This window comes from Mustela nivalis, assembly GCF_964662115.1.
Source record: "Mustela nivalis genome assembly, chromosome: 4".
Classification (NCBI taxonomy): Eukaryota; Metazoa; Chordata; class Mammalia; order Carnivora; family Mustelidae; genus Mustela; species Mustela nivalis.
This window is the reverse complement of record NC_139023.1, coordinates 96164394-96236482: the sequence shown is the minus strand read 5'-3', so window position 1 is coordinate 96236482 and position 72089 is coordinate 96164394. Positions and strand designations below refer to the sequence as shown.

At 36.9% G+C, this 72089-nt stretch overlaps 1 protein-coding gene across 1 annotated transcript; it reads left to right on the top strand.

Moving 5' to 3' along the window:
• Positions 1–23731: 23731 nt before the first annotated feature.
• Positions 23732–66656, top strand: FAM241A (family with sequence similarity 241 member A). The gene is made up of 2 exons (XM_082728013.1): positions 23732–24105; positions 61372–66656. The coding sequence occupies exons 1-2, from the start codon at positions 23926–23928 to the stop codon at positions 61615–61617; spliced, it is 426 nt and encodes a 141-aa protein (XP_082584139.1). The 5' UTR covers positions 23732–23925; the 3' UTR covers positions 61618–66656.
• The last annotated feature ends 5433 nt before the right edge of the window (positions 66657–72089 follow it).

The window sequence follows — 72089 nt, the reverse complement described above, 5'->3', positions numbered from 1 at the left end:
TACTTACAACAAAGTTTCCTATCTGGTTCAACATTTTCTGCCCTGAGTTTTGTTTTATTTTTTTCTTTTACTACCATTGCTCATGATACCACTGCTAATACCTTTGTGGAATTTTGTCCTCCCCAGCTTCAACCATTTTTTTAAAAAATTTATTTATTTATTTATTTTTAAAGATTTTATTTATTTGACAGACAGAGATTACAAGTAGGCAGAGAGGCAGTCAGAGAGAGGAAGAAGCAGGCTGCCTGACAAGCAGAGAGCCCGATGCAGGGCTCGATCCCAGGATCCTGGGATCAGCCGAAGGCAGAGGCTTTAACCCACTGAGCCACCCAGCGCCCCCCCAGCTTCAACCTTTGACTCCTCTTCTGCTCTTTAAAGGTACATACATGGGGCGCCTGGGTGGCTCAGTGGGTTAAAGCCTCTGCCTTCGGCTCAGGTCATGATCCCAGGATCCTGGGATCAAGCCCCACATCAGACTCTCTGCTCAGCGGGGAGCTTGCTTCCCTCCTTACCTCTCTGCCTGCCTCTCTGCCTGCCTCTATGCCTACTTGTGATCTCTGTCTGTCAAATAAACAAATAAGAAGCTTAAAATAAATAGATAAATAAATAAATAAATAAATAAATAAAGGTACACACATATCCACGGAAACAGGCATGGAAAGACATAACCAGCACAGCACACTGCTATTGATCCAGGATCATTTTTCCTCTGGCACCAGCCACCTCTTTTCACGCAGGCTTATGTGACTCAGTTTTGGACGGTATGCTCACTCTGACCTTGCACACCATCAGAACAGGGCATCTGCTAATTACCCACTGGCTCCCTGCAGAGAACTGTGGTCCCTCAGGTAAGGAACACCCTGCCTTGGAGCCAAGCCCAGGCTCATGAGACAAGAGCCCACAGGACACCCGTATCAAGAGAGGGAATCACACATCCATGTCAGCACATTCTCTCTATCACCTCCCTTTCTGCCTTTGCAACAACTCTATTTCAATTCTTTTCAATAGCTCTACCTTCCATGCCTACTTAGCATTTCCCAGGTTCCAGTGCCACATAGTAATCCCAATTTTTATAGTCAAATAAAACTAAATCCACAGAAATCGAGTGATCTGAGTCCTTAATGACAAAAACAGGCTTGGAATTCAGCTTTCTAAAGACTTCCGAGGGAAATGTTTTATTTACTTCTACAGCAGGTGGAAAACTCTATGGAGCACTTTATATTTGGTCCTGGGGGTGAAATTTTAACCAGAATATTGATATTTTAAGTCATTCTAAGAAGGAAGGATCCAAAAGCCATTTTCATGTGAAGAAATTAAAGGAACCAAGAATGTGTCTCTTGGGAAGAAAATTCACAGGAGGGAGCAGACAGCTGTTTCAAATATCTAAACATCTGGGCTGTGTAAAGAAAACCAGATTTGTTTCATGCTTCTTATGAGGAAGATTAGGAACAATGAACAAAAGATACAATTAAGTCAATCTGGGTGAAATATGTAATAAGAGAAATTTCTAATAAATAGAATTGTTCCCAAATGTTACCTGGTAAGGTGGTGAGCTCCTATCAGCAAAAGATTTCAAACAGAAGTTAGATGCCAAGAAGTTGGGGGTATAGGAGTCATACACTCTTGATTTGATCAGAAGGCTATTAAGAGTCCAGATCCTTTTTAAATTCTAGAATGCGTCTCAAGTGAAATGCAATCACTAAACTTCAGCTGATGCTCCTCAAATTTCAGCGTGCATAGCAATCACCTGGAGAGCTGGTTAAATCACATACCCAGGGCCTCACCTCCAGAGATTAAGATTCAGTCAGTCTGGGGCGGGGGGCAAGGAATTTGCTTTTCTAATAAACTCCCAAACGATGCCAACACTGCTGTCCAGGGACCGTGCTTTGAATAGCCCTACAAATCACAATTATTTATTATTTATTAGGTATAATTATGATTTGTAGGGCTATTCAAAGCACGGTCCCTGGATCAGCAGTGTTAGCATCATTTGGGAGTTTATTAGATATTGTGAAAAGATGAAAGAAAATGAAGAGGTTTTGGCAAGCAAAAAGGGAAATAAAAAGTAATGCATAGTTGGCATTCATATAGGAAATAAAACATTGTAATGACGACTTCAAAGGAAAGAATCCTTCCAAAACATAGGCCACGTCTACCCGGCAGTATAAAAACATTTGGAGAGGAAATTAATTGGTACATATGGTTGTGGGTGTTCATTTCTAACCATACTAAACATTCCATCAAAGCTTTTCTTTTACTTGTTTAGTTAAGTAATTCCAATGAGATGACGCCATATAAGAACTTCCTATTTGGAGTCAGATAGCTACTCAGACACAGGGATCTCTTCTGCTTATCTCTAACACCCTCTTTAGAAACTCCACCTGGACCAGTAATAAAATTGAGGGTGAGTTTGTCAGGAGTAAGGGAGAACTGTTTGGGACAAACAGTATAATTGAATTTGTAAATGTCTTTACCTTTGAAATGGAAATCTGAGGCAATCATTTTAAAAATGTAAGCTCTTCAATGGCAAAAGGAAATCCTTATCCATCCTTCAAAATTCAACTCAAATTGCATTCCCTCATAAGTTCTTTACAGATCCTATCAACAGGCTGTGAGCTCCAAATTCTCATCTCGTGCTCAGATCTCTTAAAACACTATTTCTATATTCCGAGTTGTAAATGTTTTTTGTTGCATTAATGTAGGCCCAATAACACAGGGGGCTAAACAGAGAATGTGTAATATAAATAATTGAATTCTGATACTTGAGTATATAGGAATAAGTATAAGGAAACTATGTGGTAGCTTAGGGCTGAGGGAGAGTAGCCAATGAAGAACAAAGCTTAAAAGGATTCTACTCCCCATGACTAGGGTTCTGACCTCATTAGAGAAGATATGGTTTAGCCCACTGGGTAAAAAAAAGAGTTCACTGGTTTGCTCTAGCAGGAGCTAATTGGGGTCATGGAAAGCAGGAGGCATTCCTCCAGAGTATGGGGTGATGATAGCTGATCAGCAGCCAGAGGTGTGGGTATATACAAGGAATGGGGGCCCTGGGAGCAGGCAGTCCACATGGGCTGGAAGAGAGAGTGATGGCTCCCAGAGTGAAAATCCTCCAGACTCCTGGCAATCCACACGCAGGCCTGCACAGGAAATTGGAGCATTGATGTGGACAGGAAGACTTCAGGACACCAGTCTCTACGTCAAGGACAGGGCTGCTATGGGAATCTTAATGCCAGGCTAGGCTGACTGCAAGATCGCCTACTGATCACACATTCCAGGGATGTTGCTAAAGCAGAGCTCCACCAGATGACCTCACACACTCCACCAGCTGGAAAACAGCAGGAGACACCCTTCGAGCAGCCTCTATTGAGAAAGCTTGGCATTATGTTTACTATGAAAAGGAGTACTTAAAAGAATTATGTCCATTTCAAAAAGCATATACTAAAGAACAAATTTGGAGCTAAGAGGCAATAAATTGTCTCATTTGTATCATTCCTAGATTTTTGGTTCTTTTAAGATTAAGAGCTGTGTTTCATCTTAGTAGTCTCTGTGGTGCCTACTTTTTATTATAAACTATGCCTTAGCAAATATTAAGAATTTCCAGGGCACCTGGGTGGCTCAGTGGATTAAGCCTCTGCCTTTGGCTCAAGTTGTGATCTCAGGGTCCTGGAATCAAGGCCCACGTTGGGCTGTCTGCTCAGCGGGGAGCCTGCTTCCCCCTCTCTCTCTGCTTGTCTCTCTGCCTACTTGTGATCTCTTTCTCTCTCTCTGTCAAATAAATAAATAAAATCTAAAAAAAAAAAAGTATTTCCAGCTGGTTTGGTTTTTTTGATTGTTTGTTTGTTTGTTTGTTTGTTTTTTGCAGAAGTTAACGAGGTGGCCCTAAAATTTGTATGGAAATGTGAGGGACCCAGAATTGCCAAAACACCCTTGGGGAAGAAAAAAAAAGTTGAAGGATTCTTATCTCCTGATTTCACAACTTATCACAAAGCTACAGTAACTAAGACAATGTGGAGTTAGCAAAAATAGAATTATAGACCAATGAAAATGAATTGAGACCCCAGATATACACCATGAAATTTGTGATCAATTGATTTTTGACATAGGCACCAAAACCCTTCAAAATGGGGAAAGGATATCTTTTCAATACATGCTACTGCAACAACTAAATATCCACATGCAAAAGAATGAGTTTGGGCCCCTATCTCACATCATATACAAAAAATTCACCTTAAATTGGTCATAGATCTAAATGTTTGAACCAAAATTATGAAACTTTTAGAAGAAAAGATAAGAGTAAATCTTCATGACTTTGGGTTAAGGAATGGTTTCTTAGCTATAACAACAAAAGCACAAATGACAAAATAAAAAATAAATAGGATTTCATCAAAACTCAAAGCCTATATGTTTCAAGGACATCATCAAGAAAGTGAAAGACAGCTTACCAAATGAGAAAAAGTACTTGTAAATCATATATCTGATAAGGGACTTGTATCCAGAATATATGAAGAACTTTTATAAATCAACAACATAAAACAAATAATCTAATATTAAAACTAGGCATGGACTTGAATAAACATTTCTCCAAAGAAGATACACAAATGGCCCGTAGACATGAAAGGAGGCTCAATATCATGTCATTAGGGAATTGCTCATCAAAACCATTTACTACCTCATACGTACTAGGACGCCAATAATCAAAAAGACACTGATAAGTATTGGGGAATATGTGGAAAAATTGGAGCTCTCATGTATTGGTGGAGCCATAAAATGGTACACTCACTTTGAAAAATAGTCTCATAGTTTCTCAAATGTTAAACATAGAGTTACCATACCACCATGAATTCCATTCCTAAGCATGTACCAAAAAAATGAAAATCTACACCCATACAAAAACTTGTACATGAATGTTTATGGCAGCATATTTACAATAACCAAAAAGTAAAACAACTCAAGTGTCCATTAACTGATGAATGACAACAAAATATGCTCTATCCATGTATGGAACACTTATGCTATAATTAAAAGGAATGAAGAATTGATACATGGTAAACATGGGTGAGCCTTACATACATTATTCTAAGTGAAAAAAGTCACACACAAAAGGCTACATATGATTCTATTTATATAAATGTTCAGAATAAGAAATGCATAGAAAAAGAGAGTTGATTAGTCATTGTCAGGGCTGGAGGGGAAAGGTGAATGGGGTATGATAATGGATATGATGGGGAGAGATAAAAATGTTCTAGAATTAGGTAGTAGTGATAATATTCAAAACATAGGGCACATACAAAAAAACTACTGGACCACACACTTCAGAGTGAACTTTGATATATGAATTATATCTCAATAAAGCTGTTATTTATTTTGAGAGCTAAGATTTCAATACTTACTTCCATTTTCTTCTTTCCTTTCCAAGTACAGTTATAGCCAAAGAACCTGTAATGAAAACCTAAAATTTCTCTTTCTTTTCTTGCAACAATGAGGATATATAGAAAATTAGAACGTAACAATCAGTCACTTCAAGTTTCGGACACTCTTACTAAGATACCTAATTACAGTTATTGGTTGTCATGAATTTTGAAAACTCATAAAAACCACTGAGACAGTGGAGAGACTATGGGGTTAAATAACAGATGGAAGAAGAATTGAGCAAGCCACACAGTCTCTCTCGGGGTTTCCAATTGCTCATTTGTGAGATATGGAAATTGGGAGAGATGACCTCCAGCATCCACACGTCTCCCTAGAAAATTAACTTCAGAATCAAATTTCCATAGACCTTTAATGTTTATGAATTAAATAAATAGTAATAAGGATTATTTTCTAACCAAAAAAACCTTAAATGTAGGTAGAATTATACATTATGCTTTTCTTTTCCCCAATGAAGCCTGTGTCTCTTTATCACTAGGCCAAAATACATACTTCTAACCCTGTGTGCATGTGTGTTATATTATAATATTTGAATTATTATGTATTCCTTGGAGGAATCTATATCCACTTGACAACTTGGGCCTTCTAATTTCTATATATACTTATGCATACTTTGATTACATAGATTTCATTTTTCTCTGTATAAAGTTAAAATACAGTCAGCTAAAAAAAGCATGAGCTATTTCCGCCAGCCCTCTCCTGGGACTTTGTTCCCAAGTTAGGCAGTTATTTAAAACTGAGCAATTGTACTGTCTTTTTTTCTAATGGTTATCATTTCAAAAACTCAGGGCACTTAAAAAAAAAGAAAACAAAAAATAAAGCAAACTTCCTTCAACTGGTCAGTGTACTCCCTTGAAACACAGCAGATACTCTCCTATCTATCTATATTTGGATTTAAGCATATACTTAGACTCCTTATCCTAGGGAGCTGAGTGCTTTGCACTCTAAAACACATGCTCCTCTATTAGTCATATTAGAAACCATTTTTCCTCCCCTTGTCAAAAAAAGTATAAAGGCTAAGAAAAAAATAATTGGATCAAGCGCAGAAAGGGAGTATAACCAGAAAGAGAAAACCATGGCAAATCATGTTTCTTGAGTCCTTATGTCCATCTGCTTTCCACAAAAGATCACTGCCTACTCATTGATCACTGCATCAAAATTAACCCTGCCTTTCCTTCACATACCCATGGTGTGTTACTTGAGACTCATTTCACTGCTTATTTTATACTGCTATGCATTATATTACTTAAATATAATATTTAAGTCTGTCTCCCCCATCAAAATTGTATTTCCTTGAATAATGTGTCAGAATACCACTAAGTCACATCAAACATAGAAAACCTACTCATTTCCCAATTTAAATCTCTCCCAAATTTCCCTAAAATGGGGAAGACTATCTACTCTATATTTATTTTCCTTGAATAGCTCCTTGTACCATGATTTCATGAAGGGGGTTCTCAACACAGGTGGTTGAATAAAATTCACGTGTGAGATGATCAGTTAAACCAAATAAAATGGCCATTTCCTTTGCTCAAAATTTAGTAAGAATTCTTTATCCTGGCCCCAATGCATTTCAGAAACCCACTGTTTAGTGTTAGATTTTCTTTTCCTGTCAGTGGGCTCTCTTATCAGGTGCTTCATATTCAAGTGATTTGGTCAACATTTCATGTGGGTCAATTTAATAATTTTCATCAAAGAGTTTTAAATTTATAGAAGTATATTCAAGCACTGTTTGAAATTTCTCCCTATCTCTTACAGATTTGATATTTAAAAAGTATAACAGGGCAGGGTGCACAGGTGGCACTCAACATAGAGTCCTCTTGGAATTGTCTCTCCTCTGTCGTGCATTCTGCTCATTCTCTCTGTCAAATAAATAAAAAAATCTTTAAAAAAAAAAAAGTGGGGGGGTGTGGTAACAGGGCAACAGGGCCAGCTACTTGTGAATGGAATAAAGGTAGAGGAGTGGTTCTTAGTCAATGGTTCTTACCTTTGAAAATACTGACATGCTTCCCAGAAAAATACATCCCCACACACACACACACGTACACACACACACACACACACACACACACACACCATTTTGCTTACAGTTTCAGCAGGTTAATAGATCTTTCCCTCCCCACAAAGCCATCAGTTAATAACTCCTCTTCTAGAGAACTGCACTCAGAAGATTAAGAAAGTGTTGGGTAATTGTCCAGTAATTCCAGTCATTTCCTAATTTTAGAACCAGAGAAAAAAAGTAATCTGTTTCGGGATCTACCCAGTCCACAAATTACCAGATGGTTGCTACTCTTTGCCTGTATAAATGCAATTAAAGTGGAAGATCATGTAATGTATTGTCTAAAATGAGACACTTTTGAGGGTGAAAGGAGCATTAATAATTACACTAATACAGCAGAAACATGATCTATTAAAAATATCATTAAATATTAAATACATCAGACTTCTATTGTCCAAGTGGCCATCTCATTTTTTCCATTTTCCACAAAGAACTAATGTCCACCACCATAAAAAAAAGACCAAATTATGGATTTTTCTTCCTTTTACATTTCAACTAGAATAAGTTAAATCTATAGGACTCAGTCTCCCCACCAGTAAATCCATAGGTGAAATAGATGCTTTCTTAAGGTTCTTAACCAATTAAAAGTCACTAATAGCTTATAATCTACCAAAATCTAATTTTGAAGAAAAAATTAACATGTATTACTATTGATAAACATATAACTAACATGTATATTTACTATATGTCAAGCATTACACTAAGCACATCATGTATTTTTCTCATGAAATTATCACAAAGAGGCACATATTTTAGTCCCACTCTGCAGACAAGAAAACAGAACTTAGACACTTGAGGTTACACTGCTAATGAACAACAGAATAAAGGTAAAAACCCAGTCTGACTGCACAGCCTGGGCTCTTCATTGCTAAATTAGGCTAATGAATTTACCAAGTAATGTCCTTGCTTTGAACTTAGTCATTCTACTGGTAGCCATGACATTAAAAAAATAATAATAATAATGTTTCCAAGGTATCTTAAAAGATACCTCTTTCACAATCACTTAATTGCTTATTAAGACAGTAAATCATAAAAGCCACTGTCTTGGTTTAGAGGCAGAGAATATAGTATATTCAATTACTATTTGTACATATTAAAAATATCAAGCCTGTTGAGACCAACTATCTAAAGTATAATTCATAATGGACTGCATTCTTTAATATGAAATAGCTGAAATTGTGAGGGATATGGCTCCATCTCAAAGGATTTTTAAAATGCCAACCTAGGGGCACCTGGGTGGCTCAGTGGGTTAAGCCTCTGCCTTCAGGCCAGGTTATGATCTCAGGGTCTTGGGATTGAGCCCCAGGCTCTCTGCTCATCAGGATGCCTGCTTCCCCCTCTCTCTCTGCCTGCCTCTCTGCCTACTTACGATCTCTGTCAAATAAATAAATAAATAAATCTTTAAAAAAAAAAAAACTAAAATAAATAAATAAAATGCCAACCTAGAAATTACATTCTATATTTTTATATGGGGTACTTAAAACTAAGTCCTATCGAATTTTTTTTTAAATCTTAAAATATCATTTAAATGTGAAATTGTCAATTGCTTTCAGTACTGAGAAGCTACATTAGCACAACATATGGTTTAATGCCATTTTAAAGACCCCATCTTATATTACCTAAATACTACCTTAAAGAAAGTCATAGACCTTAGTGGATTTTTAAACTTAACAATAGATTTTTTATTTTATTTTATTTTTTAAAAAGATTTTATTTCTTTATTTGACAGAGACAGAGAGATCACAAGAAGGCAGAGAGGCAGTCAGAGAGAGGGGGGTAAGCAGGCTCTCCGCTGAGCAGAGGGCCTGATGTGGGGCTTCATCCCAGGACCCTGAGATCATAACCTGAGTCGAAGGCAGAGGCTTTAACCCACTGAGCCACCCAGGTACCCCAACAATAGGTTTTTTAAACCATGTTTAAACAATGTCTTAGCATGAAACTTAATATTGTAAGTTAACACCCAAGATTGTAATGCAGATTTTCCTGGAGATATAGGAAAACAACAAGCAAAATTTGGTAAAAGACATTTCATTAAATAATGAAAATGAATCACTTCACCAACACTTAAATAAAATTGCTGAGGACTATGCCATTTTATATGCTCAGGACTACACAATAACTATACAGTTAACAAACATAAACCACCATAGGGTATCTGCCTATAACTGCCCTCCTGTCCTTACATGAACCAGTCAATTTAGGTCTGGGACAAGGCAGAACAAAGATTTTTTTTTTCAGAATAGAAATCTTTGAAGACCTTAGGGATGTCCCACTGCCTCATTCTGACATCTTCTGAGCTCTAAAACATTTATACTTAGTTGTATAAATGCTTTGTATTCCCTATGAGACTGTAAGCACTCAACAACATGGAAGATCTCTTAAGTAAATGTGTAATGCTAGCAAAATAACAAAAATAACAATAGAATCAGAAGATGCAGTTATTAAATTAGTCTATATTCTTAGTGATCTTTTAAGAAATATCTTAGAAAATACTTAAGTCTTTTGTGCCTTTAATTTAGTACATAACTTAAGGTCATGTAAATCTTAATACTAACATAAATTATAACCAATTTATTTTCCTCCTACAATTATGCAGACAGTAGTATAAACTTCCCCCAGAAGGTCACTGGGTGTATAACAAATTACATAATTGAAGCTAAAAATAGTAAACATTTATGCAAAATGTATCTAATGGAAATCCAAAACTGGAGATAAACTGACTTGTAAATTGTATAAAAAAATAGGTCCAAATTCAAAGTCATCTTTAAACACAGGCCAGAATTCCTACTAAATCAAAGGCAAAACTTGAAGGTTGTTATAGCACTACTACCCAGAAACTAAAAACCAGCTGGGTTCAGGAAAAATAGAGGTTTCTTCAAAACCACCCACACAGTGGCTGTCTTCCTCCTCCCAGGTCTGCCCATGGAGACCAGCTTCCTGCTCAAGCACGAAGAGCACACAGTGCACATGGAAAGCTTGTGGAGTCAGCCAAACTCCCACCCACCTCAGTTCCTATCCTCAGCAGCTTCCTGACAACCCACAGAAACCAATCAGTTCAATGTGATGGCAAGATGAAAGCCAGGACCCACGTCTCTGGTAAATGAAAATCTTGAGGTACATTGCAGAGACGCAACCAATCCCCAGAGCAGATAAATGAAACATCAAGAGTTTTAAAAAGCAAAAGTTGAAAAGGTGCATTTTATTAGAAAAGGAGATTTGAGCCATGAAGGAATGGAGTTTTCCTTATTATAAATGGAGGAAGGAGCAAAAGATATTAAAGTACAGTTGATCTTTGAACAACATGGGTTTAACTGCACAGGCCCACTTATACACAGATTTTTTACGGCGAAGTACAATAAATGTCTTTTCTCTTATAATTTTCTTAACATTTTTTTCTCTAGGTTACTTTATTGTAAGAACACAGATATAATACATATAACATACAATATATGTGTTAATTGACTATATTATCAGTAAGGCCTCCAGTCAACAGTAAGCAATTAGTAGTTAGGTTCTGGGGAAGTTAAAAGTTATATGGAGATTTTTGACTCCACAAGCGGTTGGTACCCATAATCCCTGCATTGTCCAAGGGTCAACTATAGTCACACAAAGAAAACTAACATGAGAAATGCCACCCCTTTAAAGGCATTAGGACAGTAAGAAAATAAATTGAGTGATGTGAACAAAAATTAAACCCTCATCTCTCCAGAATCCTTAATGAATGAATTAAGGTATGCAGAGTTTTCAAAGAAGTATATCCTTTATATACATTTAAAACAAATTTAACCATCTAGGGGTGCCTGGGTGGCTCAGTCAGTTGAGTGAGTTGACTCTTGATTTCAGCTCAGGTCATGATCTCGGGGTCATGAGACCGAGCCCTGTATTGGGGCCCAGTGTGAAGCCTGCTTAAGATTCTCTCTCCCTATTCCCCTGCACATACCCAGCCATCTCCCACCACATAAGTACACTCACTATCTCTTAAAAAAAAAAAAAAATTAACCATCTTGAATGCAAATATTTCTAAAATTTATTGCACATTACCTTGACTTCTTAAGTGGGCTTATTCTTTAAGGTTATGATAAGAAACATTTGTGCAAAACACAGATTGTGCAACTGCAATCTGAGATCAGGTGGTAGATTGACTCATAAGAATCATTTAGGTCATCTTATGAAAATATAGAAAGAAGATGGGGTGTCTGGGTGGCTCAGTGGGTTAAAGCCTCTGCCTTCTGCTCAGATCATGATCCCAGGTTCCTGGGATCAAGCCCTGCATCGGGCGTGGGCCCCACATTGGGCTCTCTGCTCAGCAGGGAGCCTGCTTCCTCCTCTCTCTCTGCCTGCCTCTCTGCTATTTGTGATCTCTCTCTGTCAAATAAGTGAATAAAATCTATAAAATATATATATATAGAGAGAGAAGATTCTGATTTTCTAGGACAGGAGTAAAGCCCGGAAATATGTGCCTTTTAAAAACTTTCTCAGGTGATTCTAATTCATAGCCAGTTTCATGAACAGAGTATAAAAGGAAGAATACTTACCTATTAGTATTCAGGTAGCTTTATTCTAATAGTTGTTCATGTACTCAGTGCACACTGACTGGGCATCTAATATGTCCTAATATTGAGCACCTGAAGTGGACTTTGGTATATAAAGATGAATAAAACATGATCTGTCAAAGAGTTCATATTCAAGTAGGGGAGCCAAATACATAATTATGGTACCATGGGTCAATCCAATAACAGGATGCCATGAAAATCAATCACTGGATAGTGAAAGACCTTTTAGCTTAGCCAGGGCTTCCTGGAGGAGATGGCATCTGAGACGAATCCTAAAGGATGAGATATTAGCCAAGTGAATTTGGAGTGAGAATGAGAAGAGAGAAGGGGGCAATGTACCAAGTCAGCCCCTAATTACACATATAGTATCAGGAATTGATGATAGAAAGAAGGGAAGGAGTGGGTAAGAGTTCAGTGTTCATCTTGCAAACAGTGGAAAGCTGTTGCACCATAAAGTTAAGAGTGTCACCATCACACTTGTATTTCCATCAGATGTCTCTGGCTGGATACGTGGTATATAAATTTAAGAAGGATAAGAAATGGAAGGACAAAGAGGATTTAGGTAATTGGTGGAAGAATTCCAGGCACAAGATATGGAAGGTCTGATATAAGACAGTGAAAACTAACACGGAAATAAGAATACAAGTTTGAGAAAAATACAGACAAGAAGACAAGGTGATTGATTTGATGATGACGGCAGGTGGGGAGGTTGGAAAAGGACTGGAAAAGAGAAAAACGAAGTTCAGAATAACTCCACACACCAGTAAGACTATAAGGCAAGGAACTAATCTTTTCTAAATATCATTAATTAAATGTAGAGCCTAGGGGTACCTGGGTGGCTCAGTTGATTAGGCAGCTGGCTCTTGGTTTAAGCTCAGGTCATGATCTCAGGGTACTGGGATCAAGCTCCACGTTGGGCTCCCCTCTGAGCTGGGAGGCTACTTGAGACTCTATCTTCTTCTCCTCTTGCCCCTCCCCCTGCTTCTTCTCGCTCCCTCTCAAATAAATAAATAATTCTTTAAAAAATACAAAATAAAAATATGGAGTCTAGATTACCTCTAAGAGAACTTCTATCCCGAAAGTCTATGAATCATTATAATACAGATTATTATATTATTCTTAATGTTGACCTTACACTAAGTGACTCCTGGACTTTTTTTAAGATTTTTTTTTTTAATTTGTCAGGAAGTGGGAAAGGGAGAGAGCACAATGGAGAGGGACCAGCAGGCAGCAGGAGAAGCAGGCTCATGGCCCAACAAGAGACCCAGTGCTAGACTCAATCCCAAGACACTGGGATTATGACCTGAGCCAAAGGCAGACACTTAACCAACTGAGCCACCTCGGTGTCCCATTCCTGGACATTTAAGTTCAAATGCCTGTTTTCTAGAATAATGTTAAGTTCTCTCTAGGTGTTAGCTTATCAGCTGTAATAGTAGCTTCTGACAACATGCCTGCCTACAACAGTTCTTCCTTCCTCTCAGTTTTCTATTTCATGTGTATACTATAAGTATGGAAGTTAGGTAACTAATCTCCCTCTCTTCTAAATTACATAGCACTTCATTTGTAACACCCTATGACATTTCTTCATTCTACACTGCTTTGTATAGAATAATGCCTTGTAAAGGTTTAAGCAACTGAGAATAAAAAAGGACTCAAAATTCTTTGTGCCCTTTTTCCATAAGTGACTCCTTGCACAATCCACACTGCAAACAAAACTTAAATAATATAGTATTTTTGCATCAAGATTGTAAAAATCGTGAATAGATTATGAATAAACAGACTGAAGACCCAAGCAGAATTTTTTTTTTCCTGAGTAGAGGTACTATAATGTTCAAAAGATTTAACAGTTTTTCAGAAGGCCTTTTGCTCAGTTCCTTATTCCTGTATTCTAGATAGATAACATTATTAAGAGTCAGATACAGGGTACCTCCATGGCTCAGTCACTAAGCGGCTGCCTTTGGCATAGGTCATGATCCCAGGGTCCTGGGATCAAGCCCCACATCATGCTCCTTGCTTGATGGAAGCCTGCTTTTCCCTTTCCCACTCCCCTTGCTTGTGTTCCCTCTCTGCGGTGTCTCTCTCTGTCAAATAAATAAAATCTTTAAAAAAAAAAATTAAAAAAAAGAGTCAGAGATACCAAACAGCAAAACATCATTAGCACAGGAAAAACTGAAGAAACTCAAGTACAATTTAAGAAAAGCAACTATCAAATAAATAGAGGAAGCCCCTGATTTTATATACAATAAATTGCTATAAATTTACATGAGCATTAAATGTGCTCATTTTAGTTATGAAAATCCATTAGGTACAAACATTTCATTGGTGCAATTTGAAAATACAGGTCTAGCAATTTGTATCAACTTTTTACTCTTAACTTCCCTGATAATTGAACCTCACAGATAAACTGAACAAAATAAAATTAAATCATGTATTGCTGATGCCAAAACTGTGCCCCTAGGGATAAGCCTGATGATTTTCACCTTTGCTCAACTGCAGTTAACTTTATGAGACCTATACATACCCTTATATACGTCTCAACAGGACTTTTATTTATTTATTTGATTTTTGTTATTATGTACTTATTTATTATGTATTATTTTATATGTTATTATATATTTATTTTATTTATTTATGTAGCACACTGTCACTTTTATTTATAAAAATGTTATGTCAAAATTCAATTGAATAGTTAATTGTCATGTGTTCCAAAAAGCACCGCAATGGGGCCATACTAATCTATTGGCCCTCTTCCTCTAATGGCTTAAAAGAATCATTCTCCAGCTGCTGAACACAACAATACACATTTTATTTATAAGTGTCAATTAATGATGTGGAAAGTGCAAGCTGGAAAAAGTCTCAGAAATTGTGAGTTAGGGACTGCCTGTAATTTGAATATTTAAGAAGGTAAAGAATCACAGAATTTTAGTTTTCTAGTTTTTAAATAGATACCATGTCTAATCTGCTGCAGAAGCAGAAAGGAGCTAGTTAGTATCCACAGAAAGCCTAAAATTTGCTTGTCTAAAGTCCCCCAAGTCTACTCCCAACTTATATTCTGTCCTACATAAACTCTAAAAAAGAATTTAGCTAGCAGGGGCTTCTGCTTCTTCTCTATAATGATTAAAGTTTGGCAAACATCTTTTTTGGTCTTACCTTACTTGATACAAGATGGGAATTTTCCACAGATATTTTTAATTGGAAACAAAGCAGAACAAGAGGCCTCAAAATGAGCATAGATATGGGATGAGTTTTACAGAGTAAGCCTTTTATCCCAAACCTAATAAAAATTTAGATATGGCTGAATCAGCTCAAACATTGATTATGTACCTACTACATACCCGGCACTTGGTAAAACACAAAGATTAACAGTGGATCTTCCCTCTAGAAAAAGAGAGAGAGAAATACATAAACAAAAAGAATTACTATAATGTGACAAATGCTAGAATAGCCATAATCACATATTATTGGTTTACTAACAGGCTTGATGGAATATTTCTTTTAAATCTATTGATTTTTACTCTCCCCTCAGTCTTAATAGTATTTTTTTTAGGATTTTATTTATTTGACACAGAGAGAGATCACAAACAGTCAGAGAGACAGAAAGCGGGGTGGTGGAGTTGAGCAGAGAGCCCGACATGGGGCTCAATCCCAGAACCCTGAGACCACGACCCGAGCCAAAGGCAGAGGCTTAACCCTCTGAGTCACCCAGGTGCCCCCTTAATAGTATTTATTTGCCTGTTGTCAAGGTCATGTCCTATTGATGAAACTTGCCTTCTTTGTCTTTCATACCTAGATCAAAGATGATAACGATAGGGCACTTGCACCATCGCTCATATTTCCCTTACCATGGTAGTCATTCTTTGCCAAAAAGTTCTCAAAAGCCATCTTACACAGTATACCAGGCAGTCATTAAGATTAACTGGTACATGAGATGAAACCCATCTTCTTCCTTCAATCTGGATTTACTTCCACTAGCACCATATTTGCAGATGCTGTTTGAAACTCTCAGCATGGGGTTGCTTGCCCAGCCAAAAACACATACACTTTAATTTCTGTTAAGTTTTTTGTATTCCCTTTTGGGAATATACTAATTTATTTCATATGTGAGGAAACTCAAGGTCCAAGCTCATCTATAGAGAAAAAATAACTATATGTTTCCCATATGCAATGAAAAATCACACTATCTCATTATTAGTTCTACTCACATTACATTAATACTAATTAGTATGTTTTGATTATGAACTTGAGTGCCAATAATACCTGTATATTGCAAATACAAAAACTGAGAATTAGAGAGAGCCAGGATTAGAATTCAGGCAAAGTCAAAACTCTTGAATTATTAACTTGTACCTTCTACCACCTCCACTCATTCTCTTCTCTGGATCCTTCTAAATGTTCCCAGACAAGGGTCACACTCCTCTGAAAAGTCCTTATTTAGTTTTATTTTTTTAGAGCTTTTATTTATTTATCTGAGAGAGAGAGAATGTGTGAAGGAAAGAGCAGGAGCAGTGGGGGGAATGTCAGAGGGAGAAAGAGATTCCCCACTGAGCAGGGTGCCTTGATGCAGGACTTGATCCTGGCACCCCAAGATCACCAGGATCATGACCTGAGCTGAAGGCTGAAGGCAGTCACTTAACCAACTGCCATCCAGATGCCCCATCCTTAGTTTTTTAAAAAGTCCTTAGTTTTCCTTATACACTATTTTAAATATATACTGAGAGTATAAACATATACATTTTAAACATATAAACATATCCTGGAAAACACACAGGAAAGCAAATGTTATGACAAAACATTAACATCTCGTCAATCATGGAGAAAGCTCTCTTGGTATTCATTATACTATTCCTGCAACTTTTCTGAAGGTTTGAAATCTTTCAAAATAACAAGTTGGAGACAAAAGGGTTAGAGACCTAATATTTGCTGAGTAAAGGGTCTTAAAATTATAGATGCCTTAGAATATTAATAGGACAATTTATATGCTCATAAAAACATTTTTAAAAATTTGAGGAGGGTGCAGAAAAAAACCTTAGGCAATTTGAGTGATAAAGGAATATGCAGCATAAGAAAATTGTTTCTATCCTTTTGCTTTTGAGAATTAATCTCCTAATAAGAACAGCCTGACTGACTGGAATAAATGCAAAAGATAGCAGCCAGGACACACAGGCTAGATCTGGAGGCAAAGTCATATGGTAATCATAGAATTTTAAAACAGAGGTTTTTAAAATTGTCTACTTCAACCTGCTCATTTAACTGATGATGGAATTCAATACCAGGCTTTAAATGAACTCTCCAAATTTCCGCAGTCTAATAGTTGCAAACTACTCCTTTCTTCTGTTTCTCATTTAGAGCCTGTGTCATTCTAATTCCTTTATTAAGTGATGAAGCCATCCCAAGATGGCCTATGAGAAAAGGGGTGGGGGAACAGTGAATATTATAGTGATAGATTCATTGGCCAAAATGACTGAAAAAGGCATATAGGGGTCACTTAACTTTTAGAGGAACTGGCTAAAAATGTTCATCTCTCAGTCATGTATTCCACTAGGTCAGCTTCATTATTAGGCTATAAGGTGGGTCTCCTATATTTCCGAGTTCATATCATCACACACCAATCCTGTAGATCAGATTTTGCTTTTCTTTTTATAATATAAGTCCCAGAACTAAATTTTAGTGACCCTGATCAGCCTGACTTGGTCATGTTGCGTCCATCCTTTAACCAATCTCTGTGGCCATGGGAGGAAAACAAGGTCAAATGCATTTGATTTACTTAGCAATGGTCATATTTCCCAGTCCTGGACTTAGGAAAAGTCATATTCACTGAAATCACAGACTAAGAGTGGGAGAGAGTTGGATCAATTAAAAAAAAAAAAAAGCTGGGATACTGTTAACACAAGAAGTAGGTACAGATAAAAAATGGCAAAATCCAAAAATTCTACAACATCTATCCATAAGCAAAAGTTGAAAAAATAAAGGTTAAGAGAAGATAAAAATTGCCTTTTATAAAACGCCCAAAAAACTATCTTAAGGGGAAAAGAAAGACCAATCTGTTTTCTTATACTTCAGGAAAGAATAAAGACCAATAGGCAAAGGAGAAAAGGCTACAGATTCAATTCAGTAGATGTGAAGAACTTTCTAACAATTAAAGATATCCAGTAACTGAACAGGTGGCACAATGAAGTAATGAGTTTCCCATAGTTGGAAGCCTTCAAGCAGAAGGAGGGTGACCATCTGTCATGAATGTTATAGAAGGGATCTTTATATCGGGTGGGAGGTTGCTCTAAACTGACTGTTAGATTCCTTCCAACTCTAAGATTCTAAATTATTGAGAACAGCATGAATAAAAGATCCAAACCCATTCAAGAACTAAATTATTCAACAAAAGGTGATAGAACTTTCAGCTATGGAGTTGAATCTGCCAGACTTTGGGTGTCAGCTATCCCATTTTATAAGGAAAACAGATACAAATCTTTACAAATGTTTATTTTTAAGTTACAACAGTAAAGTTAATTTTATAAGGGAGCATACGGCCCTTCCCCCCTAATTTAAAAATGTTCTTTTTGAGATTTGATCAATGTTTACATAATTTCACTTCTATCAGACTTATTCCCTAATGGAACAAAGCTAACTTTTGTATTACTCTTTTAATCTTCCCAGCTCCTAGGATATAGGATAGCTGGGTGGCACTGCTACCACCCACCTGCACTTTTTCATTCAGCATTATAGTAAATATATTTACTACATTAAGACAAAAATCTCCATTGTTAACATTTTAACATTCAGTTGTATTGGTGTATCAGATTTACTCAGCCATTTCCCTGTTGGTATTCAGGCTTCCTTGAAGTCTTCACTGTAGTTCTACCATAAACATCTTTATACAAACAGGCTTTTCCCCTTTTGAGTTATTTCCTACATCTGGGGTTACTGGGTCAAAGGGTATGGATATTTTTATGGTTCTGAATATGTACTACCAAAGAATGTTAGCCCTACTGGCAATAACTGAGTTTAACATTTCCTTAAGGCATTGTCCATACTAAATCCAATACAACATTTTAAAAATTGGTAACATATATTAAGTGGCACTTTATAATTACTTTTTTTCCCCTAGTGAATTGGAATAGCAACCTCAACATTTTTTTTTTAAGCCAAACGCAACTCCTAATTTGCATTCTGACTGTAGGGAAAGAACTCAGCAGCACATATATAAAGTCACATCAAAGAAGAGAATAAAAAGTGTTAAAGTAACCAAATTAGGCCTTAGTTGGAGTCCACTCATGTTAAGCCCCATGTTAGCAAACCAAAACTTAATTTTCTCTGTTAGGCTCTCCCAGGAAATGAAGGCCTAGCTCAACCAGTCAGCACTTGCCTACACAAGACAAGTTACCTAACCCAGCTCCAAACTTCCCTTTGCTCCAGTCAGCAAATGCCCAGTATAACTTCCCTGCTCCTCCTCACTTTGGTCTATAAAACCCTCTTGAACTGAACAATTCTTTGGAGCTCCTTTCTGTCTGCTATACTGGATATTGCTCAATCCATAAATCACTGAATAAGCCAATACGATCCTTAAAATTGCCTCAGCTGAATTTTGTTCTTTAGCAACAGCAAGTCTAAACATTAATTCCAAGAAGGGCAAATGTCTGCTCCTCTGAATCAGAGTGGTCTCTCTGGGAAGGCTAGAGAACACTGAGCAAGCACTGGTTCAACATCTCTCTGATATAGCTTCCTGAAACTAAAGGAAGGCTAAAGAAAGTGCATGGTCTCCAATAAGTTACTTTTCCTTTAAATTCATATATATAAATCTAGAAACCATACCTTTTCCTGAGATTTTTGGTTCAGATTCCAAACATCTCAAAAATAATTCCTCATACTGAAGGATCTACCTAACAGAAAAGAAGCAGATAAAAAAATCATATATGAAGCAAAAATTAAAACACAGGAAACATAATAAATTAACATCATAGTAATATGAAAAAAAACCAAATTGAAAATGAAGTTTCCACAAATAACTGCACTTGTTATTTCTAAGATTATTGTACTAAATGAGGACAGATTGCTCTGATTTGTTCATTTTCTTCTGGAAAAATGTCTAAGTAAGAGTGGAAGAACATTAAAAATAAGTTATTAAAGGTGTGAAAGTGAGAGATTAAAAGTTCTTATTCCCAAAGCAACTGCACAAGACACATTAGCACTATATAGGCCACTTTAGACAAGCATCTGTTTCTTGCCACTTACTAATTCCTGTGAAAACTCAAGGTAAATATACTAATAAAATCACAACTAAACTACACACAATTTGAGACCAACATGTCATAGTTGCCTAGGTAATAGCATATATATTTGCCACAGATAACTGCAATAATAGCTTTTTACGTATAATATCCATATTGTACAGTCCAGTGAAAACAGCCTTCCCATCCCATAAGATGTAGTTGAAAGTGTGCTGTCTGGGATGTAACCTGAATAATGTTTTTTGTTTTTGTTTTTGTTTGTTTGTTTGTTTTTTCCACAAAATGCTACTATTAGATTTTTTTTTTAAAGAAGTGATTTCCTAAGTTTCCAGGAAAGACCAAAGTCTTTATGAACAAAAGACTCACCGTTCAAAGAGAAAACTCATTCACTAAATGAAAGGTAGACAACACTAAGACAAAAGAAATTGTGACAGCAGTCCTAGACAAGGATCAGAAGATTTTGACCACTCTTTTGTGGAAGTTCTTGGATTTTGCCAGATAAACAGACCAGAATTTGAAAGAGAATAAAATGGAAATTAAGAGTAGGGACCTAGACCTGGGCCTAATGACTAGTGGTGTTCAATAAATACATGTTAAATGACTGAATACAATTCTTGAAGAAAAAGCCTATATCTCTGAAAGTCCAGAGAGTATATTCTAGAACCAAAGGACTTCTGTAAGACTTGACCCCCAAGATGAACAAAACTAAGCTCTATATTCTCTTTTTACCTGCCCTACTATATCTATTCTATGCCTTCTGAATCCTCATATATAAAAGGAATTTCTGTTCACTCTGTAACCTGACTGAAGAGTACATAGCTGCTTGACTTATCAAGTTGTCAGACACAGGCCAAAAGAGGGGGAACTTTAAAATGTGTATTAAGCTCCACAGAGTTGGCAGTAAAAGGCTGATGCTCTCTGTGCCACTATATACAATCGTAAAGCTTTTTGTAAAAAATTTATAGGCCATTATTTATAAGAAATACTACTGAGAGCCAAAGCAAAATTTCAAGAATGAAAATGTTCTCATTAAAGCAAAGCAAAGAGGCCCATTGGGTACTGTTTTTGGCTTCCCATGGAGACATTTGTTTCTCATTATATATATAATATTAAATACTTTCCTCTGGGTCTTAAAAGTTTTTTAAGAAAGGAAATAAACCAGATTAATTTTCTTTCTAATTTGTGATATCCAAAGGCATATTTTCTAGTTTCTATAGTCCTGATTACCAAAAACAGGAAACAGATCTTAAAATAAGTCTTTAAATGATGTCTGGGTGGCTTAGTCAGTTACGCCTCTGCCTTTGGCTCAGATCATGATCCCAGGGCCCAGAGCAGGGAGCCTGCTTCTCCCTGTCCCTCTGCCTGCCACTCCTCCTGCTTGAGTGCTCTCTTTCTTTGTCAATTAAAAAAATAAAAATCTCTTTAAAAAATAAATAAATAGAATAATTCTCTAAGTTTCTATTTTAATTCCCTCCCCGGGCCTGAAGACATTTTAATAGGAGATTCCAAATACCTCATTCTTCTCCATACATAGGCACATTAATTTTCCTTTGACAAATAGCTTGATATTTTATCTATACAATAGTCTACAATTTTCTCAAAAAACAGGTAAAAGATATACAAAGTTGTTTTTGTTTTTTTTTTTTAAATACCCTCCAACTTCCCTTCAACAAAATGGGTAGGGTGGTCTAATATGTGTTTTCTAACACCATCAAGCAGTTAACTCAGTTCTGACACTATCTACCTAGAGCTAAGATCACAGATCTCACACCTTAAGAACTCACTACCACAGACTAATCTCCTTTTGATGCCAACTGCAGGTCCAGCTTGTTACCTGTGCTTCTGACCAACTGGCTCTAAATTGGAGGTTTCCATGACCCCATCCTGGGTTCAGTGAACTTGCTGGAACAGCTCACAGAAACTTTTACTAGTTTCTATATTATAAAGGATAATATAAAGGACACAGATGAACAGCCAGATGTAGAGGTACATAGGACAAGATGTGTTGGAAGGGGCACTGAATTTCCATGTTCTGTGCGAATCACTCGGCTTACATGTTCATGAGTTCACTAACCCAGAAGTTCTAGGAACCTCTGTCCTTTTGAGCTTCCAGTGGAGCTTCATTACATAGACATGATTGATTAAATCATTGACCATCCTTGATTGATTCAACTTCCAAAACCTCTCTACCCTCCCTGAGTTCAGGGGGTGGGACTAAAAATTCTAACCCATTAGTCACCAGGATTATTCTCCCAGCAGTTAGCCCCCATCCTTAGTTAACTAGAGGCTTTCCAAACATTCCTTCATTAGCATAAGAAAAGACGTTTATCATTCTCCTCCAGTAGGAAATTCCAAGTTTTAGGAGCTCTGTTCCAACAGGATGAAGACCAAATATATGGTTGACCCTTGAACAACAGTCCACTAATGCTTGGATTTTTCATAGAACTATTAAGTATTTTCTCTTTCCTGTGACTTCTTTTTTAGTAGCATATTCTTTTCTCTAGTGTAGTTTATTGTAAGAATACAGTATATGATACCTATAACACAAAAAATATATTAATCAACTATATATATGTATTGGTAAGACTTCTTTCCAGTCAACACTAAGCTAACAGTAATTCTTTGAAGACTCCAAAGTTATACATGGGGTTTTGATTGTGCAGGTCAGTGTCCCTAACCCCTCCAACCTTCAAGGGCCAACTGTATATTTCTTATAAATCACAATATCACAGGTAGTAAGGAAAAGACTAACGAATTAGTTGTATCCCCCTTACCATCCACTGAGAGAGAAAGACATATCCCTGCCCATTTACAGAAATATACACAAAGGCAGATACACTACCAAATACTCCCAAGGCTCCAACAACCAACACACATGGAAGAAACAATTAACAAAGACACAGACCTTCAGAGAGATACTAGACAGAAGACAAAAGGAACAAAAGAGAGAAATGTGTTATTACTTGCAAAGGATGGACGGCTACTCAGGACAGGCATCCAGCAGCACACCCAGGCCCAGCCCCTGCTCCAGGGAAGAACAGAGGTACCCTGCAGGGGTGTAACTGTGTATTACACACAACCCCAACATACATGCTCCCCTCCCTCCCTCACAAACACACTTTCTTACATACACACCTTATTTCTCGCACACACTGCTTTTCTAACACTTTACGCACACACTCTCACACATAACAATCTCAAAATCTCTCAGTCTGTTATGTACCTAGTCATTCTCACACACTCCAGCAGTCTCACACACACACATACACTATCTCGTACACAGACTCCTTTCTTCACACACAATCTCTCACACACACGTACATACAGTCTCTTCATGTACATTCTCACATAGTCTCACAAACACGCGCGAGCACATGAAGTGGCTCTCAGTTCTCTCACACACGCCCCCGGTGGCTCCGCCCCCGCCGTGGCCCCTCCCCCCGGGTGTGCTCCGCCCCGGGGGCCGGGGCGGGGCGAGCCAGTGACAGGAGAGGCCGGGCAGGGCTGGTACTTCTGGCACCCTGGCCAGCGGGGCGCGCTCCGGAGGCTCCAGTCTGTGGCAGCGCGGCGGATCTCCGGCCGGCCCTCGGGTGGCGACCGCTGCCTCGCGTTTCACGCTCGGCCTCCTCCGGCGGCCGTCCCGGCGGCGGGAGTTGGCGACGGGATGTGTTCGGCCGGGGAGCTGCTTGGTGGCGGCGGAGGTGGCGGCGGCGGCGGCGGCGGCGGTGGGGAGCGCGACGAGGACGGAGACGCGCTGGCGGAGCGGCTGGTGGCGGGGACAGAGCCGGAGCCCGGAGCGAGCCCGCGCCGACGCGGGCAGCGTCCGCTGGAGGAGCGCGAGCAGGTGAGCGGGGAGGGGAGGGGCGGCGCGGCCCGGCCGGTTTCCCGAGCCCCACCCGGCGGCGGAGGGAAGTAGGCGGGCGGGCTGCGCCTGTGCTCTGCTCGGCGTGGGGCGCTGGTCGCTGCGGCGTTCGGGGAAGCTGCCCCGAGGAGCGGTTAGACGGCGCGCTGTGGGCCGGGCTGCAGGGCCATGCGTGCGCGGTGGCGAGTGCCCTGGGATCGCGTGTCTAGCGGGGTCAGCACAGCCCTTCTCCGGCTGTGGGGCAGAAGAGGCTCAGGCCAGCACCCGGGGCTCTGTGGAAGTACCTCCATAACGGTCACTGGTCTAAAAGCCTTACATGTAAACATTTTTTTTTTTTTCCCCCAACTTCAAGTCGATACCCCTGTGCTGTGTTTTAGGGGATAGTTGCTCCCTTCCTGCCCTCCATCTTGGCATTTCTGAACACACACCTAGCGCTTCTGAAAAGGTGTGGGTGTATTTCTCTAGATAAGCAATCAATGTCTGAAGGCATGTGTAGGAGCGAGTATTACAATAGATATCCTGACAGGGACTCTCCACGAGTAGGTTCGTCACATGAACACAAAAGAAATCTAAACTTCATTTTAAAAGTGAAAAGGCAGGAAAATTGCTTTCTGTTAGTACCAAACGGAAAGAAGTATTAGTAAGGGAAAGGAGAAGTTGGGTAATTTTTGAAACCCTCTGAATTTGTTCTCAGTACATGAAGTATCATAATAAGCATTACAACATATCAGTTGTCTTCAAGAGTAGGCAAGAAATTTAATAAAAGAAACTGAGTTATATGTAGGATGGATCTTCACCAGCAAAAACAGTAATTAGACTCTCGAAAATACCTGAGATCAGCCATTCTTCAGAATCACATTAAAGAACAGGAATTCAAATGATGATCTGCCTTTGCTAAAGCCTGCAGTGTTGAGACAAGAAATTGATACCTGTCTCCTTTAATTACTCTCCATCTGTCCTTTTTGTAACATCTCACAGACTCCAATATCATCACTAAATGTATTGATAGGTAAAGTATAACTTCTAGGATTTCAATATTTCATTCAGAAAACAGAAATACCATTGCATGGGACACACAAAATATGCCTTAGCGTTAGTCTCGCTCACCGTGCACAAGTGTAATTTTTCATCCTTATGACAATATAAGAAATGGCATGGTGACTGAAGCAAATAATTGGTTGCCAGGAGATCTTCCTGATTCCCTTCCTAATGCTACCCTGCTCCCCAACTACACCAACTATACCATGACTCAGTAGTAGCTAAAGGGCTTAGTTTCCTCTTGCTTTAGTTCAACTGGAAAAGTGAAGAAAACAGCAACAGGAACTCCCTGTGTGGTGGTGGGGGGAATACATTTGAACTTAGGTTCTCAAAGTAAATTTTCAAATGTTGTAAGGGAGCATGTAAAATATTATTTCATGTACACTTCTGTGGATTTTACATCATCAATATCTCTGGTTTTACCAAAATTGTTTATGGTACAAAGAAAAAGGATGACACATAAAAATGAAATATATATACTAGAAAACATACATCCCAGCACTTTGCATACCTATTTCTATCATTCCCTATCATGGAAATTTTTTTTCCTGTACTCCTTTAAAATGTTTGAAATTTTTTTAAATATATATATATTTTAAGATTTTATTTACACATTTCACAGAGAGAGAGGGAACACAAGAAGAGGGAGTGGAGAGAGGGAAAAGCCAGCTTCCCGCTGAACAGGGAGCCTGATGAGGAGCTTGAGCTGGGACCACGGCCCAAGCCGAAGGCAGACAACTGAGCCTAACAACTGAGCCACCCAGGTGCCCCAGAAAATGTTATTTTTTATTAATGATGTATTTTTTGTACTGTAAGCCCACATACACAATAATTGTGAATTACACCTGAGATATGCATTTACCACAAATGAGCACCAAAGAAGAACTTAGCAAGAAACCAAAAATGAGTGCTTGCTTCCACAGCGCATATACTAAAATTGGAAAGAAACCAAAAATGAACAAAAAATTGGGGCAATGCAACCCTTTGTATAAGAAGCAAGCTTTTGTGATAAATCATTCATTGATAATATTATCACTAAGGCTTGTTTTCTTTTTTTCTCAAGTCCTACATATGAAACTTAAAATTTTTATGCACTCCCTTGCAATGATGGTAACTGTAGATATAAAAATGTTTGAGGAAGAAGTAAATGAATTCAGTGACTATAAAATATATCCTGAGGAGTTGTTTGATTTAGTTTTTCCTTAGGGGATGGTATGTGTTTGTTTGTTATTTTAAGAGCACACAGACTCCAAATTACAAGAGAATATTTTTGAAAACTTGTTTTGCAGACTGGTTTTTAGAATTTAAAGTGACTTTTTCCACAGAAACAATGATAGACACAGAAACAAAATCAACACTAATTAGCTGGAAATGAGGCAGAGTCCCTCTTCCTGATGTCCTTTCTGCTTAGCACACTCACTTGGTGTTCCACAGTCTTAGCCTCATGGTTGTTGAAAGAGAACTGGCAGCATCCGTGGGGGCAGCAGCAAGAGATAGCACAGACTCTCCTTTTTTTCTGGATCAAGGCTATGGTGGTGCTCTTGAATGTAGTAGCTCCAGAAGACACCAGACTTTTGCTCCTGCAGCTTTCAGTGATTTTTTTCAGCACCTAATTTTTTGTGTTAAATACCTTTCTATTTCTATTTCCTTCACTGAGTTTTGCCCTTACCTGATAACTTGATGAAGCAGGTTTCTTCCATTAGCTATTCCCTAGGCTAAGGGTCCCTCCACATGCTCCTTTCCTTCACTGATTTTCTTTCCATTTTTGTCTGAAAGTTCTCATGCCCTTCCTTCAGCCAGGAAGTCTCTTGTATCAGCTTTGGCTGTACAAAACCTACCTTTATCTTATTGGTACGATACCAGCTCAGAATATATCTATAGCTTGGTATTTATTTCATGTAATACTGAAATAGTAATATAGGTATTTTCTTAATAACTAAGATTGTAAGCATTGCTTTTTTTTCTTACTATTTGTTCTTAAATGCCACTCCATCTGAGAGAAAATGAAGGTTCCTTTGTCTCTCCTGGTAGGATGATGGACAAAGGAAGCCTAGTTAAATTCAAGTATCCTTGAAGACCTGAAAGGAAGACTTGAAAGAATAGAACAGGTCCTTTAGATGAAGGAACTGTGTCAAGTTTGAAGTAGGCATCAGACATCTCAGAGAGATAACCAAGGGAAAGAGACAAAATGCTCAAAGGATTGAAGGGAGACGGTATAACTATCCCACGGGTGTGTGGATTCATTGTATGTATGAGAGGTGATTCAATGATATTCATAACTATGACCATCAGGTGGCTTTATATAAGAGAGTCTCTGATCTACTGCATAAGTAAAGAACTAAACATCTCTAGTCCTTTTATTATACGCCTACAATGTGAATAGCATCTGCTTAGATGTGGCAGTTCACAACTTAAGTAACCTAAGATGGCCCTTCGTACCTCCCAGAGCACAGAGATCCTATTATCCTCAGACTGAATCATTAGAATCATTATCTTTAGCTCTAAGGTCATTATGGTTATTGAAGTAATATACTTTGGAAACTGTAGGAATAAAGAAAACTCTAGGGAAGAAAATGAAAGCATTTGAAATCCCACTCCAAGTAACATTTTGTTTAAAAATACCAAACATTTAAAAAAATATATCTCATACAATGGTATTTCTACATTAATCTCTCTCTCTCTCATATATTACTATACTTGTATTTACACACACATATATTTTAATATGTTTTAATGTAATACTGAATTTGCTTTCTTGTTTTAGCTACTTAGCATGTTGTTTCATTTTCCCGTGTTATGAAAAATTATTTGTAAGAATTATTTTAAGGCTGCCTAATAGTCCATTTTCCTACTACTGTACATTAAGGTACACACGTTCTTTTTAAATAATGCTATAAGGAAAATCTTTCCTTGTAAATCCTCACAGTTCTACCTTGCATTAGATTCCTAGAAACAAAAGAACTAGGTCAATGTGTCAAACTCATTGAAGCATCTTGGAACATTCTAAAGGATTGCTTTCAAGAAAGATCACACCAATGTACACTCCCAGCATTGGAGTGTAAGAAACCATCCATGCCTCTAATGAATGGTATAATTTATAGATTAATCTTTGCCAATTTAGTGGGTCAAAATTATTTTATGTTATAAGATATTGCTGGAGAGGTTTACTAAATCTTTCATATATTTATTGAGCATTTGCATTTCTTTTTAATCATGTTCTTTGAACTTTTTTGACACTAAAATGTTAATCTTTTACTTCACATTGATTATAAATATTTTCTCTGCTTGCTCTTGACTTTATAATTTTGTTAATGATATTTTCTATTTAAAAATGCTTTACGGAGAAAGACAACTATCATATGATCTCCCTGATATGAGGAAGTGGTGATGCAACATGGGGGCTTAAGTGGGTAGGAGAAGAATAAATGAAACAAGATGGGATTGGGAGGGAGACAAACCATAAGTGACTCTTAATCTCACCAAACAAACTGAGGGTTGCTGGGGGGAGGGGAGTTGGGAGAAGGGGTTTGGGGTTATGGACATTGGGGAGGGTATGTGCCTTGGTGAGTGCTGTGAAGTGTGTAAACCTGGCGATTCACAGACCTGTACCCCTGGGGATAAAAATATATGTTTATAAAAAATAAAAAATTAAAAAAAAAAAAAGGAAAAATAAAAAAATAAAAATAAAAATGCTTTAAATTTTTATTTGCTAAAGGAATTTATTTTAGTAGTTTCATTCGCACATACCACACATATACATATGCATAACATATATACATATCTATATCTGTTCAGAGCATTCTTTCTAACCCTACAATCAGTTAAATATCCAGTATTTTCTTGTGTATGTGTGTGTATTTATGGTTTTATTATTATTTTTTAAATTCTGTATGTTTTGTCTCTTTAGAATATCTTTATGTATTGGGTAGAGTTATGGAGCTAATCTGTTTTTTTCTCTGCCAATGATTGGATAATCCACTTTCTCCCTTGCTTATACAATCCTTCATAATAGTTATAAATAGTAAAATCTATATTAAGCTTTTACATTTTTGTTGGTATTGTGAACGGGATTTTTTTCCTCACAAATCATCCTTTTGCTGCTGGTTTCTAGCTACTGGCTTTTATATATTTAGTTTTTAACTAGTTACCTTTCTGAATTCTTTTATTAATTCTAATGCTAATAAATAACAGTATCTCTTAGACTTGATTCCTTTGCATCTTCTAGATATATAATCATCGAATCTATAGATTGATTTTGCTTCCTTTCAAATGCTACATTTCTACTTCTTACCTTTGTGATACCTAGAACTTTCAGATCAATACTCATTCATAGATAGGTAGATGAATAAATGAAGAAAGCTTTATAAAACCCATTGCCTGGGGCGCTTGAGTGGTTCACTCTGTAGAGCTTCTGACTCTTGGTTTCAGCTCAGGTCTTGATCTCAGGGTCCTGGGATCCAGTCACCATTTGGCTTCGTACTCAGCGGGGAGTCAGCTGGAGAAATTCTTTCTGTCTCCCTCTCCCTCGTCTCCTCCTCTTCATGCATATGTGTGCACTCCTCCTCTAAAATAAATAAATTAATTAAAAATAAATAAAATAAAAGCACTTGCCAGAGTATATGTTCCACAGGAATATCTGTTAAAAAAAAAAAACTGCAGCAGAAGGAAGGCTTAAGCTTCCTCTTTGATCTATTAAAAATATGATTAACAGTATAAATTCTAGATCCAGAATACCTGGGTTTGAGTCCTAACTCTGTGACTTACTAACTATAACTTTGGGCAAGTTAATTAACCTCTCCAGACATCAGTTTCTTCACCTATATAAAGGGAATAATAATTTTATCAACCTTATAGGATTGTTGGGAGGATTCCATGAGTTAATGTGTATAAAGTGCTTATAGCAATCCGCATCACATAATAATTATATAAATGCTAGCTTTGGGGCCTAATTTTTAAACAGAATCCACACTGAAAAGAAATCTAAGAAATACAGTTTTCAAGTTTCCTAGCCTCTACATTTAGAAAGTCACCATAGGAGGAAGGTGCTCCTGTGTTTTAGGGTGCATATGAATCATCTCTTATTAGGTGCAGATTGTGATTTCCTTAGTCCAGGGTGAGGCCCAAGATTTTGCATCTCTAATAAGCACCCAAATGATGCTTGTTGGGTCCCCCAATAATGGGTCTATGGTCAAAGGAACGAGACTGATACAAAGTGAAGGTCAAGCAAAGCTTTATTTCGTGCCAAGCATCGAGAATCAAACCAACCCTCAAACTGACCCGTCGTCGGGGTCGTACCTTACAGAGAGGGCGGCGACCCCTCCCTGCCTCACAGACTAACTTTTACAGAGCAAAGGCCATGTGGTTGGGCCTGGCCACACGCAGGTGGCGAATGAGATTGTAACGCACAGAGAAAGCTTCACAGTCACGCTAGATCACATATGGGTGGCCAGTTGAATTACAATTCACCCTATAGTAGCTATTTGAACTAGCCTATCACCTTGGTCAGAATTTGTGCCCAAAAGCCGGGGCCAACACTCCTTGGTAGCTAGGGAGACAGTATGCCCGCTTTACTGATTGGATATCTCCACCTGACCCGACTCATCCCTGCATTCAGTCTGTTATCTTCACCTGACCTGACCCACTCTTGTATTTGGGCTTTGTTCCTGGGACTGGTTTTCCAGACTTGCTTTTAAGTAAGTTCCCCTGGCGGGGAAGGGTCAGTTTAAGTTTTACTGCATAAGCAACAAAATGGCTGTTCAACTGAGGTGGGGCCGTTCCAGCTAAATAGGCCCTTACAATGCTGATGCTATGTCCATGTACCGCATTTTGAGTGGAAGGGGGTAGAGAGGATAAGCAAGTCGGTCCATAATATTCACCATACTTGCCCTTCAACATAGTAAATACAGGTAAGGAAGTCATTTAACTCTTCCCTAGAAAGATATATTTGAACTCTTGGTGAGGTACAAGAAACCAACAATAATTCCTCAAACCAGTGATTTGTTCTAGGTCCTACAACTAACTAGTCCTGGAAAAGACCAGACCCCAGGTCTCCAAATTCTAAAGCCACTGTTTTTTCATATATGCAAAGAGGCCTCCCACATAAGGGTAGAAGCCCCAAGGTCTGGATAGAAGAAACTGGATGATGTTTTCCCCAGATTTCCAGGGCCATGAGTCAGGAATTGTCATTAAAAAAAAAAAGCCAAGGGCATGATTGTGCCTCTTATTAAACTACAAGTTCTTTTATTTTTTTTTCATTTATTTATTTTCAGCATAACAGTATCATTATTTTTTCACCACACCCAGTGCTCCATGCAATTCGTGCCCTCTATAATACCCACCACCTGTACCCTGACCCCCCCCCCCCGCCACTTCAAACCCCTCAGATTGTTTTTCAGAGTCCATAGTCTCTCATGATTCACCTCCCCTTCCAATTTACCCCATCTCCCTTCTCCTCTCTAACTCCCCATGTCCTCCATGCTTTTTGTTATGCTCCACAAACCATATGATAATTGACTCTCTCTGCTTGACTTATTTCAAAAATACAAGTTCTGATTCAGTAGATCAGGTGTTTCATTCCTCTCAAGCCCTCAGATGATGCTGACGCCACTGGTAAAAGGACTGCACTTTGAGTAGCAAGATCTGCTCTCTTTCATACTTTTTTTTTACTCTCATACTTTTAAAAGCAGTGTCAATAACTGTAACAAGTGTTATGAGCTTGGTGAGTTCACCCCTAAACCTCATCTTGTTCCCCAGGGCATTGTCCAGTCTTTAAAGTAACTTTCTCTATTTTGTTTTCTCTCTGACATCCTTTTTCCACCCTGCTTTCGTACTACCCACCTCCTTCCTCACTCTTCCTATTGAGGGTCTCGTTCTCCCACTGTCTTTTATTCTTCCCTGACCTCTCAGCTACTTTCTCTTTTTCTCTCTACTAACTCCTCTCCTCTGTAGAAGCTAAGCCTTATGGAACGAAGAAAAGGGTTTTGGAGTATGACAATTCTAAGTTTGAATTCTGGCTTTACTTTTTTACTAATCACTTAATCCCTCAGATACTCAATTTCCTCATTGTAACTGGTATTTTGCTACCCACTTCTTAAAGTTCTTATGAGGCTTTGGTGACATTATGTATACAGAATACCTAGCATATAATTGACCTTCAATGAATATTAGCTCCTTATTTTATCCTCACCTTTACTCTCATTTTTCCTTCTTGTTCCCTTCTTTTTTTCTCTCTCTCAACTAACCACATCATAAAACTGTATTTTTAGTATATGCAATACTTAAGTTTATAGAATAAATATTACTTATGTATTGAATAAAGTATTAAGATTTACTAATCTAAAAATTAACTATTTAATATTTCTCTAAAAAAAGTTAATTCACCAACCTAAAATATGTTGCATTTTGTGGAGATCTTCAGTAGATTTTTTTTTCAATTGTGCATCACTTAACCTTCCTAGGAAAAAGAATATCCACCTTCCTCTGTACAAGTTATTCTCAGTTTCCTATTCAACAGAAGAAGTAAAGGAAGTTTAAAGGGAAAAAAGAAAAGCACCATGACCTTAGCTTGTCCTGAGAGGCCTAAGTAAAAACTCTTTATCTTTATTCCCACCTTCTTTAAGCCTTAGGACACTGTCTTCATTTTCTGCCTTAGGACACTGTCTTCATTTTCTGCCTTCTTCTCTGGAGTTGCAATCTTATCTTGCTGTAGCAGATTCAAAAACATTAGGAGTCCTTACTAGTCATGTTTTGGTTCATTAAGTGTGTTGGATGTTTGTGTGAGGGGTGTGTGTATGTGTGTATATATTTAAGGGAAAATATTAAGACAAGCAAAAGAGTAGTTTCATTTCAGCAGAGAAACTGAATTTCTAGTTAACGTGATGCAAAAGATATTTTCTGTTTTCTGATCTATTTTTCCCCCATATGCAGTGTTGTTGTTGTTTTTTTTCCATTTAACCTCATTGGCTGCTACACCTTTTCTTGGCAAGGGAAGATGAAATGATTGCCTTTATTTGTTGTTACTGTTTTCTTACAGCATCAGCTTATTGGTGTTCTGATCAAAGAAAAAGCAAAATGCTAATATTTTGAACTTTATGGAAAATATAGGATAAAATTATTATTAATACTTAATATCTACTGTTATGAAATATACTGTTATGAAAATTAAATTTCTATTTATGGTTTTTACTATACTATACTCTCTTTGATATCGTATTTTCGAACATCTCTGAAAGTTTTTAATTCTCTTTTTCAATTAATCTGAAAGAAATGATTTTTTTTTTATCTTCCTGATCAAAATCTTACTTGAACATATGTAGACCATCTACAGAGTAAGGGAACATACATTTGATTTCCCATAACTGACAAATTCCATCAATCTAATTGAATTCAGAATACCTTATTTATGGTGCTCAGAAGTCTTCTAGTGACATATAACAGAAGCTACTGTTACTTCCCTAAGCTGAGAGTTAAAATTGAATGTCAGGGCACCTGGGTGGCTCAGTTGGTTAAGCATCCGACTCTTGGTTTTAGCTCAGGGCATGATCTCATGGGTTGTGGCGTCAAGTCCTTCATCAGGCTCGGTGCTTAGCAGGGAGTCTGCTTTGGGATTCTCTCCTTCTGCCCCTCCTTACAGCTCATGTGTGTACACGCACACACACACACACTCTCTCTCTTTCTCTTAAATAAATAAATGAATCTTTAAAAAGGGGGGAGGAATCAATTTTAAGGAAACATGTTTGATTTTGACTACTTTCAATAGACAAGCTATTTCATCTTATAGTAACATCTAGACAAGCTATTCCATCTTGTAGTAACATCCAGTGCACATATAAGATATTCATGTCTTTAAAAATATGTAGATTTTAGGAAAAGGACAAATTGTGGAAATTTTTAACCTATAGCTTGAATTAATCATATTCTTCATTTCATGGTCTAACACCATAATCTCTCATTAGTTCATGCATAGCCCTTTTTTTCTTATTTAATTATTTTTTCATTAAGTAGCAATTCTCTTCCTCTACAATAGGCAACTTTTTAAAAAGTGATCTCTACCCACAAGGAAGGGTTTTAATTCATAATCCTGAGATCAACAGTCGCATGCTCTACTGACTGATCAGCCAGGTACCCCACAGGCAACTTTCTAAATATGTTTAATAACTTTGGCTGAAATTGTGTTACCTTTTTGAATACTTGATGATTTCAATAGGGTATGTTTGCAAATGTGATATAACACATTGGATCCTAACTCTTTTTTTTTTTTTTAAGATTTTATTTATTTATTTGACAGAGAGAGATCACAAGTAGATAGAGAGGCAGGCAGAGAGCGAGAGGGAAGCAGGCTCCCCGCTGAGCAGAGAGCCCAATGTGGGACTCAATCCCAGGACCCTGAGATCATGACCCGAGCCGAAGGCAGCAGCTTAACCCACTGAGCCACCCAGGCGCCCCTGGATCCTAACTCTTAACTACAGAGAACAAACTGATGGTTACCAGAGGGGATGTGGGGGGAGAGATGGGTAGAATAGGTAGGTGATAGGAATTAAAGAGTACACTTTTCATGATGGCGGGTGAGTAACGTATAGAAATGTTAAATCAGTGGGGCACCTGGGTGGCTCAGTGGGTTAAAGCTTTTGCTTTCAGGTCAGGTCATGATCCCAGGGTCCTGGGATCCAGCCCCGCATCGGCTCTCTACTCAGCAGGGAGCCTGCTTCCCTTCCTCTCCCTCTGCTTGCCTCTCTGCCTACTTGTGATCTCTGTCTTTCAAATAAATAAATAAAATCCTTAAAAAAAATAGAAATGTTAAATCACTGTATTGTATACCTGAAACTAATATAACACTGTATGTTAACTACACTGGACTTAAAGTTTTAAAACTTAATAAAATATTGGATCCTATTGGTTAAAATGGAAATGCGTACAAATTTTAGTATTTTTCAGTTTATAATGATTTAACAGACCAATTCAATAACTAGCCCATGGTACACCTGACACTAATGTGTGCGTCAATTATACTTGAATAATATTTTTTAAAAACAACTTACAGTACTATATATTAGAAAGGGCTACTTGAACTGTATTTAAATTTACCTTAATAAACCAAACCAATTAAAATAAAACAAACAAAAAAAGAACTAGCTGATATTCTCATTGATTTTCTCCTCAAAAAGTTTTTTCTCCTTTACTGGATCTATGTAATTTCAGGAGATAAGTGGAAATAAATAATAAATGCTATAACATTGCATTTAGTTAGAAATGGCAAACTAAGAGCACCTGGGTGGCTCTTAATTTCTGCTCTTGATTTAAGCTAAGGTCATAATCTCAGGGTCATGAGATTGAGCCCCACATTGGGCTCTGCACTCAGTGGAGTGTCTGGCTCTCTCCCTCTCCCTCTGCCACTCCTCCACCTGTAAAATAAATAAATAAATATTTTTAAAAAAATGAATAAATGGCAAACAAGTATAAATCTAATAATAAACATGCTATAAGTTATAATATATGATACTGCAGTTAGGTAAACTTTATATGGTTGGTAAATTTTTATGTTTAACATATTATTATGTGCATTTTGTAAGAAATGAAAATTGTGATTATATTTAATATCTAAGGAGCAGGAAAAGTGTATAAACTCACTAGAAATAAAAGAAATGCAAATTAAAACTATTAGGAATTATTTTTCACCCATCCAATTGTTAAAGATTAAAAAGATAAGTGGTGTGTGTTTAAATAAATTATATGACATAAGAATACACTACAGTTAAAAATGTAAACTGGTTCAGTGTTTCAGAAATCTGGTATCAAACCTCGTGAGTATATACTATTATTGCCCCTACTTTAAAGATGTAAAAAAAATGTAGCACGGGGAGCTTAAGTAATTTATTAAAAGGGTCACAGCTAGTAAGTAGTGGAGTTGAGATTCAAACCCATGCTTAAAGCCAGAGTTTTTAACCACCAAGCTAGTGTTGGGCCATGAAGCCAATTTAGTGGATTGTGAACAGGATAGGATAGATAAAATTTTTAGAATCTATCACACATGGTATGAGAGTCATTTTTTAGATCTTTAGTTTATACGTACCAGTTCAAAATATAAAACATATTTTTAATGTAGATCATAGTCAAGATCCCAAGTCAAGATCAAGATCATAGCTAGCTCCTTTCTGTCTCAAGGTTTTTGCCTGGACTCTCTTCCCCAGCCCTTCCCTTAACAGAGCTTATATCATCAACCTAGCTGTTACTTCTCAGATCCCAGCTCTGCTTACCACATGGAATCTCCAACCCACCCAACTTCTTCTGTTCCCCTATTATGTTATATTTTCTTCATAGCTTTTCTCACTGTTTGAAATTATCTTAATAATTTTTTTGTTAAAATATTTATTCTCTGCCTCTCTCCACTCCCCCTTTGCATGCTCAGAAGAACATGAGAGCAGAGATCACATTCTGTGGCAAATGCTTCAATTATTTTAGCATCTCTGGGGTGTAGCATAGAGTCCATAAAACCTTCTATCCAAAGCAACACTGCTGGTAAAAACTCAATTGATGATTTGGCTGTAGTAATGTGACTTCCTAAGGGCAATTATGAAAAAAATTAGTTTCAAAAGAGAGAGGACTTTGGGGCACCAGGGTGGCTCAGTCATTAGGCGGCTGCCTTTGGCTCAAGTCATGATCCCAGGGTCCTAGGATAAAGGCCCACATCGGGCTCCCTACTCAATGGGAAACCTGCTTCTCCCTCTTCACTCTCCCTGCTTATGTTCCCTCTCTCTGTGTCTATCTTTGTCAAATAAATAAATAAAATCTTCACCAAAACAAAAAAGAGAGAGAGAGAGAGAGAGGACTTTGTATATAACAGGAACATTCTCTATTGTCAAAATCAACAGAAAAGAAACCAGTAGTGTTAGTTGTGCATTGAGCTAAGGATCCAGGTAAGATACTTGTAAGAATTTAGGCAAGGATTATCTTCCCTGATATGCTGTATTTTAAAACCACCCATTTCTGAGAAGGTGAAAGGCTAATGAGCATAGGATCTTGAAATACTAACTGATATTAACTTACATAATTGGTCTAAATTTGCAGATTTATTTTTAATTTTTCTTGAGCTCAACATAGGAAAGATAGTAGATAAAACCCAGAACTAACATAAATTAAAATTCAGATCTGTCACTTTAATAATAGCACTGTTAAAGGATAATTTTCAAGAAGAGGTAAAAGTATAGTGCTCATTAAATATAAAATGATCACACATTACGGATTTTACTTAACTCATCATTAATGAGGGAACCAAGCAAATGTTACAGCTGATTCACAGGTGAAATAAAAAAGTCAAAAGTGTATATGGGGAAAAGACTTGTTGAAATAAACTTACAAGTGGATTCAAAACTGGCTTTTTCCCATAGGCAGGGGAGGGAAGACAATTGAACTCCACTGAAACAGAATTTATTTGTGTGTCTATAGATAAGAATTATTTTTCAGTGCTACTGGTTATCTAATTATAGATGTAAAATACCTCAAAAGCTATGAGGGCTAAACAATATTCTAAACAATGCAGAATTTCCACAATTTTTTTTACTTATTCTTAATTTCCTTATAGTAATAAAAAAATAAAGTAATTTCTAAAATTTGCTACATGGTTAGATTAATTGTTGGATAGTGAGGGTACTTGATCCCTCCTCTTTGAATGCCGGGTGCTGCTAGAAAATATTAATTCTATTCTCATCTTTTCCCATGACAATATTTTATACACACACACACACACACACACACACTTTCAATGTGCATATGAAAATACGTGACTGGGTTGCCTGGGTAGCTCAGTGGGTTAAGGCCTCTGCCTTCGGCTTAGGTCATGATCTCAGGGTCCTGGGATCGAGCCCCGCATCTGGCTCTCTGCTCAGCGGGGAGCCTGCTTACCTTCCTCTCTCTCTGCCTGCCTCTCTGCCTACTTGTGAACACTGTCAAATGAATAAATAAAATCTTTAAAAAAAAAAAAGAAAAGAAAATACATGACTTATATGTATGTGAAAAGCAAGGATTGATTTATATTTGAAGTTCTTTCTGTTGAGTTATATAGCTAGACTTCACTTGATACTAAGATAACTACTGAAAATTTTTGATGAGAACAACATTGCTACTTTCATGTCTATTATGAGTTTTTATTCAGCAAATAAATTCCAACTACTTGTTCATATCCTAGCATGTGTTGAATGGTTATTGGTTTCAAAGACAATTCAACTCAAGAGTTTCACAGCATAGAAGTACATTAGTTTGCATTTTTAAATTTAAAGAAGGGTAAGAACAGAGTGATTTCTTACAGAGAGTTAACCACTTAGTATGACCATCCATGGTATCAATAAAATTATCCAGTATAAAACACTGGAGAATAAATATATGAAGACAAAATTAAATACCAAACTTCATTATTCAATATGTATGCATAGTCTATTTAACAGTTATATAATTAAAGGGATATATTGATTCTGCTATTTCTGGATAATAATATTCTCCCTTTGGAGTTTAAATGATTAGCTATTTGGAAATCTGTCTTTGGACACTTTATACTTAGCTACTGTTTTAAGACTTCAGTTGCTTTAACAGCCTGACCGTATCCTGAAGATGTTTTTTTTATCCATTTGTTTAATATTAAACATCAATTGTTTTAACAACTGATTATAGTTATTGTATTATTGACAGTTTTCGGTATGATTTGTCTATTCGTTATTTTTCTATTTAGCATATACTTTCTCAATAGATTTTTATTCATTCATTCACTCAAAAACTTTATTGAGCTCCTATTTTCCAGGCACTATTCTATGTATCTTTGTATCTAGGATGCAAAGAAACAAGCCCAAATTGTTTTCCTTATTAAACTTGCATTGTAGTAGGGGGAGAGACAATGAATAAATTAACAAGTAACTGGGTTATAAGTGCTGGGGGGGGGAATAAAAGGAGGGGAGTTGGTAGGGAGTGTGGGCGTGGCATAAGGTTGCTGTTTTAAATGAAGTGATCATGGAAGGCCTCACTAAGGTGACATTTGAGCAGAGGACTAAAGGAAGTGAGAATTACTTGGCTGTGCCCCTTCTTTTGCTTTGACTTCCTAGGAGGGTAGAACCAAATTTGAGGTTTGGTTTTAGTAATTGTGGTAACTTATCTTTCCCCAATCTAAATTCTCAATTCTTTCCCACCCATCTCACCTTCCAGTTCTCTGTTTTGTTTTGTTTTTTTTCACTTGTTCCTACTGTAAGTAAATTCAAACTCTTTGTGGAAGAAGAGAGGGAAAAGTAAATTAATTATGGACTTACAAATTTCATTTCTTATAAAATACATTTCTTAAGGAGTAGCATATAATCGCACCTTATAATGAATTTGTTTAAAAAATTTTTTTTAATGTCTGGTTCAGATCTTTTGCATAAAGGTTTGCATCACAGTTTATTAGAAAGCACTCAGATTTATATTCAGAAGTCTACCGTTCAATCCTGGATAGTTGTCTGATTCTGGGGAAGTCACTTGACCTCTAAAGTTTAACAAAACACTTAATGATGTTTTTGCAGGACCAAAGGCTTGGAATGTGTGTGTTTAGTAAGTTTATTGAACAAATGGCTAATAAGCAAATAAAAATGGGAGATGATTACATTTAAAAATTGGGGGAAAATAAAATTAAAACTACAGGGATTTTTTTTTTTTTCCTGAAAAGATTAAAAATGCTTTGCTAATTGTTTTCTCTTGGCCAGGGTGTAATTAAAGTGAGAGTCTTTAGCATATAAGTCAGGTAAGCACTAATAAAATCATTAGAGAGCATGAAATCTTCAACAGGAAAGGCTATAGAGTAAGAAGAGAAGATGGCCTACAGATAAGTTCCGGAGTTCTAACATAAACTCAGAGGGAAATGAGCCAATAAAAGTAAACAAGAAAGGACAAAGGAGGTGAAGACATCTACAATGACTAACAGGCTTCTTGATTACACTTCTGGGTTGTGCCATTCTCTGAGGTAGGAGACCCTGGAGGAAGACCAATTTTAGGACAGACGATTATGAATTTGGTACAGAGCATATTGAGTTTGAGGTTCCTGTAAGAAATCCCCATGGAAATGTTGAAATTGGAGTTGAGCATGCAAGTCTAGAAATCTGAAGAGTTGCCTGAGCTGAGAAGTAATGCTCAGAAAAATAAAAAACAACTATGAACATTTTATAAAAGTGCAGATCATTTTAATTAGTAAGAGAGAGTACAGCAGCGTTTTAATATGGTGATTTGAGTAAATATCCTTCCTTGTATATTAAACAGCTTAATGAGACAGAACATGGATAATTTCTTTTGTGTACCCCATAGCACTTGCTCATAGTAGGCATTCGATTATTATTTACTGAATTTAACCAAATTGACTAAAGCAATTATTTTGCAATGCCAGGCTGTTCTGTAAGCCAAGGATTGTGAATTATGGGAGTTGGAGTTAAGTAATCAGAGGTTAGTGATACTCAGAGAGGACATGACACACACCAAGAACTGGAGTGTGGTTTCCTGAAAGTAAGCAGCTGTTGGTCTGTCAAATCAGTCAGGTCTGTGCAGATTTGCCACAAGTAGGGCACAACACATCTTGCATAAAATGCAGGTGCAAAACATGCTGAGAGGAGAGGAACATAACTTTTTAGAGTAAACACAGACTTTGTTACAGTGGGCATCAAACTTGTAGTCATTTTCACTATGTCACCATTTACATAACATTAAAACAACTATTATACTTCATTGTAAGATAAGGTGGCTTTATGTACATATACTGTTACTGAAGTATTTTTTCCAGAAGAAATGTAATAAGCCCACATACTTTTCCTTATTTATAAAGCCAGATTCCTACAGATTCCATAAATAATAAAAAGCAAACTTTTTCCCCACTTCATCTGAATGGTTGATTAATAATTTAGTAGGCATTTCATTTCAAAAGAATTGCACCATGATGGTTAAATCAGAACTGCAAAGAAAAGTATCACCCAAGTCACTGGGTTTGACAAAAAGTGCACTATATAAAACAAGGAGCTATTATTGTACAAAACACAATAAACAACTCCCAAGCATTGTTATATGTGGCATTTTCATAGCTTTTTGAAAAATTGTCATATTCGTAAGTACTGTTAACTTTGCTATGAGACAAAATCTCATTATAGACCTCAGAAAGTAATGATAGTTAACTTTAAAGGCAACTTAGTTCCAACAGGGATGGTTCATATATTTGCATAGTTCTGTTAGACATAACAGTCATGTTTACCTTTAAATCTTCAAATATAATATGGAGAAGATACAGCATAAACAAGTAGAATTTTCAGATTTTCATAAAGCTGTACTTTTGTGGCCTAAGTACAAACTTAAAACTCCTGTCCTAAACTCTGATTTTTTTTCCCTAAAATTTGAAGTTATTTAAATTCTAGTTAGTTAACATATAGTGTAAAATTAGTTTCAGGAATAATATTAGTGATTCATCACTTACATGTAACACCTAGTGCTCGTCACAAGTGCCTTCCATTACTGATTTCTGCTCAAGTCATGATCTCAGGGTTGTGGGATTGCCCCACATGGGGCTCTGTGCTCAGGGCTGAGTTGGCTGGAGATTCTCTCTCCCTCTGCCCCTCCCCTACCATGTGCACATGCTCGCTCTCTCTCTCTCTCTCAAATAAATATTTTTTTAAAAAATCTTTTATGGTTTGCCTCCTTCTCTCTTTTTTTTTTTCTTTTCCGGTGTTCATCTGTTTTCTTCCTTAAATTCCACATATGAGTGAAATCATTTGAAATTTATTCTGCCTTGACTGCCTTATTTTGTTTAGCATAATACCCTCTAGCTCCATCCACATTGTAGCAAATAGCAAGATCTCATTCTTTCCAAATCTAATTTAAAAGAGATATTCACAGTCAGAAATGTTGATGGTTCTCTCAACAGAATCAAACAACTAGAACAGTGACCTTCAGTAATAGACCTGGTACTTTTAAGAATCCATTTTTATCTAGTTGGTTTTTAGATACTGACCAGCGCCCTAATTTTGTAATATCTTTGCCTTTCTTGGTTTTGTTTTTAAAGTGTGGCTTGCCTAATACATCAGTGGTACAATTCCAATCAGGATCTCTATTTTTTTCTTTTGTTTTAGGAGTAAAAATAAGTGTTACAGCATAAAAATTCATTTCTGTACTTAGATGAATGAAAGCATTTGCAATTATGACTATAGGTCAACCTTAAAAAGAAAAGCAATACCTCTAAGGAAGGAGAAGATAGAAGAATGGGAAAGATTTGGATCAATAAATATGAAAAATTGGATTAACAGTTAGCAAGGAATAACTGAAAGGACTTGAGAGTATGGAAGAGTACTAGGACACTGAAAAAACATGGTTTTATAACAAGGCATCTGAGCACAATTTTTACCTTAGACTTAGCAGCCTAGAAAAAGGAGCCGGGAAATTGGAGTCTACTGAAAGTCAGGGAGTGGGAGAGAACATAGGACTATGAATTCATAGTTAAAATAGTAGGCAGTGGGTTCTAAACTGCAAGGAGAAAGTAAAAGCCAAAAGGGCTAAATCTGAAACTAACCCAGAAGTTTTTCTGGTTTGAGAGGGCGCTTTTTTTTTTTTTTTAACAATTTCTAATTACTACTTTTTTAATATTTGTTTTCATGTATTTGTTTATCACCATATGATACTATCTCTTGTTGGTGTTTTGGGAATGGGAGACTCCTGTCCTTTTGAAAGAAAGTAACAAGATCTTGAAAGAAAAAAAAAAAAGTCTTTCATTTGAAAGGCTGAGTGGGATAGTGGAGTGGATTGAGTGAAAGAGAATTCCAGTGTTTGGAAGTGAGGGAAGACTTTTCAGTCTAAAATGCCTGTGAAACTGACTCCCAACTTATTTCTATCATTGTTCTTCCTTCATTTTTGTATCCCCATAATTATATTCATTCAAAGTTATGTTATTTATAAAGGCAGAGTTCCTATGATAATTGGATCACATTCTACTATGTTAGTACTATTGTTCATACTACTAAGGCAAGACAGTTTCAGGGGGAAATAAAAGGTGGTTATTTTCTGTCCAAATAAGATACATTTTTCTTTTTTAACTGAATATAGCTAGAAAAATGAAACCCAAAAAATCGGCCTCTGAAGTATTCTATATGCTTAGTCCTTATGCCAATTGATGTTGCTTTTCTTTTTGGGGGGGAGGCAGTGGTGTTATTAAGAATTAGAGATTGGTTTGGCATTTACTTTTAACAAAGACAAATTTTAAATCCTGGCCAAATGGTATCACATTCAAGACCACAGATTATACTGTAGAGTGAACCAAAGATAAACGCCACAAAACCATTTATAAATAATTTAACATTTTTGCTAAATATAAATGAATCCAGACAAGTATAACTGTTTGAACTGCTGTTAAAAAACTGATATAAACAAATAGAATGTGAATAATTACCAGACTTTTTTTAATTTATAAGAAAGCAGATAGTGTAGGGCTTTAGAACATGGTGTTTAGAGAAAAATGCCTGAATATATGTCTTCACTCCACCAGTTATTAGGTGACCTTGACAAAATTACACAATCTCTTTTCCTCGGTTTCCATTAGGTTTTTTTTGTTTGTTTGTTTGTTTTAAGATTTTATTTATTTATTTATTTGACAGAGAGATTGATCACAAGTAGACAGAGAGGCAGGCAGAGAGAAAGGGGGAAGCAATCTTCCTGCTGAGCAGAGTTCTATGCGGGCCTCGATCCCAGGACCCTGAGATCATGACCTGAGCTAAAGGCAGAGGCTTAACCCACTGAGTCATCCATGTGCCCTCCGTTAGGTTCTGAAGATCAAAGTACTTAAAACACTGCCCAGCATATAATCAGTAAATATTAAGTTTTTTAAATTAATAAATATGTTACAAAATTCATTAAAAACTTCACTTAAACATTATTTAGTTGTTTATAAGGCTTATATACTTCTACATAGGGCATCTCTACATAGGACCATCCTTTAAAAATGAAGAAGAATAAAAAGCAAAAATGAGTCTTTGCAGGTGATTAAATGCTAAAATGGAGATATTTTTGATAATTACAGAATCAGTTTATAGTACATCAGCTATAACAACTGTTCTGTTATATAACAAGACAAAAGCAGTTAAACACACCATATCATTTTTTTAAAACATCATTTAACTAAATATTTGAAAGCATTATGTTAGTGAGTGTTTTTGGCAATGGTAGTGTTTTGGCCAACTCTCCTGATTTAACTTTTTGACCAAATTGACCTTTTTTGAACTAAAGGCCAAGCATTTTACAATGCTTAAACATATATTTAGCCTTAAAATATACTTATTTTTATATAAATAAGTATGTCTTAGTTTCTTAAAGTTAAGAATGTAGTCTTATTTATCTAAAATATTATAGGCACCAGAAAAATGTTTGTTTTTTGTTTTTTGGATTTTTTTTAAAGATTTATTTCTTTATTTGAGAGAGAGAGCAAATGCATGCAAGTGGAGGGAAAGGAGAGAAGGAGAGGGAGAGAATATCAAGCAGACTCCTTGCTGAGGGCAGAAACTGATTCAGGACTCAATCCCTAAGATCATGACCTGAGCCAAAACCAAGAGTCAGATGCTCAACCAACTGAGCCACCCAGATGTCCCCAGAAAAATGTTTGTTGAATTGAATTGGTTATACAAATAAAAGTGTTTTTACAGCAAAATGATTATAAATGTTATATTGGATATGCATAACTTAAGGTACTTTTATTCTTATATGTACTGGGGATATTTTCTTCTTTGCTCATTATTTTTCTTTCTGGACTGCCAGGGATTTAATGTGAAGAGTAGGAAGAAGGCAGTGATTTTAATGCTCAGAGCATTTTTTTGTTTCCTTAGGGAGAGAGGCAGTGGGAGAGGCAGAAGGAAAGAGAATATCTTAAGCAGTTTCCATGCTTAGCAGGGAACCTGATGTGGGGACATGGGCCTAATCTTAAAACCTTGAGATCATGACCTTAGCCAAAGTCAAGAGTCAGACATTTAACTTGACTGAGCCACCCAAGCACCCCAATGCTCAGAGAATTCTTGATTTACTCCTGTCATTTCTGCATCTTTTAAAAATTTCTCTGGGTGTTATAAATACTAATAAAAAAGTATTATAGGGGCACGTGGCTGGCTCAGTTGGTTAAGCCTCTGCCTTCAGCTCAGGTCATGATCTCAGGGTCCTGGGATCAAGCCCCGCATCAGGCTCTCTGCTCAGCGGGGAGCCTGCTTCCCCGTCTCTCTCTGCCTACTCGTGATCTCTGTCAAATACATAAATAAAATCTTTGAAGAAAAAAAAAGTATTTTAATTATGCTAAAATTGTTTTTAAAAACAGATTTGGGTGTGAAATTTAATGTATTGATAGAAACTAAGGAAAAAACAGGATTATTCTGAGCTTTTAATTTCTGGTTAATTTACCTTAGGCTTACTTTAGAAAATGAACTAAATCATCTAAAGTATTCGCTAGACTCTGCCAAGCAAAGAAGGAAAATTGCTTCTTTAATGTTGGTTGTGAGAGGAACTGAGAAAGGAAGAAAAGAAACCCATTGATTTTTATTTGTTTAAACTTTAAATATAAGTAAATAAGTGTTAGTAGAAGAAGCATTTGATTATATGGATCCTCAGAAGTTGAGCTTTTATACTCAGAATTTGACCATTACAGGACATATGAAAAATAATAAACACTCTTCAAAGGCTTAAGATCCCAGGACTGAATCAAAAAAAAAAAAAAAAAAAACTGGCCGTCAGGTCATGATCTCAGGATTATTAAATAAAGCCCTATGTCAGGCTTTACACTGGGCATGGAGACTGCTAGTTCTCTCTCTCTCCCCTACCTCCCCTTCACCTCCTCCACCCTGCTGCCTCGCTCTCTCTTTATAAAAACAAACAAAAAAACCAGCCATCCACCATCCAGTATTATCCAATTCACTCTTACAGGAACTGTACCTCAATTCATCAGTTCAACATCCAAAACAATTAACGTCCAGAAACAACCAAGGTAGTATTTCCAGAACAATGAAGTAAGGAACTCAGTGGGCTTCCCCCCCAGCAAAATAACAATTTAACTGGTGAAAATTATTTAAAAACAACAATTATTCAGTCTTTGGGAATTATTCTAAGGGCATACAGAAAATCAAGAAACATTCTTTTTTTTAAGATTTTATTTATTTATTTGACAGAGAGATAGAGAGAAATCGCAAGTAGACAGCGGTAGGCAGAGGGAGAGGGAGAAGCAGGCTCTCTGCTGTGCAGGAAGCCCGATGCAGGGCTCAATCCCAGCACTCTGGGATCATGGCCTAAGTTGAAGGCTGCTGCTCAACTGACTGAGCCACCCAGGCTCCACAAGAAACATTCCTTAAAGAAAATCTACTATATGTCAGAACAGTGAGTTTTTATGGCATTTGAGCCACAACCCATTACTTCTTTCTCATAAAGTCCCCTTCACAGTGTTTCAATCCCAGCATATTAGCCAAGAAGCCAAGAGGCCAAGAAGATGGGCTTTCCTCTCTCCCTAACCCCAGCCATCTAGAGCTGCAGGTTTACCGTAGAGGAGTGGACACTTAGTGTTTCTCATCCTCCTGCACCCCAAATCAACTCCATGTTACAGAAATTCTATTCCACGTAGGCATAATTGAGAGGACAAACTCTCTCTTCAGCCAGCCCCTACTCTCAGCAGAGCAAGCTGAGAACACTGTGGCCCAATTACCCGGCCCTAACTTGCCAGAAGGTATAGGTTCCATGTGAAGAGACGCAAACCAAGATCAGAGCTGCTCCCCCACTTTCAGTGTATACTTGTAGAGCAGGGTTGTCATTGGAATAAAAGGGTCTCTGTCCCCAACTTCCAGTGCATTGGTGCAGATGTTCCACCCAGGGGTAAAGGCAGCTTATATGGGTAAAGATCTCTACAAATCTGACTGAGAGGACTGACTTTATTTGTAAGGAGAGTAGAATTCCATGCCTAGGAGTGTACAAAACAAAACAAAATGGCTCTTGATGAAGAGCCATTAAGAGGAGACTGGTAACTCCAAAATGCATCAAACCAACAGAGCAGCTAAAAGTTTTAAAGGACCAGGGAAAGAGTTAGCCAAGAATAGCCCTCCTGGCATCATAATCAACTGTGATGATCAGGAAGGTAATATGCATGTGCAAGGCTGCACCCACTCAGGAGCAATCAGAGCAGGATGTGGGGCAGACTTGAAAGCATTCCCCAAGCTGCACACAGACCCATCAACACAGGGCAGAAGCCTCACAGGAACAAGGGGCTTCAACACAACCTGTGATCAAACACTTAGGGAGCTATGTATAGTAAGTTACTATGACCCACGGGTAACTCCCACAAATAATATGATCACTCCTGGCAGTCTGAAAAACCGTGCACATGTCCAAGGCTGTGCCCTCTCAGGAACAGTCAGAGTGGGAACCTCCAAGCTGCTAGTCCCTGCTGAATGTGGGATAAACAAGTAAAATCCCAAACTAGGAAAGCACTGTCTAACCTACAGATACAGCCAATAATAGAGAGCAAAATTGACTGACTGGCAAAGGAGGCTTAAGCACAATCTTTAACCAATGGCTTGTGCTAAGTGAGAAGCAACACCTAAATAATGAGCCTAAAAGATCAAAATAGTGGCAGAATATATGAGTAGAAACATCAGAGGCTGCATGCTACAGGGCAAAAGACTTTGCAGAATTGGTTAAAGCAAGTCACTAAGCAAATAAACAATCAAGGAAACAGCAACCACCTCCAGGATAGGGGTAGGGGATCAGTATCTAGCATTGCTAAAATATATTATCTACAATGCCCAATTATCAACACAGAATTATGAGATGTGGAAAGAAATAGGAAAGTATGACCCCGGAACAGGGGGTGAAAATGCCTTTGATGGGTCCCAGATGATGTACTTCATGGACAAAGGCTTTAAAACACTAATATAAATACATTCAAAGAACTAAAGGAAACCAAGTTCAAAGAATGAAAGAAAGTATAATGATGGAGTCTCATCAAATAATCAATGTTAAGAGAACTTTTTTAATTAAATGGAAATTGTGGAGTTGAAAACTATAATAAACCAAGTAAAAAATATTTGAGCTAACAAAAGAGAAAAATTAGTAAATTTGGGGTGCCTGTGTGGCTCAGTTGGTTAAGCCTCTGCGTTTAGCTCAGGTCATGATCTCAGGGTCCTGGGATCAAGCCCTACATCAGGCTCTCTGCTCAGTGGGTAGCCTGCTTCCTCCTCTCTCTGTGCCTTCTGCTCTGCCTGCTTGTGCACTGTCTCTCTGTGTCAAATAAATAAATAAATAATAAAATCTTTTTTAAAAAAAATCAGTAAACTTAGAGATAGATTAATAGAGATTATACAATCCAAAGAACAGAGGAAAAAATGGAAAAAAATGAGTAAGACTTCAGAGAATTGTGGGACATGATTAAGCACACCAATGTACAAATAATGGGAATAACAATGAGAGGAAAGAGAAACAGTATTCTAAGATCTAATGGCTGAATTTTTTTTTTTTTAGTTTTTAAATTTTTTTATTTTTCATAAACATATAATATATTTTTATCCCCAGGGGTACAGGTCTGTGAATCTAATGGCTGAATTTTTTTTTTCCAATTTAATGAAAGCATTAAGTCACACATCTAAGAAATTCAGTGAAGTCCAAATAGATTAAACAAAAAGCAGTCCACTACCAGACACATCATAGTCAAACTTTTGAAAGGCAGGGAAGAAGAAAATCTTGAAAGAAGTACAGGGAAAACAACTTATCACATACAAGGGAACCCCTGCAGGATTAATAGTTGACTTCTCATCAGAAATATTGGGGAGCAGAGGCAATAGGGCAACACATTCAAAGTAAAAACCTATCAATGAACAATCTACAAGCCAGGGTTCTATAGAAATTAAAGATGGATTTCATTTCTGATAATCTGTTCATTGAATGAAGGCTAGTTTTGAGGAAGGAAATAATGGTTTTGGCCTTGGATGTGTTGAATATTGAAGTATATTCAAGATATGCAAGTGTAAATGTCAAGAAAGTGGTTGAATGTGTGGGTCTAATGTGCAAAAGAGAGGTCTGAGCTGGACATAATATTCAAATAATTGATTCATTGGTAGTAAATATACCTAATTTTTAAGGGGAAAAAATGTGGAGTGAAAGATGAGGGCTGAGGACCAGAGGTTGAGGGCCAGTATTTAATGGCAGTTGAGGATGATAAACCCATAAAGGAGACTGAGAAGGCATAACCAGATGGGTTAAAGTAGAACCAGGAGAAAGAGATATAATAAAATGTGAAAGAAGATTAAAAAAAATGGTCATCATGAATGTACTTAGGAGTAGAGTAAATGAGAACTAAAAAAATGTCTATTTAATTTATTGATATAACAGTGTACTGGCAACCTTTTCAAGAGCTTTTTGGTGGTGTGATGGGGACAGAGCCAGACTGGAACAGGATGAGATATGATTGGATGGAGTAATTCTGCATGGATCTCTTGCACTAAGAGCTTTTGTTCAAGACTGTTTTTTCAAGAGTATTTGTTGTTAAGTGAACAGACTTGGTAGATAGAGACACTGTCTCCTGGAACAGAGAGAAAATTTATTTGTTGTACAGTATAATAAAGATAATGTCTCCCTTTGGGACAAAGGTCAGGAAGGTTTGCATGTAGCCCATATTAAAAGATTAGAGTTCTCGAAGTTCAGAGTTCCTCAGCTGTGATATAAACCCATTGCCTGCAGCATCTACCTGTGCCACTCTGTGTCATCTGGTGGGACTTCGGTGAAAAGGAGAACCAACGTCAACATGAAACTCGTGCTGCTTCACGTGACCCAAGTAATAGTCTTTTGCCTCTAACCCCAAAATTTTATGTCTTCTGCCAGCATCCATGAAACTGTGATAGGCTAATTTGTTCACTTGCAGGTAGGATAAAATGTCAATCTCTTACAGTTCTTGGTAACCATGAAATTAAAAAAAAAAAAAATGGAAACAAACCAAGCAAAATGTTTCAAACAGTTGGGCTATGAAAGAGAAGAAAAGGCAAGGCAGTACTAATAGAGGATGTGGTAAGGAGGGAGCCTGTATTTAAGAGTAAAGATGTAAGCATGTAGAAATACTGACGAGGGGCCAGTTGAGAGGGAGAGATTCAATACACATGAGACAGAAGATAATGGAAGAGGGATAATCTAAGGTAGGAAAAGATCCTACATACAAGCAAGAGGAATTGGGACAAAGAAGGGGAACACTTCCTCATTTCTTTATGTGTAACAAAAAAGAAGGTAGGGAAGAGGAATATAAAATGAAGTAGTTGTTACTTTTAGTATCACAAAGTTAAGGAAGCTCTTTTCTGACTTCGCTCAGGTAATTTGCTGGAGGATGAGGTATAGAGAAAGAGAGAAGCAGAGGTTTGAGAGAAGAGATTTGAAATAGACTGAAGAGAGCAGGAAAAAATTAGCTGAGCAGAGAAATGAAGGAGGAATGCAGAATATTTGAAGATCTGGTGGGGGTTAATGGTCAAAAACACCCAATGTTATGACTGTCTTGAGTACCACTCAGGTGTGGGCAGAAAAAATAGTTAAGTTCCTCTAAAATTAAGGTTTTGCCCAAGAAGACAATGGAGTTTAAAACTTTATTGAAATTCTGGGCCATAGAACTCAAGCAGAACAAGGATAGAGAAGAAAGGAATGGACTGAGCTAGTGGATTGAGAGAAGTTAGAGATCAGTCGACTACAAGTCCAATGAGGATGAAAAACAGTCAGTGGGAGTAGTTGAATAGACAAGATAAAAGGAGAAATTGTCGCAGTGAGAAGATTTAGGAGTTCATTCATTCATTAGTTCTATCATTCATTCAATAAAAACCTCAATTCACAGACTAATATGTTCTATTTAAAGACTCTTTCCCGCATTGGGCTCTCTGCTCAGCAGGGAGCCTGCTTCCTTCTCTCTCTGCCTGCCTCTCTGTCTACTTGTGATCTCTCTCTGTCAAATAAATAAATAAAATCTTAAAAAAAAAAAAGACTCTTTTCCTCTTGCTTGGTATGCATCTTGAGATGTATAGTTGAGATGTATAAATTTACCTACCCAGTTATGATTTCCTTGCGTTTGCTTTATTGTGGCTGGCTCTCCTTAATAGCTAGGGAAGGACAACCGAAAGTAGCAAGGAGAAATCAGCATTTTAGTTTTTATCCTATATTTTCTTTTGTTGTCTGAATATGTACAATAATAATTTATCTACATGTTCTTACATAGTATTTTAAAGCAACTTTTAGGAAGTTATATCTAAAAATGTCCACTTGGATTATTATTATTGGAAATGCCATTAATTGCTGTTTTTAATATTATGAATACATTTGTCATATTAGTTATTGCTAGTAACAATAAATCCCAATTAATAAGGAAGTAGTTGAGCACTATAGTGAAAAACACAGGATTTGGAATTAACAATACTTACTGTAAAAAAGGGAGATTAAGTGTCATTAAAGAATGTAAAGTACGTAACTCCGTCTCCAGTATATAGTACATATTCGGTTAATAACAGCTATTCTTTTTATACTCGTCATCATTGTCATCATCTATAGTCAGAACTCTTGGCTCCAAGTGACAAAAATTCAACTCTCCCTAGATTTCGCAAAATAGGAATTTATTGGATCATGTAATTATAAAGCCCGGAGTTTGATGCACTAGCTGGTTTTAGGTATTGAAACTATATCAGCTATATCATTTCTTGGCTTTACTTTATATTGGCTTCATTTAGATCAGTCTTTCCCCTCATGGTAATAAGATGACCTGCATCTTACCAGCTAACCAATAGCAGTGAAAGAAGAATGTCTCTTTTTTAATAATTGTAGCAAAAGTCTTAGAGGTGTTTCGTTGGCCTATCTTGGGTTACATGCCCATTCCTTAACTAATCATATGTCCAAGGAAATGAAATGTTCTGATTGGTTAGGCTTCAAACTGGGGGATGGGAACATCCTCAACCAAAACATGGGGAGTAAGAGTGGAGTGGATGGTTTCTCCAAAGTTAAATCAAGGTGCATGCTTCTAGCAGAAAAAGGTGGGATAAATATCAGATAGACGAAAACAGCAGATTTCCAATACTGCACATGTAATGCTGTGCAGTAATACAAATGTAGTACCACAAACAGGAAAAGAGTTGAAAGCACATTTTAAATTCTCACCCACTCAGCAAAAGCCTGTTTATAGAATATAGCCTACACCCTTCATAAAATCAATAAACAGAACCCTTGCCATACTAATGTGCACAGATTGTGCCATAGGTCCATACCTAATTCCACAGAAAACACAATAATTAATGCAATATCCAGTATATAGCCACAATAATTAATGGGGGTTATCCTTACCTGTTCCATAGAAAACATCCCACCTCAACTTCTGTATAATTAAATTGTCATAACACTTAAAGAAAAATACAACTGAATTTGATTATTATGAGAAAGATGATCCCTAAGGTATTAATTATCTCAAGCAACATGGCACGATAGAAAGAGAAGTAAAAATCACAAGATATAAATCTACCAAAAATATAGTAATAGTAATAGTTACCATATATTGAACGATTAGTATATGTATTCTAAAAGCTTTTTATCCATGTCTTCATTTTAGTATCACAACTCTATGAGTTAGGTATTATTATGTTCCTTTAACAAAGGGGGAAATGGAGGGTCAGTGGTTAAGTAATTTGCCTTGTAGGCGTGCAGAGCAACATTTGAATCTGTCCTAATTGCTTCTAAAACCTGTGCTGTCATTAATAGGCTGAGTGACTTAACCTCTCATTACTTGTTTCTTAAAATAGGAGATTTTGTTTTAATTATCTTTAAGGATACTTCACTCTTAAAAAAAAATCCTACGATTATGTAACGGTTTACCTTCAGTTTCTCATCACTAATTTTGTGTATTTTTAAAGAAGATTTTGAATCAATCTAACACCTTTGTTTTTATGTATGTCTTTAATCATGGATGAAAAGATAATAATATCACTATCTTGGTAAGAACACTTCAGCTCGCATGTCATACCATTATTGTATGATCATGAAGGAAACTGTGCGTTTGACAAATGTTCTTTCACCAGGACCTCAAATACAGAGAATAAAATTTGGCAAATACACAAAGTGATTAATGTTAGAACAGAGCAAAAAGCACCATCTGAATTTATGCACTGCTGTGCCATTTTGTGTATGAAATGTTTTGTATGGTTGGTTTTTTGGTTTTTGTTGTTGTTGCCTTACTGCAATTCTGCCAAGTATATCTCTGCATTTTTGTTTGTAATCTTTTTTTCCATACTTGAATCTGAATTCTAGTCAATACTGAAAGGGCTATGAAAAATCCACTAAACTGTTGCAAATAGCTTTGCCTTGTCTACATTTTTATATAAGATAAGAATAAAAATTTGAGTAATTTTTGGCTTGATAAACTTACTTTCGATATGCTGTAAACTGTGAGAAAAATGTAAAACAAAAAAAAAGATGCTGATGTTCTTTTCGCTTTGTTAAATGTATTCATTCTGTGACAAATGGAAATGTGTTTATATAGCTTTTCTTTTTGCAGAGTTCAAATATGTAAAATTTACTCTGAAAACTAAACAGCATTAGACAGAGGCTAATAATGTAATAATAACTGGAGGGAGTATAGTATAGAGATTAAAGGAGTGGTCTCTGGAGTAAGAGCTCCTCCATTTACTAAGAATAAGTCAATGGCCAGACATTTAATACCTGTGAAATTTAGTTTCCTTATCTGCAAATGAGGGAAAATAATAATTTCTCCACAGCTTGTGGAAAGAGAAAACAAGATAAAGCGTGTAAAGCCGATGCCTGGCACATAGTAGGCACTCAGTGTTAGCTTTTCTACTATATCATCAATAATACCACCACTTATTTATATTACTCTGAAAATTACAAACATGTGAGGGAGCCAAGGACTCATGAACTCCTCTGTTTATATTACTCTCCACTGTTCAAATACAATGGTTTAAAAATTGAGCTGAGCATATAAATCTTTTTTAATTTGTTTTGTTTAGAGAGAGAGCATGTGGGTGAATGGTGGGGGAAGGGGCAAAAGGAAAGGAAGAGATAATCCAAGGAGGCTCCATGCCCAGCATGGATGTGGGGGGCAGGCTTGATCTCACAACCCTGAGATCTTGACCTGAGCCGAAACCAAGAGTCAGACTCTTAATAAACTGAGCCACCCAGGTGCCCCCAAGCATGTAAATTTTAGCTAGCATCTACCATAACTTATAATCTAATAGAATTTATTTATAAATATTTGAACAAATTCACATCTGTACTCATAGAGGAATAAAATATTTGATGTTATATGTAACTTTTGTTTATTTTTTGTGGGTTTTTTGTTTTGTTTCATTGCCTAACATGTTGTTATTGTAAAGTACTATTGTTCATTCAACAAATACTTATTATGAGCCTACAATAGGCCAGGCACAGTGCAATATAATAAGTACTAATGTTGAAATTTATCAGAAATATTTCTTGCCCTTAATGGCTTACCTTTCCTATCAAAGCTAGTGACAGGAAATAGATATATAAAGAAATAATTTTTATAATAAAATATTGCAGTAAGCAGAATAATGCCTCCCCAGAGATGTCCATATTTTAATCCTTAGAATTTGTGAATGTGATACCTTACATGGCAAAAGAGGTTTTGCAGATGGGATTAAATTTAAGGACTTTGAGATGGGGGATTATCCTGGATTATCCCATTAGGCTAGACCTAATGATGTGGGTCCTTAACAGCAGAGAACCTTTGCCTGCTGTAGTCAGAGAGAAAAGTTAACTACAGAAGAATGGTCAGAAGAGCTGCAACATTGCTGGCTTTGAAGATGGAGGAAGGGGGCCAGGAGCCAAGGAATATAGACAGCCAGTAGGGAGTAGAAAAGGTAGGCAGATTCTCTACAATCCTGCTGACATGACTTCTAACCTACAGAACAATAAGATGATAACTCTTGTTGTTTTTAGCCACTTCATTTATAGTAATTTCTTACAGCAGGAATAGAAAACTGATAAAAAAAAATAAATTGTCTTTACTTAAAGGATTATATGTGGAGAAATAGAAGAAGATAAGGATCACTTTCCAAAGTTGTGTCAGAAGGGTTAGGAAGACTTTCCCAAGAAGACCCACAAAAGTCATTGTTCCAAAGTGGATCACATGCACTTTCCAAAGTCAACTTCTGGTAAAGAGAAGTTTATTACTCTTAAGACTTGTCCTCTCTGGACCTGTAGGTAGGACCTGCCTCACCTGAGGAATGTGGGCTGGAATATGTTCTAAGAAGAAAGAGGGAGTGGATGCTTAATAATTTTCCAAACAGAAATATTTGCTTTAGAAAAAAAAAATAATCTTTTGTTTGGCAAGAAGTGAGCAATGGAAAATCTATCAAGCTATTGCTCCAGTGCTTGCCAGACACATGATAAATTTTCTCCATTTATTCAACAAATATTTATTGAGCTCCTTCTATGTGCTGCTATTCCCAACACAGCTCCTGCTATACACTGATACTAGAGGATAAATAGTCAGCAAAAATAGATATTGTCCTATATCCTCATGTACAGTGATAGAAACATTCACCAAATAATCACACATACATCTACACTGATTGAGAGTACACGGAAGGAGCGTTATAAGGTGCTATGAGATTGAGTCGAGGCTTAGGCCGAGGCTAAATGAGGAGCGGGCATTAACTGAGCAAGGGAGGGAGGAGAGCGTGATAGGCAGAGAAAATAGCAGGTATAAATCTGTGGCAGGCAAAAGCATGGCCTATACAAGAAGTTAAAGCCCCGTGTGGCTGAAATAGGAAAAGACAAAGGGAAGCTGATGACAGGATGAGGCCAGAGACCCAGAGAGAAACCAGACTAAGCAGGGCCTCATAGATCACATTAAAAATGTGGGCTAAAAGCAGGGGGGAGTGATTGGATCTGCATTTAAAGGGATCACTTTGGCTGCAGTGTGGTAAATAGCTTATAGGGGAGCCAAGGAATATATGCAAGAGCAGCTAGGAAACTACTGGAATAGTCAAGACAAGAGATGTTCATCGATTATTTTGAGATTACAGCAGCAGATGGAACAGCAATATACACAATATGGAAATATCTAGAAGGTAAAATAAAGAGGATATGTTGATGAGCTAGATATAAAGGGGAGGGAAGTAGGAGGAGTCAAGAAGGCCCTTGGATCTGGCATATGGATGGAGGTGTCCTTCATGCAGCCAGAGAGCACTGAAGGAGCACTACTTCCTCACACACCATCCAGGCTTTTTAAATTTTATTGTAAATAATAATTTATAAAAAGAATTGAATGAACTCTTGATATCAGTATGACACAGACGAGAAAAAGCAAGATTCTGTTAATTGTGGTAGTTTTGTAGCATTACATGTATTTCATTTTATCTACCCTATCTACTACTCAAATCATAATACATTTAATACAGTTTTCCTAATTTCAATATGTTGTATTGCAGTAATTCTATTTATCTATCCTAGCCTAGCAACTTTGTAAACTCAAATTTGCATTAAATGCACTAATCGATGGAAAGAAGGGAGCGATCAAACTAATCAATTATAACCATGTGGGCCTTTATCTCAACTACTGTACCTACAGTGGAGTACTGATGGTAGCTCCCACCAGACCTCAAGAACCAATTGTTAAATTTTCAGGAAACTTCCAAGCTAGGTGTAAGTAGCTTGAAATTGACCACAGCGGGAGGACCAGCTACAGAAACTGGAAAAAGCTAAGGAACTGGCAAACAATTCCAGTCAGAGATCCACCCAACTCCCACACCAGACAAAGGCTACTGCTAAACATTTAGCAGTGCACCAATGTTTGTACCTTTCAGGATAATGTATTTGTGGTGGATATTCTGGGTATAGAAAATACTGGAATGAAATTAATTATAATCTCACTGATTTAAAAATGCTGCCTATTTGCTTTTCCATGTTCTTAAATATCTTTCCTTTAGGATTGTTTGAAACCTATCTAATTCTTTGATGGATATTTTGGATGTTTCCACAGGACTTCATTTGTGAAATATGCCACTTTTAAGCATTCTTCTAATGATTTTTACTTTTTCCTCTCCTTTAGATTGTCCAGATTAAGAAGTACTGCTGTAAAGTGGCAAACTTTTGGTAATTGTTGAATCTGATTATAGGTGTACAGGGCACCACTGTACTATTTTTCTCTAATTTTGTGTTTGCTTGAAATTTTTCTTCTTTTTTTTTTCAAAGATTTTTATTTATTTATTTGACAGACAGATCACAAGTAAGCAGAGAGGCAGGCAGAGAGAGAGAAAGAAGCAGGCTCCCCACTGAGCAGAGAGCCCAATGCGGGGCTCCATCCCAGGACCCTGGGGTCATGATCTGAGCGGAAGGCAGAGGCTTTAACCCACTGAGCCACCCACGTGCCCTGCTTGAAATTTTTCATATTAAAAAACAAAACAGGCTGTAACACCCACATCTTGCCAAGACCGGTCCTTACTGGGTCTTCTACTTACAGTCTCAATCCCAACAGGTATTCTCAGGATTTGAGATGATGTGATCCATTGCGACCTGCTTGCTTGGCCTCTAGGAGTTAGCTAATTCCTTGTTTTGATTCTTTTGATTTCCTTGCAACACCGACTTCTTCCCTGAAAAACCCACAAGCAGTCTGTAGAAAAATTTAAAGCGAATCTTCAGAAGGAACCATATCAGATTAGGGTACTTTCTTTGTACTACAACCACAAACATGTTGAAAAAAAATAGCATGGAGGACATGGGGAGTTAGAGAGGAGAAGGGAGTTGGGGGAAATTGGAAGGGGAGGTGAACCATGAGAGACTATGGACTCTGAAAAACAATCTGAGGGTTTTGAAGGGGTGGGGGGTGGGAGGTTGGGGTACTAGGTGGTGGGTATTATAAAGGGCACGAATTGCATGGAGCACTGGGTGTGGTGAAAAATAATGAATACTGTTATGCTGAAAATAAAAAATAAATTTAAAAAAAAAAAAAAAAAAAAAAAAGTTTAAAAATCTTCGGTAACAACAGAAAACCCCAAAAGTACAATGAGTACATAGATTAAAAGAAACTGGAAAAAGTAAAAAAGAAAACAAAAAACTTTAATAAAAAGTAGGAAAAGGAGGCTAGAAATGATTATCAACAATATAAGACACTGGTGGAATAGAGAGAAGTGAGGCGCCAGAAGAATTACAAACTAAATCAAGTAGTCTTCAAGTTCTGTCCTAAAGAGCAGAAGGGCTTGATCTCAGGCAAGAACAAGATTTTTTTTTTTCTTTTATAATGTAGAATATCATCATGGAACACATAAAAGTATGAGAACCTGAGAAACATAAAATTCACCCAATCACAGCACATCAGTGAGAAACAAACTAGTTTAGAAATGAAACACGAGGCATCTGGGTGGCTCAGTGTGTTGAGCCTCTCTCTGCCTTCGGCTCAGGTCATGATCTCAGGGTCCTGGTATCTAGCTCCATATGGGGCTCTCTCTGCTCAGCAGGGAGCCTGTTTCCCCCACCACCCACACCCCCACCTCTCTGCCTGCTTGTGATTCTCTCTCTTTCTCTCTGTCAAATAAATAAATAATATCTTAAAAAAAAAAAGAGAAATGAAACACAAAAATTAAGGAAAGGTTAACAAGTAAAGTATAATTCAAGAGAATATTATCATTATCAAAAGGAATCGTGTAAATCCATTTTGTAGATTAGAAAACTGAAGCTCGTGAAAGTGATTTGGTCAAGGTCACTCAGTTTAAGTGTTGGAGCCTGGATTTCAAATCCCTCTACAGCATTTTGTTTTTTTCCACTCTTTTTTTGATAGAAATGCAAGTCCAAAACTAATTTTACAATTATATGTAAATATAATTCTGGCTTAAAAATAGTAATTCAAAAATACTTTTGGCTTAAACTTAAAATATAGACTTAACAATAATGCCCCAGTAAGTTTAATTTTCCTTCTACTTCATTAGTGATATTCTGTGTTCTATATAAACTGCTGTTATATGGGGAAAGATCACCTTAAAGTCGTAAAGAACATCATTTTATCTGCTATTGTAAATAAAAATTAGATTTCACTCTCTCTTCCCTTAAATATATGCTTTAAATTGTGTATATATAGAGAGAGATGAGATAATAAGGCATTTTTAAAATAAAAATATTTTTACTTATATATAGATGGCTGAAATGATCAAGCTTTGGTTTCTACTAAAGGAATCTAAGGTTTGATTCATGTATTTGAAGAGTGCCTCAAAACTTGCTCAAATTCACTGGCTCTTTTTCACAGGTGACTTTTGTTTTCTAAGTTTACTTTCCTCTGGTTAGACAGCACACTTAATCTTATCTAATACTTACTTTTTATTATGTCAAGCCCTTTACCTTAAGATTTTTTTGTTCTATGAATAATTCTCCATCTTGTACCTACAATGAGCTAGTAGGTATTCAGTATATAATTACTGATTTGAATCATGACTCCTAAATGGAATTAGGTTTAATAAATTATAATCAGATAACTATGTCACCTATGTGACATAGTTTTTCTTTTGTGACTATATTAGGGTCTAGTGAGGATAAATTATATCAGTGATTTCAACAAATATGATTTAATTTAAAGAATTATTAATTAGGCATTGAAGAGTGGAAAAGGCAGAAAGAGAACACTAAGGAAGTGATTTCTCAAACAATGATCACCAGGCAGTCATCATAAGCTTCAACTGGAAACTTGTTAGAAATGCAAATTCTGACTCCAAGTTTTAGCCCCAGTTTATGAATTAGAAACCTTGGTGATAGGCCCAACAGTCTGTGCTGTAACAAACCCTCCAGGGAATTACAGAGTATGCTAAAATTTAAAACTCATGTAGGTAACAATACCTGGAAGCAGCCCCTACTCCTAGGCCTGGCCTGGGGCAGCCAAGAAAAGGGGTAGACTTACTAAAACTGAGAAGATTGGGGAAAGACCCTGTGGAGCTGAAACTCAGACTTTCAAGAACCCATCATTGCTCTCCCAGTACTGATGTCTCTTCACTCAGAGGGGGGATCCCATAGAACTAAGAACAAGATAGCTGAGGAATAGGCACCCACAGGTTGGATCTGGTCTCAAGAAGGCACATTGAGATTGGTTCTGCAAGTGTTGGGAAATCCCCAAGTTGAAACCAGTGGCTGCTACTAGAAGAAATTACTACTATCAGATTGAAGAAGTGTTGCTAGAGTAAAACCCGACAGCACCAACAAACCCTTCAGAAGCAAATGAGAGCAAATTGCTTTCCTTCTCCAGCTGTGCAATGTTTCATTAGTCCCTATATTGGCAGAGACTAACAAGCCAAAAATGTTTCTAGAATTCCAAGGATTGATTTAAAGCTGAGAGACAGTAGTAGCTCAATAACTGGCATAAAGGCCTTACTTGTAATAAGACTGGGAGGTAATAGAAATAGTGAGCTTTTTTTGGAAATATTTTTTGGTATGTATATTGGGTACACATGGACATTTTCTTAGGAGCTGACTTCCAGGTGGACTTTTGGACTTACTGTACAAAATTATTCCTATTTGAAAACTATTTATCTCTTCTGATGAGATTAATAAGACACACTTAGGACATTTCTGGAATCTGGACAAGAAACTATGTAAGGGCCTACACTGAGATCTCCTTAGCCAGGGCTAAAACTGAAAGATCACAGCAGTGATGGCTGAGAAATGCTCAATAGTAGCAACAAGACTTGACAAGTCAGCTCAGGCTAGGTTCATTGAAGTCTCAGTGTCAAGGGAATGGACTAAAAAGCTTACTTTCACAAGACAGAGCAATCTGGGTCCCTGCCTCAAAACAGGAGGTTGATAGAAAAGTTTTTTGAAATCATGGTAAAGGGGAAGAATAATACAAACATGACTCCTCATTTTAAGCAGCTGTTTTTTATAATCCCAGGAAACTAGAAAATGAATGGAAATGAATCAGCTCCTTCCGTAATCTTATAAATCAATATTGAGGGTCCATTGTTGGTTCTACAGAAATCAATAAATTGGGGCTTTCCAAATTCTTGAAAGGTGGGCACAGATATAGTCATTCTATATGAAAATTGAAAGGAACAATCCCAAATATTTACTGAATGATTATCAGAATGACACCCAGTATTTTGGGAGAACGGTGAGATATTCATTTTTCTTACGGACCTTCATCTATTTCTCATTTTATGTTTATGTTTTATTTTCTGGTTTTTTGTTTTTCTTTTTGTTTTCAAGGATATTGAAGAATCACAAAATCATACTGGCGAACCTGTTGGAGATGACTACAAAAAGATGGGAACACTTTTTGGTGAATTGAACAAAAGCCTCATCGAGATGGGCTTCACAAGGATGTATTTTGGAGAACGAATTGTGGAACCAGTAATAGTCATGTTCTTTTGGATAATGCTGTGGTTCCTTGGCTTACAAGCCCTTGGACTAGTTGCTGTTGTTTGCCTTGTCATTATTTATGTGCAACAGTAAAATATGGCCAAATAAGCTGTTGTTTCATATTTGGTAGCCGTATATGTATTGGTGAAGTTACATATTTCACTACATGAAAGCTGAAAAGTTTGCCTTGTTTCAAATTATGTGCTGTTTTGTAATTAAATTTATAAGTGGACGTTGTTTAAAACTAAACTCAACTCTTGATTATCACGGGGTTGAATATACATTTGGTAGCTTATTCAAAAGTCTTGTTTTATTACTGTGATCTGTGCCCACTTTTACAGACCCCACCTTATTCCCACTGTCAATCTTAACACACCAAAAAGTGAGCAGGGAAAATAACAGGATATGGAATTCAAACCGGGCAATATAGATCTTATAAAGAATTCCAATAAAACATTTTAGAAGAAAAATGATGGAGCAAGGAGCTAAAACAAAGTTTTAATGGGAGAATTGTCCCCACCCATACCCACCAAATAACCCCTTACTATTTGGGAAATAATTTGGATATCTATGTTCCTGCTCAGCCCAAACCAATATAAACGTAATTACTATACACTACCTTAATATTGTGATGAAAATCAGTTAAAGATAGCACATTTTCTAAAGATTGAAAAGGATATATTTATTATGACTGATGAAAGTTAAATGTAACTTTTTTATCGTGTAACATTTGGGTCTGGAATCACTTCAGTATATCATTTGAAATTTTAGACAATTTTGGTGCTAATTACCTTTTGTGAATTTTTTAAGACTCTTAAGCCATGTCTATTGCTGGCTGCACTCCATGGTAATGTTATGTTTTCTTGTATCTAACAAGTTGTGTATTTTTTTTCTAGAGAGACATTTTCCATGTATTTTTTTTCCAGAAATTTACATTTTATAGTTCTTTTATAACAATTATTCTAAGATTTAAAAAAATCTATTTCCTATCTTGGCATGGAAGTGCCCCCCCCCCACAAAATTGATTTGTATTATGGCTAAAATATTTCACTATGTCTTTAAGGAAAAAAAAAAAATCAGCTTGGTCTCTTTGATATCCGTATTGGAAATACAGTATTACAGTATAAAACCAAATGCTTAAATTTGAAATTTAACAACCAATTTTAATAATATTCCTCTAAGGCTAAAGCCACATCAATAACTGGCTGGTCATGTTATTAATGTGTTTTAATTCAGCACTTTGGGGTTTTATATTTGAACAAACATTTCTTTAAATACACTTTAAAAACAGAAAATGGCTTAGTGATATTTTGGATTTTGTTAAAGAACCTAAAATTTGTACACTTGCATCTCAAAGACCCTCTATATAGACAAAGGAGGGGCACTAAAGATAATTATCTAGAAATTCAAGTTAAATAAGAGGGAAATGAGACAATGGGGGTATTTTTATCTTTAGCAGGGCAGTAACTAAAGTATATGAAGTGTTTAATATTCTGCTTTGTAAAGTTTTTACCCAATCCTATTTTAAAAAATTATTCTATAATTTATCAATGTCTTCCATGCTGAAGCAGAATACTGATGAAAAGTGTTCAACTTTGTTTTCGAAAATCAGATAATCCTGAACAAAAATACCAATCAGAGGGCACTAAAAAGTACTGTGGATTTATATAAATACAGACCTTTTAAAGTTTGATAAAGAAAAGACTTTGTATTATATCATTGTGTGTTTGAAATATTTTTATAGAAACCTTTATGAATTTGGCATAAGGGCAAGTTATTTGAAAATGTGTCTTCATTTGTGCACAGCAGAATTGTGAGGTTTTTAATAGAAGTCATGAGATTTTTGTATGTCTGCATTAAATATTTAAAAAGGCACTCTTTTCTAATGCTACCAAGAAATTTAATTTTCCTTTGGAATATAAAAAAGATACAGTATGCACAATAATAGCTCTAATTCCACCAGTGCTAATATTGAAAAAAATTTGTAAAGTAAGTTTGAATAGTAATTATTTAAAATATACATCAATACTATGTATCTGCACACTGCTGTTAGCAGGACATATATTAAATCACATAAAGAGATATTTTGCTGCTATTCTTACTGAATTTTTTATTGGTTAGAGCAGCATACCATCAAATTGTTTGCTTTGATAGGGAAAAAACAATCTCTGCTTCTTTGATGGAAATAATGTATTTTCTTTTGTGAAATATATTAGACTGTAGATTATACTTGTACCCTGAAATGAAAAGAAACTGGTCATTTCTTTTGTTCACAGTGTAAGGAATTAAATGGAAAATGGTTCTCAATCATTTCAATCTCAGATACAAGCCAATTTTAGACACCGTTAGTGATTATGGATAAAGACATGGAGGTTACAATACTAAGGTTATTAGATATAATACATCATTTATACCACAGCTCTCAATTCAAATGGGAAAGGTTAAAATATACAAATAAACTGGCCAGAGATGAATAAGTCAATGTTCCTTAAAGTGGAAACTCAGTGTCTTGTAGAATTCAGTCCTCTCATATCTTAAGCTGTGATATGCAAGGTATTTTCCCGTTCCGGGCCACCAGTCACATCATACTTGGTCCAGTATTGTGCCAGGGCCAGCTTGAACTGATCTGCAAAAACCAATTGTATAACTTTTTCCCCCCAGCCCACCTTCAGTGGCATCAGTTGGTAGCCTGAAATTGTCTATGAGGGGAGTATTCAGACTATCAACATTGGCAAACACAACAAATCAGGGTTCTGTTCGCCTGGCAAGCTAGCTGTTAAAACAGTAGCAGCCACCTATTAGCCACCCTACAGGTCACAGCCCCATCTCGACTTCTGTAGATTGAAAAGGAAGCATATTGAAGCAAATTCCCATCAACCCACCCAAAACTGTATCTTTTCCATGTGGGAATAATGAATTATGGTTGTCCTCTGACCAACACGTCCCTACGTAATCTCATGTTTTGATCAGACAAAATCTCCCTGGGCTGTCACTGAGCTGCATATCCATTGATCCAGATGATCAGGAAATAAACAGTTACAGAACTGATGGAAGGCAAATTCCAGCCTACGTAAAGACTTGTTGTAAAGTAAGAAGGCTCAGATGGTCAAAGCTAGATATTGAGCAATTGAGGGCTGTTTGTATGGTTTGTAGATTATACTTAACAGTTATTTTACAGATGTTTACTGACTTCAGGTTATTTTAAATGTTTTTCTTGTCAATATATGGCTTCAACAGGTCAAAAAAGAGAAAAAAATAAGACTTTCATACCTGTTAATGCTTCTAGTAATAGACTTGACCAAGGATGATGTAAAAAGAACACAACCTACTCTCTTCCTACCCTACACATTGCCTCAGACAATGTGTCCACTCCATGTTTCAGTTACCATTTCATACTAACAACTCTGCAGTCCATATCTCCAGTTCAGAGCACTGTACAGAATATAAAATCCATACATTCAGTTGCTTGCCCAACATAAGTACTTGCTTATGCCTTAGTACCTCAGGTTCGGTATATCCAAATCAAAAGGAACTCAGCATCCTTCTCACAAACCGTTTTTTTTTTCTTTTTCTTCCTATGTTTCCAGTCTCAGCAAATGACAGTTGTCTCCCACACTGCCCACTTATAACCAATCACCGTGCCCTATTTTGCTTCCTAAAAAATCTTTAATCTTTATACTTCTCTTGATTCCCAGGATCACTAACTTAGTTCATACCCTATCATCTCCCTAGACAGCTATCACAGAATCCTACTTGGTCTCCCCTGCCTTCATTCTTCCCTCTACAATCAGAGTAATCTTCCTAAATCATAACTCTGATCTCCTGCGCCTTAATCTTTTCAGTGGCTTCCTGTTGCCATTATGAAAAAGTGCTTGCTCCTTACTATGTTTTACAAGGCCCCTCAAGAGCTGGTTCTTGTGTACTTAATCTCTCTGCACTATGCCTGTCCCTTTCAACACTCAGCTTTACCAAATTTGTTTTTTCAGTTCCTTGTGAGAGACATGCCTACTCACTTCCAGAACTCTGCACATGCTTTAGCTTCTCTCTTTAGGCCCTCCCCACGAAACTGACCAACACATCCGCAGCTTTAAGACCTTTAGACATAAGGTCCCCCAGGAAAATTTCTCTGTTAAGTCCACTTCTGCTATTTCGTGTGCTTTCAGAGAACCCTGCACTTACCCTATCAGTACTTGTCGTGCTATATTGTAATAGCTTATTTGTCAGCGCCTTCCTTTCCTTAAAAAAGATTTATTCATTTATTTGAGAGAGCACGCATATGCACATGCAGCCACTCAAGTGGGGAGGGGCAAAGGGAGAAGGAAAGAAAGAACCCCAAGCATCCTCCATGCTGAGCACAAGTCAGAGGCAGGGCTGGATCTTTCCAACCAAAGATCACTATGTTAGCGGAAACCAAGGGTCTGCAACCCAACCTACCAAAGCCATGTAGGCAGCCCTCACACCTTCTTCCTTTAGACAATAAACTTCGCAGGCAGAGAGCATGTCTATCTGGTTCACAAATTGCATTATCTAACACAGTGCCTGGCACATAATAAATGCTCAAAATATTTGGCAAATTAATAAATCAACTTCATTTACTCATGTATTCCCTATAATGCATTAACAAAGATTAAGCACTGGTTGTATTTTAGAGTTCTTTCACTCCAAAAGTATGCTTATAATGCATAAAGAAAGTGAATTAATGTATATGTTATATTTATAAAGTTTATTCACTTTTGATGGAAGAATATTGCTACTATTTGCATATGCAGGATTACTATCTTACACTTGCATATTTTTAGGAGATTGTATGTATTTTCAGTGTTGTACTTGATGAAATCACTGTTTCTCCAAAAAGAATATTTTAGAATACATGTGGTCATTGATGCTACCTAAATTTCATATTTTTCCAGTATTTTTCAATAGACTTTTATCTACTAAATTTTGATTTAAAAAAAAAAAAAAACTCAGAAGTTGCGATCAGGAATTCTCAAGTATCTAAGCTTGGGTATTTCAGGCTACAGAATAAATCCACTACTAGAATGTTCGAGTCACCCGGATCGTATATGTTAAATAACATGTATATAAAGTACTTTGTTATTTTTTCCAATAAATAATACTCTTTCACAACCCTGCATCTTTAGTTTCTCTTCTGACTCTCTATATCATGTGCCATATATCACTTAATTGCTGCCACACCAAGTTTAGAAATTGCCAAAGCAACAACATACCTGAAAGTGAACCATCCCTAATGCTGCAGCAGAAAGCTAAGGCCTGATGTGTATATGGCTTCCCAGGTGATAGAGTAGTAGGAAAACCTAACTCAAAATCAGCCTCTGCATCCAAACTGTTTTTCTCCTTTGTTGTCTTGACTATTGTGTATGTTAGAATTATTGAATAAGCTCTGCAAGGACCTGCTAAGATCCAGAACTTAATTATACACATGCTTATTAAATTTGAGTTATCTTTTCAGCAGTTAACATTTTATCATTTAGCCTTCCAACAACTTAATTAGTTGGAAATTTCTTTGATAACTTTCCAGTCCACCACAGAACACAATGAATTTTATCATAAAGCCCTGCCTCTTTTTAATTGGTTTACTCCTTTATTATAAGAAGCTAGTTGATGGTATTTTTTTAATGTGAGTTTTTTTAACAGAAGAATGAAAATTCTGCATACAATATCCTTATTTATACCATAGCTGTTTTAAGACAAAATCTTAAGAGTTATTCCTTGAGGGGAAGGGATGGGATATGTAAAAAATCCTATCAATATTTGAGTATCTATGCCATTTACTGAATGCCCTTCTCTGATCGGCTAAAATTGCTTCTGTTGTATAGTTTCTTGGTTTTATATATGTAATATAAAAAATATTTATGATTCCATTATTTGCTGTATTTTCAGCTTTAATAGGCACAGGAGTATATATGTAAACACAACATACAAATAAAGCCCAAGAAGAAACAATCCCAAAAGGAAAACACACTTGGTTTGGAAGGATTAACTTAAATAAATTGGCCTTGCACAAAACTATAAGGATGGTTTTTCATATAAGGGGAAGCATTTGTTTAAAATTAGATCCATGGCTTTCAAAGATTTTTAATTTGGTTTGCCCTAAGTGAAATCTTACATGAATAGCCAATATTTTTCAGCAATAAAAGCAGAGCTGCTATAATTGATTTTGTTGTAGGTCCAGTTCCCTGGGAAACAGAAGAAATTAGCATGCAGGAAGTTTATTAGGGAGTGCTCTGGGATCAGCAACTGTGAAGGAAGTAAAAAAAAACAGGATTAGACAAAGGGAGGCATGCAATACAGTCACCGCAAGGCCTCGGCGACTCTATGGGGTGCCCTCAAACAGAGACAGCCCTTAAGCATTGACCTGTGTTGGGACAGGGGAGCTCTTCAGCCAAAAGCAATTCCCAGAGAGAGCTGACAGCTGGGGCTTGTCATCTGGCAGCACTCCCAGCAGTTAACAGAGTAAATCCTTTGGCTCTGAGGAGAGGAGCTGAGCCGCCCAACACAGCATCCACTATGGACTCTTGTTCTCACCTTGCCCTCCATGATACCTGAGTCACTTCCAAAAACTCCCACTCTTTAGAATACAATATGAGGATGACTAATTTAAATCATAAACTCATTGGTTTGGTCAAGATGGATTTTTTAAAAAGTAGTGGTAGAGCCTTTAGTCTTCTATATTGCCTGCTGCTACCGTGAGATTCGTCTTCGGCTTTGATGACATTTTAGTTGACTAAACATTATACCCAGGATTCAGCAAAGGCTTGAAGCTACTAGGAACAGGTGAAAAAAATGATTGACAGAAAAGCCCATTACTTAAAACTAGGAGTAGGAAATCCATGAGATTTTTGTATATGTAACCTGCTTAGATCAATTATAAGCTAATAAATCCCTGAGATAGGCTCTCGCAAGACATCAAGACAAACCATCATTAGGGTGTGTCTTAGAGGTTGGGTATGTTTAAGCCTGACATACCTAAGTCTGCCTTGTGCTTTCTGGCCTCTTTCCCAAGTTCCAAAGCAGTTTTACTTCTCAAATTTTTGGAGCATGTTTAAAATAAAATTTTCAAAAGCAGAGCAGAACTCACTTGTAAAGAAACTGTGTCTTCCCCAACCCCAACACACAATCGCGACTGATTTATGACTTGGAGATTTGGTCCTAATCATGACTTTCCTATTTAGTTTTAGCACAAAAGTTTTCAGCAACTGGAATTGGTAATTGATAGGCACTTGAAAAGAGCTTTCTCCAGTCTTGGTCCAGAATATTTTGGGGGCCCCTAAGTATAATTTTAGCTGCTATTTTTATCCCTGGAATCTTAGGAGGTGGCAAGATCAAGCAAGACAGTGGCTATAAGCCAAGTACATATTAAAACTGTAGCAGTGGTTAGGCATATTCCACGCCCCCCCCTTAGTTATATGAAAACATTAGAACAATAGGCAAATCAGCTTTCAGATTAAAAGATCTCTTTATAAGACCTGAATTTAGGACTTGGTTCTGCTATTGACTAAGTGTACAGTTTGTATAAGTCTTACCCACATCTCTTTAAACTCCAAGATCCTCATCTCTAAAATGGGGGAACTGTTATGATTAAATTATTGCCTATATTTTTTGTGCCTTACACATAGCAAGCTTTCAATAAATACTGGTCCTTATTATTAAATATATATAACCACATGTAAGAGGGGACATTTTTCACTATCCATGGAAAGCTTGTACATTGAAAGCCATAAAAGGCCTGATCTTTTTTATTGTTGGCAAAAGACTGATAAATACAAGCAAATTCTATGCTGTGATACCAATTCCTTATGACTGAAATCTTTTTGATTTCTCTTATTATTGTCAAGTATTAGTGATTCCTGAATCAAAATGATCATAAAAAGAAGGAATGAAGAACCTAAAGAGTTGATGAACAGAAATGAAATAAATGTGCTCTATGCAACCACACCTTCTTTAATGAAATACTGTGTTTTCTTTAAACATCTATGTACTACAATGCCATGCATTTTCCATTGCTCCTTTGCCTTAATAAACCTAGGTGCACAATTACACTCACCAATGCATGGGGAATTCTGCTATGCATGTGAACAATTCACAAAATGAAATCAATTCCAAAAATACTTTTCTGTTTTACTCCAATTGCATTAGGCCAAGAATATTAAGCTATGTTTATAGAATCATAAATATTATCTTGCTTTGATTTCAAAGGTAAGTTTGAGACTAATTTGTTGGTCTGTTACATTATGGTATTTATCAATACACACTAGAAATGTTTACCAAGATAAATATAATTATATATTAATACTCTAACAAAAAAATCCTGTACCTACTAATACACATGGATACATTCTGTGTACAGCTAGATAGAATGAGCTAGAAATCCTATTAATATGTAATGCTTACAAGAATATTAATATGTTCATAGTCTTATCTTTTTAGTCTGTGAAAACATGCTAAAAGCATAGTATGATCTTAAGTAACCTTTGTTTTAACAAGTCTTCATTGACATTGTTCTATCCTCCATTCCTCTTATTTCCTTTTCTTTCAAACAATCCTCCCTACCTGAAAAGTGGAAGTTTCTCAAATCAGATGTTTACAGACATGAATGTTTTATAATAAGCTATGGCATATCTTTAGTGCCATCTCTTAATGCATTTCAAAACTGGTTCTTCCACATTTTCCTTACCTGTCAACTTATGCTTTCAGATATTTTAATAAGATGCTCAGAGAGAGCTGATGCTGGCCAAATACAGTTCTCCCCAGGCATTTCTCCCTTTTTCAAGTTGTAAGAAACGTATCTTGAGAGCTCCTTGCCCGGCTGCCCTATCATCGCAATCGCCTCCTGCTGTAATGGAAATATACTGTGCTTTTCCTTCCCTCCCCCTATCACTGACACCCAAGTTTGATGGCATGGGCTTCTTTCCCACTAAGTTGGCTTGCAAAGGCCCTAGACTAACAAAGAATACATTATTTTTGCAATGCAAAAAGATTCAGACACAAAAAGACCTCAGCTTTCATACTTGTTTTAAATTACAGGCACCTTACTGATACCATTTACTAGTGCTAGGTGCTCCTGCTTCATCTCTGCCAAGTCAAGTAAGACAAACTACCTCGACCGGGTGAGTCACTTCTCTTCATCAGTGACTGTCAGAAATGTTCATACCCGGAGAAACAATAATGCTAATGCCTCAAAATATATCCATATTTGATATTTCATATCTCCACTGGCATCTAGTCAAAGAGCAAAACTGTTGCACCCTTTGCCTGCCTCTTGTATTTCCCCTAACGTCTACTGCACTTCCAGTATGATGCAGTGCTTTCTTCCCAGCAGAAGCGTGCTTTTTCAATGCAATCTGATCTTCAGAGGAGGCCCAGAGAATGGACAATGATTTTTTGAGTAGATTTGGCACATACGATCAGAGCAGGACTGAAATAAAACTTGCTGTGAGACACCATCTGTTGCCAACTTTTCCCCTTAAATACAGAACAAGGGACATCAGTATGAACTCATATTCAGTTTAATATAGATACAGATAAAAGATATGGAAATAAGTACAGGTTTTATATATATATATATATATATATATATATATATATATATATATATGTCATTTTTACTGAAGGAGTTCATGACATGCCATCCCAAAATATGCCACTTTGGTACATTGATTATTTTGAACTGAAGGCACTTGAAAAATAGCAAATGCAGGAAAAGGCTTTTTCTGAGCTCTCCTTATGGGCCTAAAGAAAGATGTTCCAAAAGGAGCTCATTGTCATAACCTCCCTGCGAGTTTCACCAACCAGGGAACATTAATTCTTATCACAAGATAGGAGACTGGAAGTCGACACCACACCCAAATTCTGTCATAAAACACCATACCTCCCTCCTATCTATTCTTCAAAGAGTCCATTCATCTCCCCTAAAGATCATATATTGCCTCCTAAATCCTCCATTCCCACTCCCTTCCTCTCTCAAAATAATATAAAAGTTCTCAAATCTCACTGATTTGGGGGGCGGGGGGTATTCACTTTTTTTTCCTGTGATACTTCTGTGCACCTAATAACAAATTTATATACCTTTTCTCTTGTTGATCTGCCTACTGTCAGTTTATTTCATAGACCCAGCCAAACAAACCTAGAAGGGTAGATAGTCTTTTCCCTACAATATACAATCTTATATATCCAAGTTGAGATCACTTAGAAATAACACACCCTGGTAGTAACCAGCGCACCAGCACCCAGACTTTTGTGTCTAATACTATTGTCCAATAAAAGGAATCTAAGGTTCCTGGAAAAATGGCCAATTCTAGGGCTGGACAGGAAATATACAAGATGAGCTTGGGATATCTTGTAGTGGCAGAAAGTGCCAGAAAGAAGGTGCACACGCGCACACGCACACACACACACACACACACACACACACACACTGTAAGAGCCTATTGAAAGGGTTCCCAATAACAAAAGCTGGAACAATTTGAGCAAGAACATACATAAAGTAGTATTGGATTATAACCCAAAATATAAAATACATATCCATGAGTTCATCCTGATATAAA

Coding starts and splice junctions, on each gene's coding strand:
- FAM241A (XM_082728013.1), top strand. CDS start 23,926: ATGTGTTCGGCCGGGGAGCTGCTTGGTGGCGGCGGAGGTGGCGGCGGC. Junction 24,106..61,371: donor CGCTGGAGGAGCGCGAGCAG/GTGAGCGGGGAG, acceptor TTTGTTTTCAAG/GATATTGAAGAATCACAAAA.